This window comes from Arachis ipaensis, chromosome B3 (genome assembly GCF_059453495.1).
Source record: "Arachis ipaensis isolate K30076 ecotype BB chromosome B3, ASM5945349v1, whole genome shotgun sequence".
Lineage (NCBI taxonomy): Eukaryota > Viridiplantae > Streptophyta > Magnoliopsida > Fabales > Fabaceae > Arachis > Arachis ipaensis.
Window position 1 is genome coordinate 52,954,346 of NC_142438.1, and position 62,654 is coordinate 53,016,999.

The 62,654-nt window shown below is 34.4% G+C and overlaps 2 protein-coding genes and 2 pseudogenes across 2 annotated transcripts; 2 read left to right on the plus strand and 2 right to left on the minus strand.

Annotated features, from left to right (window-relative positions):
• Positions 1 to 37,462: 37,462 nt before the first annotated feature.
• LOC107633077 (uncharacterized) lies at positions 37,463 to 38,763 on the minus strand. The gene is made up of 3 exons (XM_088507115.1): positions 38,092 to 38,763; positions 37,605 to 38,001; positions 37,463 to 37,536 (listed from the first exon to the last, which is right to left on the minus strand). Exons 1-3 carry the CDS (start codon positions 38,761 to 38,763, stop codon positions 37,463 to 37,465), a joined length of 1,143 nt encoding a protein of 380 aa, XP_088363241.1.
• Positions 38,764 to 42,618: 3,855 nt separating this feature from the next.
• On the plus strand, positions 42,619 to 46,578 carry LOC110269460 (putative ubiquitin-conjugating enzyme E2 24; annotated as a pseudogene).
• Positions 46,579 to 48,667: 2,089 nt separating this feature from the next.
• Positions 48,668 to 50,105, minus strand: LOC107633076 (protein FAR1-RELATED SEQUENCE 5-like). The gene is made up of 3 exons (XM_016336709.1): positions 49,282 to 50,105; positions 49,077 to 49,172; positions 48,668 to 48,959 (listed from the first exon to the last, which is right to left on the minus strand). Exons 1-3 carry the CDS (start codon positions 50,103 to 50,105, stop codon positions 48,668 to 48,670), a joined length of 1,212 nt encoding a protein of 403 aa, XP_016192195.1.
• A 409-nt stretch (positions 50,106 to 50,514) lies between these two features.
• On the plus strand, positions 50,515 to 56,017 carry LOC107633075 (NADP-dependent malic enzyme 4, chloroplastic-like; annotated as a pseudogene).
• Positions 56,018 to 62,654: the final 6,637 nt, after the last annotated feature.

Sequence of the window (62,654 nt, forward strand, 5' to 3'; positions counted from 1 at the left end):
GTCGTACCCCAAGGCACCTAGTCGATCTTTATCAAACATCTTTGAAAAATGATGACAAAGGAAAGGAAATGAATTTCATTTCAAATGATGTGATGCACCACTATTTTGTGGTACATTTTATGCTTAATTGAGTGGATTTTATCAACTTTTCTCACACTTATTCAATGAAATGCCATGGTTTTATAAATTCTCCTTAATTTGTGCTTAAGTGTGAAAACATGCTTTTTAGGCCTTAAAATAGCTAAATTTAATTCACTTTAATTTCATTCGATGCCTTGATATGTTTGTTAAGTGATTTCAGAATTAGAAGGCAAAGATTGGATTGAAGGAATGAAGAAAAAGCATGCAAAAATGGAGAACTCATGAAGAAATGAAGGAATCGCTAAGCTGTCAATTCTGACCTCTTCGTACTTAATCGATCATAATTTGAGCTACAGAAGTCCAAATGAGGCGGTTTTAGTTGTGTTGGAAAACTAAAATCTAGGGCTTCAAAATGATATAAAACTTTCCATAGTTTCCTTGCATTTGGTGATGCGTACGCATCATTCCACGCGCACATGTTGCATGATCAACGTGGGCCATTTTGAGCAAATCGTGCCCAGCGATTTCTGTAGCATTTTGGGTCCAATCCAACTCATTTCTGATGCTATTGAACCCAAGGATTGAAAGGAAAATGAACCAAGTAGTCATAGTTTAGTTTTTATCATGTTTTAGGTTAGAATTTTAGAGAGAGAAGCTCTCTCTTCTCTCTAGAATTAGGTTAGATTATATTGAAATCTCTTCTTAGATCTAGATTTTAATTCTTGTTTTCATCTACTTTTCCTTTTAATTTCTTATTGCTACATCTTTACTCCTGTAGTTCCTTTTGTTAATTTCTTATTCTAGTCTTTTTTATGTTCATGCACTTTTGTTTTCTTTAATTTTCATTTAATGCAATTTATGTTTCATGTTTCTTCTTGTTTAATTGATTTTTTGTTATTTCCTTGCTTGAATAGTTGTAGATTTACATTTCTTGCAATTTTATCTTACTTTTCTTTTATGCCTTCCAAGTATTTGATAAAATACTTGGTTGGGTTTTAGTGTAGATTTTTCTCCTCTTGGCTTTGGTTGAGTAATTGGAGACTCTTGAGTTATCAAACTCTTTTGTTGATTGATAATTAGAAGTTGCTAGTTGACTTGAATGCCTGGTGCACGAAATTGTGTATGTCAATGTCAATATTACTATTTCTCACAAATTCGCACAACTAACTAGCAAGTGTACTGGGTCGTCCAAGTAATACCTTACGTGAGTAAGGGTCGAATCCCACGGAGATTGTTGGCTTGAAGCAATCTATGGTTATTTTGTAATTCTTAGTCAGGATATCAATTATATTTATTAGTTTGAATTGCGAAAAATAAAAGAGCATGAAATAAATACTTGTTCTGCAGTAATGGAGAATATGTTGGAGTTTTGGAGATGCTTTGTCTTCTGAATCTCAGCTTTTCTCTTGTACTCCTCTTCACGCACGCAAGGTTCCTCCTATGGCAAGCTGTATGTTGGTAGATCACCGTTGTCAATGGCTACCATCCGTCTTCTTAGTGAAAATGGTCCAGGTGCGCTGTCACTGCACGGCTAATCATCTGTTGGTTCTCACTCATGCTGGAATAGGATCCATTAGTCCTTTTGCGTCTGTCACTACGCCCAACCCTTGTGAGTTTGAAGCCCGTCACAGTCATTCAATCCCTGAATCCTACTCGGAATACCACAGACAAGGTTTAGACTTTCCGGATTCTCAAGAATGCTGCCAATGGATTCTAGCTTATACCACGAAGATTCTGATTAAGGAATCCAAGAGATACTCATTCAATCGGATGTAGAACGGAGGTGGTTGTCAGGCACGCGTTCATAGATTGAGGATGGTGATGAGTGTCACGGATCATCACATCCATCATATTGAAGTGCGAATGAACATCTTAGATAGAAACAAGCGTGTTTGAATGGAAAACAGAAGTAATTGCATTAATTCATCGAGACACAGCAGAGCTCCTCACCCCTAACAATGGAGTTTAGAGACTCATGCCGTCAAAGAGTACAAAGTTCAGATCTAAATGTCATGAGGTCCAAAATAAATCTCTAAAAGTTGTTTAAATACTCAACTAGTAACCTAGGTTTACAGAAAATGAATAAACTATGATAGATGGTGCAGAAATCCACTTCTAGGGCCCACTTGGTGTGTGCTGGGGCTGGGACTTAAGCTTCTCACGTTCCTAGGCTATTTCTGGAGTTAAACGCCAGGTTGTAACCTGTTTCTGGCATTCAACTCCCATTTGTAACCTGTTTCTGGCGTTGAACGCCAGACTACAACATGGAACTGGCGTTGAACGCTAGTTTACGTCATCTATCCTTGAGCAAAGTATAGACTATTATATATTTCTGGAAAGCCCTGGATGTCTACTTTCCAACGCAATTAGAAACGCGCCAATTGGACTCTTGTAGCTCCAGAAAATCCATTTCGAGTGCAGAGAGGTCAGAATCCAACAGCATCAGCAGTCCTTTTTTCAGCCTGAATCAGATTTTTGCTCAGCTCCCTCAATTTCAGCCAGAAAATTCCTGAAATTATAGAAAAACACACAAACTCATAGTAAAGTCCAGAAATACGAATTTTGCCTAGAAACTAATGAAAATAAACTAAAAACTAACTAAAATATACTAAAAACTACATGAAATTAACCCCAAAAAGCGTATAAAATATCCGCTCATCACAACACCAAACTTAAACTGTTGCTTGTCCCCAAGCAACTAGACAAATAAAATAGAATACAAATAAGTCACGAAGCAATAATATCTCAGAGTTTTTGAGTGAAGCTCAGATTCTAATTAGATGAGCGGGACTAGTAGCTTTTTGCTTCCAAACAGTTTTGGCATCTCACTTTATCCATTGAAGCTCAGAATGATTGGTATCTATAGGAACTTAGAATTCAGATAGTGTTATTGATTCTCCTAGTTCAGTATGTTGATTCTTGAACACAGCCACTTTATGAGTCTTGGCCGTGGCCCTAAGCACTTTGTTTTCCAGTATTACCACCGGATACATAAATGCCACAGACACATAATTGGGTGAACCCTTTCAGATTGTGACTCAGCTTTGCTAAAGTCCCCAATTAGAGGAGTCCAGGGTTCTTAAGCACACTCTTCTTTTTGCTTTGGACCTTGACTTTAACCGCTCAGTCTCAAGTTTTCACTTGACACCTTCACGGCACAAGCACATGGTTAGGGACAGCTTAGTTTAGCCGCTTAGGCCAGGATTTGATTCCTTTAGGCCCTTCTATCCACTGATGCTCAAAGCCTTGGATCCTTTTTATTACCCTTGCCTTTTGGTTTTAAGGGCTATTGGCTTTTTCTGCTTGCTTTTTCTTTTTCTTTTATTTTCGCTCTCTTCTTTTTTTTTTTTTCTGCAAGCTTTTGTATTCACTGCTTTTTCTTGGTTCAAGAATCATTTTTTATGATTTTTCAGATTATCAAATAACATTTCTCCTTTTTCATCATTCTTTCTAGAGCCAACATATTTAACATTCATAATCATCAAATTCAAAAGACATATGCACTGTTCAAGCATTCATTCAGAAGATAAAAAGCATTGCCACCACATGTAAATAATTAGAATTTTTCTTATAAAAAACTCGAAAGAAAATTGCCTCCTTATTCTAAAGAAAATCTGCTATTTTATTTATGTTTAATGATGATGAGAAAAATAAATTATAGCTTAATTGGAGATAAAATCAAAATATAGATACTAATTACTACTATTTATATATAACTTCTAAGGTAAAACTCAAATAAGAACAATTATCACAGAGTTAAGGCTAAGATTAGAACTCAACAACCTTGAAGTTGGGAAGTGGATGCCTCTTTAGTCTGTGGAGTGCTTGGCCCTTCAGGAGATAGTTTCTTACGCTTTAATTCCTTCAGTTCACGCCCTTGCTCTTCTTGTTCTCTGAGCAGTTTGCAGAGCATGCTGTTTTGATTTTGCTGTTCTTCCTTTATTTGGTCCATAGCTTCTTGCAACTTAGTAACAGATGCTTCAAGATGTTCCCAATATTCAAATTGAGGGATTTCCGGGAGAAATTCCTGTGCTCTTCTCTTGATAGGGTCATCCTGCACTTGTTGTTTTTCCATTGTGGTTTTAGTGATTGGTTGCTCCACTGAGATATACTTTGTTATTCCTATCCTTACTCCAGCATCTTTGTAGAGCATAGAGATTAAGCTTGGATAAGCCAACCTGGCATCTTTGGAGTTCTTGTTTGCAATTATGTAAAATTCACATGAAATCAGTTGATGAACTTCCACTTCTTTTCCCAACATAATGCAATGGATCATCACTGCTCTTTTAACGGTGACTTCAGAACGGTTGCTAGTGGGTAATATAGAACGCCCAATGAAGTCCAGCCATCCTCTGGCGACTGGTTTGAGATCTTCTCTCTTGAGTTGATTTGGGATGCCCTTGCTGCTAGTGGTCCACCTGGCTCCAGGGATGCATATATCCTCTAGAATCTTATCCAGGCCCTTGTTTGTTCTCATCATTCTCCTATTGAAGGAGTTTGGGTCATCTTTCAGCTGAAGTAGCTTAAAGATCTCCCTGATTTTGTCAGGGTGGATGTGAACAATCTTTCCTCTGACCAAAGTCCGATATTCATAGAGGGCAGTTCCAGATATTCTCTGCCTGTCTGTTTGCCACAGATTAGCGTAGAACTCCTGAACCATATTCCTTCCCACTTTTGTTTCAAGATTAGCTAGGATTTCCCAGTTCCTGTTTCGAATATGCTCTTGGATCTCCGGATATTCATCTTCTTTCAGATCGAACTTGACTTCCGGGATCACTAATCTTAGACCCATTACTTTGTAGTAATGGTCTGAATGTTCTTTGGTTAAGAACTTCCTTTGATTCAAAGTGGTTTTGGAATACTCTCTTTCTTGCCTCTTGGAGTGGGTTATTTTCCTTTAGGAGCCATGATCTTAGTGGGTATGGTTTAGTGATCACAGATAAACACACTAAACTTAGAGGTTTGCTTGTCCTCAAGCAAAAGAAAAGAAAGGAGAGGGATAGAAGGAGAGCTAGGCGCAACTTGTGGAGGAGAGGGGGAGAGGCCGAGCAATATTTAAGGGGTAGGGGGTGGGTTTCGAAAATCATTTGAAAAAGATATGATAGAAAAAGTGATTTGGAAAAGATAAGTATGATATGAAAAGATGTGATTTAAAATTGAAAAGATATGAAAGATATTTGAAAAAGATAAATATGGATTTTGAAAAAGATAATGTGGAGATTTGAAAAAAGATATTGATGAGTTGAGAAGATTTTAGAAGGAAAGAGATAGATTTGTTTTGGAGAATTTGAAAAAGAGTTGGATTGGATTGAAAAAAAGGATTTGTGTTTATGGATTAAGATACATTTGATATTTTTGAAAAAGGGTTTTTAGAAATTAGGGTTAAAAGATTTTTGGAATTGAGAGTTTGTAACATGTTTATGCAAGAAATCATGAATTGAAACATGAAAATTAAAATTAAAATAAAAATTGTGAAGTAAAAACGAATTTACCTCCTCCCCACCATCCTGGCATTAAACGCCCAAATGCTGCATGTTTTGGGCATTTAATGCCCAAATGCTGCTTCTCCTGGGCGTTCAACGCCCAGCTGTTGCTTCTTTCTGGCGTTGAACACCAGGAACTCCTTTGTCACTGGGCATTTTTCTGAATGCCCAGAAGGTGCTTCTTTCTGGCGTTCAACGCCCAGAAGATGCTTCTTTCTGGCGTTTAACGCCCAGATGGCTATCCTTACTGGCGTTTTCTTGCCAGTGAGCTCCTTTTTTCTGTTTTGTACTCTGAATCCTTCTGTAGCCCTGTGAACTATGCAATTGATTCTTTACCTTGTTAATATTAAGCTCATGTAATTAAAATGAAAAATAAAATAAAATAAAATAAAATAACAGAAAAAGTTAGTTAATGGCTGGGTTGCCTCCCAGCAAGCGCTTCTTTATTGTCTTTAGGTGGACCTTGCTGAGCTTTTAATCTAGCCTCAGCCTTGAGCACTCTTGCTCAACATTGCCTTCAAGATAGTGCTTGATTCTCTGTCCATTAACAATGAACTTCTTATCAGAATCAATGTCTTGAAGCTCCACATAACCGTATGGTGATACACTTGTAATCACATTTGGTCCCCTCTACCGGGATTTTAGTTTCTCGAGGAATAGCCTGAGCCTAGAGTTAAACAACAGAACCTTTTGTCCTGGTTCAAAGATTCTAGATGACAGCTTTCTGTCAGGCCACCTTTTTTATTTCTCTTTATAAAGCTTGGCATTTTCGAAAGCAGTGAATCTGAATTCCTCTAGCTCATTCAGCTGGAGCAATCTTTTTTCTCCAGCTAATTTGGCATCAAATTTTAGGAATCTGGTTGCCCAATAGGCCTTATGTTCCAGTTCCACGGGCAGGTGACAAGCCTTACCATACACAAGTTGGTATGGAGAGGTCCCTATAGGAGTCTTGAATGCTGTTCTGTAAGCCCACAGAGCATCATCCAAGCTTCGTGCCCAATCCTTTCTACGGGTACTTACAGTCCGTTCCAGGATTCTTTTTAGTTCTCTGTTAGAAACTTCAGCTTGCCCATTTGTCTGTGGATGATATGGAGTCGCCACCTTGTGGCGAATCCCGTACCGGACCATGGCAGAGTAAGGCTGTTTGTTGCAGAAGTGAGTGCCCCCATCACTGATTAGTACCCTAGGGACACCAAACCTGCTGAAGATGTGTTTCTGGAGGAACTTCAGCACTGTTTTAGTATCATTGGTGGGTGTGGCAACGGCCTCTACCCATTTTGATACATAGTCGACTGCCACCAGAATATAAGTGTTTGAGTATGATGGTAGGAAAGGTCCCATGAAGTCAATTCCCCACACGTCAAATAACTCAATCTCCAAGATTCCTTGTTGAGGCATGGCAGAACCATGAGGCAGATTACCAGCTCTTTGGCAACTGTCACAGTTACGTACAAACTCTCGGAAATCTCTATAGAGTGTAAGCCAGTAGAAGCCACATTGGAGGACCTTGGTGGCTGTTCGCTCACCTCCGAAATGGCCTCCATATTGTGATCCATGGCAATGCCATAAGATCCTCTATGCTTCTTCTCTAGGCACACACCTACAGATTATTCCGTCTACACATCTCTTAAAGAGATAGGGTTCATCCCACAAGTAGTACTTTGCATCAGTAATTAATTTTTTCTTTTGTTGCCTGCTGTACTCCTTGGGTATGAACCTTGCAGCTTTATAGTTTGTAATGTCTACAAACCATGGTGTTTCCTGAATGGCAAACAAATGCTCATCCAGAAAGGTTTTAGAGATTCTTCTCTAGGCACACACCTACAGATTATTCCGTCTGCACATCTCTTAAAGAGATAGGGTTCATCCCACAAGTAGTACTTTGCATCAGTAATTAATTTTTTTCTTTTGTTGCCTGCTGTACTCCTTGGGTATGAACCTTGCAGCTTTATAGTTTGTAATGTCTGCAAACCATGGTGTTTCCTGAATGGCAAACAAATGCTCATGCAGAAAGGTTTTAGAGATCTCAATAGAGGGAAAGGACGCCCCTTCTACTGGCTCTATCCAGGACAGATGGTCAGCCACTTGGTCTTCTGTCCCTTTTCTGTCTCTTATTTCTATATCAAACTCCTGCAGAAGCAACACCCATCTTATGAGCCTGGATTTTGAATCCTGCTTTGTGAGTAGATATTTAAGAGCAGCATGGTCAGTGTACACAATCACTTTGGATCCTACTAAGTATGATCTAAACTTGTCAATGGCATAAACCACTGCAAGCAATTCTTTTTCTGTGGTTGTGTAGTTTTTTTGGGCATCATTTAAAACGCGTCTAGCATAATAAATAACATGCAGAAGCTTGTCATGTCTCTGCCCCAGTACTGCACCAATGGCATGGTCACTGGCATCACACATTAGTTCAAATGGTAATGTCCAGTTTGGTGCAGAGATAACTGGTGCTGTGACCAGCTTAGCTTTTAGAGCTTCAAACGTCTGCAGGCACTCTGTGTCAAACACAAATGGCATGTCAGCAGCTAGCAGATTGCTCAGAGGTTTTACAATTTTTGAAAAATCCTTTATAAACCTCCTGTAGAATCATGCATGCCCCAGAAAGCTTTTGATTGCCTTAACATTAGCAGGTGGTGGTAATTTTTCAATTACTTTCACTTTAGCTTGATCCACCTCTATTCCCTTGTTTGAAATTTTATGCCCAAGGACAATCCCTTCAGTCACCATAAAGTGACATTTTTCCCAGTTTAAAACTAGGTTGGTCTCTTGGTATCTTTTCAGAACAAGTGTTAGGTGATCAAGACAGGAGCTGGATGAGTCTCCATATACTGAGAAGTCATCCATGAAGACTTCCAGAAATTTTTCCACCATATCAGAGAAAATAGAGAGCATGCATCTCTGAAAGGTTGCAGGTGCATTACACAGCCCAAATGGCATCCTTCTGTAAGCAAACACTCCATATGGACATGTGAATGCTGTTTTCTCTTGATCCTGGAGATCTACTGCAATTTGGTTGTAGCCTGAATAGCCATCCAAAAAGCAGTAATAATCATGACCTACTAATCTTTCTAGCATCTGGTCTATGAATGGTAAAGGAAAATGATCCTTTCTGGTGGCTGTATTGAGCCTTCTGTAGTCAATACACATGCGCCACCCTGTAACTGTTCTTGTAGGAACCAGTTCATTTTTTTCATTATGAACCACTGTCATGCCTCCCTTTTTGGGGACAACTTGGACAGGGCTCACCCAGGGGCTATCAGAAATAGGATAAATAATCCCAGCCTCCAGTAATTTGGTGACCTCTTTCTGCACCACTTTCTTCATGGCTGGATTTAGTCGCCTCTGTGGTTGAACCACTGGCTTATCATTATCCTCCAATAAGATCTTGTGCATGCATCTAGCTGGGCTTATGCCCTTAAGGTCACCTATGGACCACCCAAGAGCTGTCTTGTATGTCCTTAGCACTTGAATTAGTGCTTCCTCTTCCTGTGGATTTAAAGCAGAGCTTATGATCACTGGAAAAGTGTCACCTTCTCCTAGAAATGCATATTTCAGGGATGGTGGTAATGGTTTGAGCTCGGGTTTAGGAGGTTTTTCCTCTTCCTGAGGAAGTTTCAGAGGCTTTTTCAATTCCTCTGAATCCTCTAGATCAGGCGGAACATCTTTAAAGATGTTTTCCAGCTCTGATTCGAGACTCTCATCCATGTTGATCTCCTCCACCAGAGAGTCAATAAGATCAACTTTCATGCAGTCTTTTGGTGTGTCTGGATGCTGCATGGCCTTGACAGCATTCAACTTAAACTCATCCTCATTGACTCTCAGGGTTACTTCCCCCTTTTGGACATCAATGAGAGTTCGTCCAGTTGCTAGGAAAGGTCTTCCTAGAATGAGAGTAGCACTCTTGTGCTCCTCTATTTCCAACACTACAAAGTCAGTAGGAAAGGCGAATGGCCCAACCCTGACAATCATGTCCTCAATCACGCCTGATGGGTATTTAATGGAGCCATCAGCAAGTTGGAGACATATCCGGGTTGGTTTAACTTCTTCAGTTAAACCAAGCTTTCTGATAGTGGATGCAAGTATTAAGTTGATGCTTGCCCCAAGATCACATAAAGCTGTCTTGGTGCAATTACCCTCTAAGGTGCATGGTATCAGAAAGCTCCCTGGATCTTTAAGCTTTTCTGGAAAGCTTTTCAGAATGACTGCACTGCATTCTTCAGTGAGGAGAACTCTTTCAGTTTCTCTCCAATCCTTCTTATGACTCAAGATCTCCTTTATGAACTTGGCATAAGAAGGTATTTGCTCAAGTGCCTCTATAAATGGAATCTTTATTTCAAGAGTCCTGAGATAATCTGCAAAGCGAGCAAATTGCTTATCCTGCTCCTCTTGGCGGAGTTTTTGAGGATAAGGTATCTTGGCTTTATATTCCTCAACCTTAGTTGCTGCAGGTTTATTTTCTACAGAGGTGGTTGGAGAAGCCTTTTTAGAGGGGTTGTTATCAGCACTTGTGTGTGTCTGATCCCTCACTGGCATTTGAATGCCAGGGTTAGAAGCTGAAATGGCGTTGGACGCCAACTCTTTACTTGTTCCTGGCATTTGAACGCCAGAACTGAGCTTCCATTGGGTGTTTGACACCAAATCCTTGCCTGTTTCTAGTGTTTGAGCGCCAGAGTTATTCCTCTCTGGGCTCTTACTGTCCTCAGAGGGATTTTGGGTAGCAGTTTGTTCTTTTCTTGGCTTCCTGCTGCCTTAAAGTGAGGTATTTAATGTTTTCTCACTTCTTAATTGAACTGCTTGGCACTCTTCTGTTATTTGTTTTGATAACTATTTTTCTATTTGCTTCAACTGTACCTCCATATTTATATTAGCCATTCTTGTGTCTTGTAGTATCTCCTTGAATTCGGCCAGCTGTTTTGTTAGAAAGTCTAATTGCTTATTGAATTCAGTAATTTGTTCTGTAGGACTGAGTTCAGCAGTTACTGTTTTAGCCTCTTCTTTCATGGAAGATTCACTATTTAGGTACAGATGCTGATTTCTGGCAACTGTATCAATAAGCTCTTGAGCCTCTTCAATTGTCTTTCTCATGTGTATAGATCCACCAGCTAAGTGATCTAGAGAAATTTGAGCTTTCTCTGTAAGCCCATAATAGAAGATGTCTAACTGCACCCATTCTGAAAACATTTCAGAGGGGCATTTTCTTAGCATCTCTTTGTATCTCTCCCAGGCATCATAAAGAGATTCATTATCTCCTTGTTTAAAGCCTTGGATGTCCAGCCTTAGCTGTGTCATCCGTTTTGGAGAAAAGTATTGATTCAGGAATTTTTCTGACAGCTGTTTCCATGTCCTTATGCTTGCCTTAGGTTGGTTATTTAACCACCTCTTAGCTTGGTCTTTTACAGAAAATAGAAACAGTAATAATCTGTAGACATCCTGATCTACTTCCTTATCATGTACTGTGTCAACAATCTGTAAAAACTGTGCCAAAAACTCTGTAGGTTCTTCCTGAGGAAGACCGGAATACTGGCAACTTTGCTACACCATGATAATGAGCTGAGGATTCAACTCAAAGCTACTGACTCCAATGGAGGGTATACAGATACTACTCCCATATGAAGCAGAAGTGGGGTTGGCATATGACCCCAGAGTCCTTCTGGACTGTTCAATTCCACTTAGATCCATGATGGAGAAAAGGGAATTGATATGAATAGCAAATAGAATATATTTTTATTTTTTTTCTTTTGTAAAAGGGGAACAAATAAATAATAAAAGAAAAGAGAATAAAATAGTTTGAAATTAAATATAGAATTCGAAAATTAAGAACAAAAAATTTAAGACTAAAATAATTACTTAATTAAGAAGATTTGAAAAATTTTTGATAAAGATTTGAATTTTGAAATTTTAAAACTAAGATAAGATAAAAAAAAATTTAAAATAAAATCTGAATTTTTTAAAAGGAAAATTCGAAAAATCAATTAAAATAAAGAAAAAAGATATTTTTGAATTCAATGAGGAAAGAGAAAAACAATAAAAAGACACAAAACTTAAAATTTTTAGATCTAATGCTCCTTATTTTTGAAAATTTTGGAGGGAAATACCAAGGAACACCAAACTTAAAAATTTTAAGATCAAAACACAAGGAAGACTCAAGAACACTTTGAAGACTAACAAGAACATGAAGATAGAACACCAAACTTAAAATTTTTAGAAAACCAAAACAAAATTTTCGAAAACTAAAGAAAAATCAACAAAAAAAATACCAAACTTAAAGTTTGGCACAAGATTTATTCAAAGAAAAATTAATTTTGAAAAAGTTTTTAAAAAGAAAATAGCCAATTACCAAGAACATAAGCATCACGCTCTAGCCAATTGAGCTATAAATTTAAAGTGTTTTAACAAGGTATTTAATAAATAAATTTTTTTTAGATACTAATAATTCGAAAATGCACAAGAAAAACAAGAAAAATCACAAAACAAGAAAAACTAAAGATCAAACAAAGAAAATAAACAAGAACAACTTGAAGATTAAGAAAGAACAATGAACACAATTTTGAAAATTTAAAAGAAAATAAAAACATGCAATTGACACCAAACTTAAAATATGAAACTAAACTCAAACAGAAAAACTCAATTATTAGTTTATAAAAATTTTTCGAAAAATTTAAAAAGAGAAAATAAGGATTTAAAAAAGAAAATTTCAACCAAAAACAATAATGTAAGACTCTAAACCAAAAAGAAAAAAATTTTCCTAATCTAAGCAACAAAATAAACCGTCAGTTGTCCAAACTCGAACAATCTCCGGCGACGGCGCCAAAAACTTGGTGCACGAAATTGTGTATGTCAATGTCAATATTACTATTTCTCACAAATTCGCACAACTAACTAGCAAGTGCACTGGGTCGTCCAAGTAATACCTTACGTGAGTAAGGGTCGAATCCCACGGAGATTGTTGGCTTGAAGCAATCTATGGTTATTTTGTAATTCTTAGTCAGGATATCAATTATATTTATCAGTTTGAATTGCGAAAAATAAAAGAGCATGAAATAAATACTTGTTCTGCAGTAATGGAGAATATGTTGGAGTTTTGGAGATGCTTTGTCTTCTGAATCTCAGCTTTTCTCTTGTACTCCTCTTCACGCACGCAAGGTTCCTCCTATGGCAAGTTGTATGTTGGTGGATCACCGTTGTCAATGGCTACCATCCGTCCTCTCAGTGAAAATGGTCCAGGTGCGCTGTCACCGCATGGCTAATCATCTGTTGGTTCTCACTCATGTTGGAATAGGATCCATTGGTCCTTTTGCGTTTGTCACTACGCCCAACCCTTGTAAGTTTGAAGCCCGTCACAGTCATTCAATCCCTGAATCCTACTCGGAATACCACAGACAAGGTTTAGACTTTCCGGATTCTCAAGAATGCTGCCAATGGATTCTAGCTTATACCACGAAGATTCTGATTAAGGAATCCAAGAGATACTCATTCAATCGGATGTAGAACGGAGGTGGTTGTCAGGCACGCGTTCATAGATTGAGGATGGTGATGAGTGTCACGGATCATCACATCCATCATATTGAAGTGCGAATGAACATCTTAGATAGAAACAAGCGTGTTTGAATGGAAAACAGAAGTAATTGCATTAATTCATCGAGACACAGCAGAGCTCCTCACCCCCAACAATGGAGTTTAGAGACTCATGCCGTCAAAGAGTACAAAGTTCAGATCTAAATATCATGAGGTCCAAAATAAATCTCTAAAAGTTGTTTAAATACTCAACTAGTAACCTAGGTTTACAGAAAATGAATAAACTATGATAAATGGTGCAGAAATCCACTTCTGGGGCCCACTTGGTGTGTGCTGGGGCTGGGACTTAAGCTTCTCACATGTCTAGGCTGTTTCTGGAGTTAAACGCCAGGTTGTAACCTGTTTCTGGCATTCAACTCCCATTTGTAACCTGTTTCTGGCGCTGAACGCCAGACTGCAACATGGAACTGGCATTGAACGCCAGTTTACATCATCTATCTCTGAGCAAAGTATGGACTATTATATATTTCTGGAAAGCCCTAGATGTCTACTTTCCAACGCAATTGGAAGAGCGCCAATTGGACTCTTGTAGCTCCAGAAAATCCATTTCGAGTGCAGAGAGGTCAGAATCCAACAGCATCAGCAGTCCTTTTTTCAACCTGAATCAGATTTTTGCTCAGCTCCCTTAATTTTCAGCCAGAAAATACCTGAAATTACAGAAAAATACACAAACTCATAGTAAAGTCCAGAAATATGAATTTTACCTAGAAACTAATGAAAATAAACTAAAAACTAACTAAAACATACTAAAAACTACATGAAATTAACCCCAAAAAGCGTATAAAATATCCGCTCATCAATGCCACTAAAGCTAGTCTTTCACTATGATTTGACTAGGACTTGTGGACTCAAGTCGATTATATCCACTTGACTTTCCTTCATAGTTAGAGGTTAACTAAGTGGAGCAATGGACAATTCTTGTCACAATTGATGATGATGATGAGGATAGGACTTCTAGTTTTCATTCCTTGCCAAGAGCTTTCTTAGTTATTAGCTTATTTCTTTTGCTATTTACATTTCTTGTTTCTTATTACAAAAACCCCAAAACATTCCTTCATAGCCAATAATAATGCACTTTATTGTAATTCCTAGGGAGAACGACCCGGGATTAATACTCTCGGTTATTTTTATTGGGGTTTGTACTTGTGACAAACAAAGTTTTTATGTGAGGATTGTTTGTTGGTTTAGAAACTATACTTCCAACAAGATTTCAATTGTGAAATTCTATACCATCAAATTTCCCCTCATCATGATGCTGAAAATTTCACCACTCATTATGATGTATCTGATTTCTTTGAGGATCCTGAAGGAAATATTGACCATTTGATCAATGATAGAATAGTTTAGTATGTAGATTGTTAAGTATTCATGTAAATAAATAATTGTTAAGTTTTATTTTCTATGCATCTGAATTTCAAGTATGATGTATAATAAAATATTTATGAATTTCAAAATTACTAAATGTGTCAAGTTCTAAAATAATAATAATAAAATTTTAGTATATGATACTATATACAGTATTCTTAGAAAAATAATTCCAATCAAGAATTCAATTTGACTGTGCATATACTACTACTCATTTTATTATTATTATTTGTCTTTGAAGAAAATGACAATGATATATAATGAAGATGTATGCCTTGCGGATAGTTCAAGTTCGCACACCATTCTCAAAAGTAATATATACTTTACCCATCTTGTGCCAAAAGAAGAATATGTTAATGCTATTATTGACTCAGACAATGTGATAGAAGGCTCTGGAAGAGCTATAATTTTGTTTTCTGGAGGAACAAAATTCATAATAAATAATGCACTATTGTCTACTAAGTCTCTAACGAACTTATTGAGTTTCAAAGATATTCACCCGAATGGATATCATATTGAAATCATGAATGAGAGAAATCATGAGTATTTATGTATCACAACTCATGATTTAAATAAAAAGGTTATATTAGAAAAGTTATCCTCACTTTCATCTGGGTTATATTATACCAAAATTAGTGCAATTGAATCACAAGACATTGTAAACCAGAAGTTTACTAACCCAAATGAATTCATAACTTGGCATGATCGATTGGGTCATCCGGGAATAACCATGATGCAGAGAATTATTGAAAACTCCCATGGACATTCACTAAAGAACTAGAAGATTCTTAAATCTAGTGAATTTTGTTGTGCTGCATGTTCTCAGGAAAAGTTAATTTTAAGGCCATCACCAGTAAAGATTGGATTTGAATCCCCTGAATTCCTAGAAAGGATTCAAGGCAATATATGTGGACTTATTCATCCACCGTGTGGATCTTTTAGATATTTTATGGTCCTAATAGACGCATCTTCGAGATGGTCACATGTGTGCTTATTGTCTTCTCACAACCTGACGTTTGCGAGATTACTTGCTCAAATTAATCACTTATTAAATGCCTCCAATTAATTGCTAGACCCTTACTTATGAGAACAAAACCAAACCTCGGCTTGGGACATGCAATTTTACATGCGGCAGCACTTATTCGTATGAGGCCAACAAGTTACCATTAGTTCTCTCCTATGCAATTAGCTTTTGGCCAGCAGCCAAATGTTTCCTATTTAAGAATATTCGGGTGTGCAATATATGTTCCTATTGCACTACCTTCTCGCACCAAAATGGGACCCCAAAGAAAATTAGGGATATATGTTGGATATGATTCTTCCTCTATAATAAGGTATCTTGAGATACAAACTGGGGATGTATTTAAAGCCCGATTTGCGGATTTTCATTTTGATGAAACAAAATTTCCAACATTAGGGGGAGAGAGTAAGCTTCCTGGAAAGAAACTTAATTGGAATGCATCATCATTGATGCATTTTGATCCTCGATCAGGGCAATGTGAACTAGAAGTTTAAAAGATTATACATTTGCAAAGAATAGCAAATGAATTGCCTGATGCCTTTTCTGATACAAAGAGGATAACCAAATCTTATATACCGGTAAAAAATGTTCCAATTCGAATTGATGTCCCAGTTGGACAAGTGGCCACTAAAACAAATTCACGCTAGAAGCGTGGTAGACCTATTGGTTCCAAAGATAAAAATCCTCGAAAAAGAAAAGAGATAAATATTATTCCTGTTGAAAAAGACATAGTAAAGACACCTGTAGTTGCCCAAAATTCTGATATAGTTTTAACGCCAAAAGACGTTCAGGTACCTGAAAATTGAGAAAATGACAAGATCTTGATAAATTATGTCTTTACAGGAGAAAAATGGGATCGAAATAAGACAATTGTCGATTAAATATTTGCATATAATGTGGCATTGAATATCATGCATGAAAATAAGGATCTTGAGCCAAGAACAGTCGAAGAATGTCGACAAAGAAATGATTGGCCAAAATGGGAAGAAGCCATGAAGGATGAGTTAAACTCACTTGCAAAACGTGAAGTCTTTGGACCTGTAGTCCGTACACCAGAAGATGTAAAACCTGTTGAATACCGATGGGTATTTGTGAGAAAACAAAATGAGAAAAATAAAGTTGTACGCTACAAAGCTCGGCTTGTGGCACAAGGTTTTTTACAAAGGCCCGGTATAGATTATGAAGAAACATATTCCCCTGTAGTGGATGCAAACATTGCATTATTTGGTCAGTTTATCCGCATACCATAAAATACATATGCACCTAATGGATGTGGTAACAGCCTATTTATACGGATCATTAGATCGTGATATCTATATGAAAGTCCCTGAAGGACTAAAGATATCTAAACCACCCAATGAATATTCACAGGGGTTATACTCAGTCAAATTGCAAAGATCTTTATATGGTCTAAAGCAATCTGGACGAATGTGGTATAATCGTCTTACTGAGTATCTGACCAAAAACGGATTCAAGGATGATGATATTTACCCATGTGTTTTTATAAAGAAATCTACATCTGGATTCATTATAATTGCTGTATACGTTGATGATTTAAATATCATTGGAACTCATGAAGAGATTCCAACAATTATAAAAACTCTAAAAGAAGAGTTTGAGATGAAAGGTCTTGGAAAGACTAAATTTTGTCTCGGCTTGCAGATCGAGCATACAAAAAATGGGATCTTTATTCATCAAACAATATACAAAAAAAGATCTTGAAGAGATTCTATATGGATAAGTCACATCCATTAAATACCCCAATGATAGTAAGGTCTTTGGATGTGAAAAATTATCAATTTTGTCCTAAAGAAGAAACTAAAGATATCCTTGGTCTTGAAGTACCATATCTTAGTATCATTGGAGCACTAATGTATCTTGCTAATAATATAAGATCCGATATATCATTTGCTGTGAATTTACTAGCAAAATATAATTCCTCTCCAACCAGAAGACATTAGAATGGAATCAAACAAATCTTTCGATATCTTCATGGAATGGTTGATATGGGATTGTTTTATCCCTATGGATCCAAGTCACAATTAGTTGGTTATGCAGATGCTGGATACTTGTCTGATCCACATAAAGAGAGATCTCAAACAGGATACCTATTCACATATGGTAGTACAGCTATATCATGGAGGTCCACGAAATAGACGATTGCAGCAACATCCTTTAATCATGCTGAAATACTAGCGATACATGAAGCTAGTCGCGAGTGTTTTTGGCTCAGGGAGTTTGATCTAATATATTCTGTCATCATGCGGACCGATTGATCATAAGATAGCTCCAACTGTCCTGTTTGAGGATAATACAGCATGCATTGCTCAACTTAAGGGTGGATATATCAAAGGTGATAGAACAAAGCATATTTCTCCTAAATTTTTCTTCACTTACGATCTTCAAAATCAAGGGACAATTGATGTCCAACAGATCCGTTCAAGCGATAATCTGGCAGATTTATTCACAAAGTCACTTCCAAAATCCTCCTTTGAAAAATTGGTACATCAGATTGGGATGCGCCGATTTTGAGATGTTCAATGATGTCGACAAGAGGGGGAGACTGTATGCTTTTTTCCTTGGTTAGGTTTTTTTTTCCATTAGGTTTTTCTTCACAAGGTTTTTAATGAGGCAGTCCCCATCGCAAAGGATAGTGTACTCTTTTTCCTTCACTGAAGTTTTTTCCCATTAGATTTTTCTTTAGTAAGGTTTTAACGAGACATAATCCTAAATGGACATTCAAGGGGAGTGTTGTGATAAGGATGGCAAGATAGATGCCCATTTATGATGGGCAGTCCAGCATTCTCAAGAAAGAATATATTTAATAAGGGTTTGAAAAGTAATCCTATATACGTATATAAATAGGAGGTTAAGCCTCCGTTAAATACACACTACAATCAATAATAATCTTCTCTCTCTTACTATTTTTCTCTGTGGATCTTTTGAATTACAAAATACTAGTAAATATCAATACTCCACTCTTCTATTTATGCTTCTTTATTTTATATTATATCTTTCTTATTTATTTATTTATTTTACAACAGTTTGGTGCCTGTGGCTCCGGGGATTAGGATGTGAGGAGCACGTGATAAGAGTGAGAGTGAGATTGATTTTTTAATTTTTGTATTTTTTAATTTATATACGTATAAAAATATAATATACATCTAACATAGTTATTATTTTAACGTTTATCTAACATAGTTGGGTACACATATACAATAACTAATAAAGGTGAAATTATTAGAGCTTTTTTTTTAAATAAATATTTTAATTATTTTATTTACTGAAATAAGTATTTTGGACGCTATTTACGTTTTTAGGTCTCATTACATATGTCGTTTTCAGTGTAAACGAGATACAATGAGATAAGACATATACAACAATGAACGTATTACGGGTGCACACGTATAACAAAAATGAGATATGTGTATAATCATCTAGTTTTTACTGTAAACAAAATATGTATGTGCGGTGCCTATATATGCAACTCGTTATAAAATTGTATTAATAATTTGATTTGGATCAATTTAAAAAGTAAAAATTGATATATTTTGTTACTAACTTACTATTTTGATTCTGGTCTAATCTAATTGTTCGTGTTTTTTTTACGTGAATTGTATTTTTCCACTAATCTAAAATGAGTAATTTAAAACTGTTCATTTAAAATCAGCACAATATTTTTTTAGAAACCAACGCATTTGAATTAGTACGGAAAAAGAGTACATAAAAAAATCATTTTTGTCCCCTACATTTGGGGTAAGTTCTATTTGTGTTCCTAACATTTAAATCGTCCTATTTATATCCCTAACATTTGTAAAAGTGATTCAATATTATCCTATCGTCAATTACACATCATGAACTTTAGTTGGTGTTCTGGAAATCTCTTCTTGAAGTTAGAATATAAATGTCTGGACAGAACCGATGATTCACCCCGGATAATAGCTCATCAAAAGTTGAAACTAATCCCTACAACATTTACATAATTCACTTTTTTTAGGGACATAATTGAATCTGAACACAAATAGTGAGTCTAATATTGAAATCGAACACATCCAAATGAGACTTAATTGAGGATGAATACATCCAAGTGAGAATAATTAAAAAATACAATTTGATCTGTTAGTATAATTGATGACAGGATAACATTGAATCACTTTTATAAACGTTAAGGATACAAATATGACGATTTAAATGTTAAGAATATAAATAAAACTTACCCAAAATATTGGAAACAAAAATGATACTTTACTCAATTTGAAAAAAAGGAAAAAAAAATGAACTTGTACGTATTAAGGTTCCATAATAAAAAAGAACGCGATAATTATGCCAACTTCTAAAAATTAAAAGTTGAAAAGTTACTAAATTGAAAGAATTGGAAGGTTGATGGAAAATAAATAAAATAGAAAAAAAATGAAAAGAGATAACTATGATAATTATACATACTCTTAAAAATTAAAAGATGGAAAATTCTTAAATTAAAGAATCATGAGATTGATAGAGATAAATTGATACAGATAAATAAAATAAAAAAGAGTGGAGAGATACCACTTATTTTAAAAAATGGGAAAAAATAAAAATCACTTGTTTTTTTAGAACTCATTGCTCAAAGATATCTTTCCATTTAATTCCTTCCACCAACCTTTTTGTTTTTTTACTATTAATTAGATTAAAACAATTCAAATTGAAAACGTTCCATAAAATTAAATTATATTAAATATGTAATATAAACATGTTAAGATATTAGTAAGTAGTAACTGCACACTAAAAAATTAGATTAATTTAAAAAATAAAAATTAAATTAATATTATTTCAATCATAAATTTTTTTTATAATAATAAACATATTTTGTTTATACGGTAAATGAGATATATGTATTTTTTTTAAGAAGAAGCTATAAAAAATGCACACAAATAATTGTTGTTGACAAAAATGCCTTCAAATAATTTAAATAATGCGACAAAAATGCTTAACATTAAATATGTATTTTCAAAAAATGCTTTAAAGATTGAATTTTGATGTGGCTTTTTACAAGTATAATTAGAAAAATGAGATATTTGTATCTTTAAATTTGGTAATTTTTTACTATAATATATATATATATATATATATATATATATATATATATATATATATATATTGTGACTTTTTTGTTAACAACCAATAATACTCTTAAAAAATTGCAAAAAAAAAATATATGACACTGCAAAATTAAACCAAATAAAATTGTGGCTTATCTTATTTACATTGTAAACGAAATATATTTATAATTATCTTATTTTTACTGTAAACGAGATAAATAAAATTACATAAATTGATAAATATCTCCTAAATAATATATATTAATAAATAAAATATTTAATTTATTTATATAAAAAAATTAGCCTCGAGATTAGTTATCTCTCATTATATATTTTTCTTGAATTATTGTAACTTAGTTATCAAATATTCTAAATAAATGTAATATGAAAATTATTGAAGGTAAACAAATTTAAAATCAGTTGGAATTATAAATGAAATCATTTAAGAAAAATATATTATCAAATCATACAAATTTATAAAAATCACTAATAGAAGTGAGTTGAGGATGAACTTATTTTACAAAAACATCATTCAAAATATTTTGGTCTACAAATAGAATACTTTAATACGTCGTGTGCATATTAGGTGAGATAACTAACTCGGAATTTTAAAATTTTTAATGTTTAAAGTAAGAATCGAACCTTTGATAAATTAGTAAATGGTGGACGAATTTCCTCTCAACCACTCTTCAAATTTCTCATAATATACCTTAAAAAGAAAAATTCATTTTTTACTGTTGTTTAATATTTTTCCTCTTTAATTTGTTACACAAACTTTTTTATTTTTGTAAAGAAAAAAAAAAAAAAAAAAAAGAAGAAGAAGAAGAAAAAAGAGCACATCCTGGGTATGTATTCATTGTAGCCTTGTAGGGCCTGGTTGTCTCCAAAGAAAGATTCCTGGAATTGTGAATCGTTGGATGAAGAAAACGTGTCATAGGTCTAAGTAATTTGGATTGGCAATGATTGATTTATGAGCCACGAAACAAACACAAAACATAGAGCCCACTGAATTGGAGACTGCATTTCCATAGCCTTCGTTTTTCCATGAAAATGACGTCGTTCATAGCCCCACTCCCATATCTATTTGTCGTTACACTACCAGATTGCAATTATATCCCTCAAGTTATTAATTTTATGACAAGATGTACTCATTTATCATTTTCTTTTATTTTTTCTTTTTCATTTTACGAGGAAAAAAAACATTTCAATTAGCTGGATCATCTGAGCTTTTCATTTTAGGTTTATTGCACAATTATAAACAATTATAAATTATTAGTCTTCTAGTTCTCTATTCATCCTAATAATGATTTTATTTAAATCATATTGATGACTTTTCTTGATTTAAAATTTACATGTATGTATTTTTGTGGATAATTAAATCTAGTTTATATGCTTGTTTTGAATTGAGTTTGTTTGTTTGTCGTCATCATTAAATAATTTCGGTGCATTCTATATTTAAATAAGGTGCACTTGGTCTATGTTTATTTTGATTTGAGTTTGTTTGTGTGTTATTATCGTTGAGTAATTTCGGTGCATTATGGATTCGAACTGTTATACGTATAAAAAGAAGACGCGATGATGATAAGAATGGAAGAGGAAGAAAAGAAATGAGGAAATCGAAGAAATTCAAATGAGAAAAGAAAGATGAGGAAAAGGAGGAGATGAAACGGGTGTGAAGATGGTGATGATAATGATAATGAAAGAGAAAGATGAGAAAAATGAGGAGGAGAAAAAGAGAAAGAAACAGCAACAATAACAGGAGTGAAGAAGAAGAAGGAGGAGGAGGAGGTGCAGCAGCAACACGACGACGACAATAATAAAAAAGAAAGATGTGGAAAAAGGAGGAGAAAAAGAAGTAGCGACAACAACAGAAAGATGAAAAAAAAGAAAGAGGAGAAGAATAAGCAATAACAATAAGAGGGATAAAAAAAAGAAGATGCAGCGCAATAACATAGTTAAAGAAGAGCGCACGTAAATTTAAAAATTCTTAGTATTTGATTAGATTTGGTTAAGTATTTTATTTGGTTGTAGAACTTTATTGTCTAGAAAAATGTTTTTCACCAAAATTGAATTAAAATAAGCAAGGCAAGTAAAATATGATAGCAAATGTAAAATGTAAATGTAATTGGGTAGTTATGGAAGGTAGTTTATCTGGTATTGCTAATGTTCTGAAAATTGGATCAGTCATCGAACTGTTCTAGTTACTGATTTATTAGTTTATTAATCTAACCAGTTCAAATATAGTCCAATAAAAAAATTATTTTATATTAAAATAATAAATAAATTATAAATAAACACTCAAAAAATATAATTATAATCTAATATAAATTTTAAAATATCTTCTAAATTTAAAATACTACATAAAATATCATCAACTAAAAGTAAACATCATAAATATATGCTAATATAAACATAAATCAAAAGTAAAAAATCAAATAAAATTTATATTTTTATAACTATAACACAAGAGTTAAATAAAAAATAAAGTAATCAAATATGAAGATTTATATACGTAAATAAAATTCATAATATTATATATTTTATATTATAGAATAATACAAAATAATCACGCACAAAAATTATTAATTTAATGGTATCTTAATTTGTTTTTATTCATTTGCAAAATAATTATATTTATATCTTTTTAATTTTTAATACGTGTGTTTTTATTTCATCAGCAAAATATGTATTTGTAATGATATATTATCATAAACCAAAAAAAAATGTAAGACAAGTTCTACGGAAAAAAATAAGAATGTAGCAATGTGTTGGGCCAAAAGCCCAATTACTATATCTGAATTGTGATAACCCTAATCTTTTTTTGTTAAAACTTTAAACATTCGTATTTCTTCAATATGACCCTACTTTACCATAACAGCCGCACACACCCAAAAAATGCATCGCAGCCTCCATTTTTTTCCATTTTAGTGGGCACTTTCTTCATCTTGAATACTTATTCTTCTTCAACAGAGGTGCCAACATCGCTTCTACTTCTTCAAGTAGCGGCAAGCCATTAACAACACTCAACAAAATTACTCTCTCTCTCTCTCTCTCTCTCAAAAGACTGAACCAAGAAAAGGACGGAAGACAACACACTCTAACTTAGGCTTTTGTTTATTTTAAAATATTAAAGATTAAAATATGAAAGGGACGAAGCTGGAGGCACGACTGTATGATGGTGGGACGGTGGTGGTGAGAATTGAGAAGAACGTAGGTGAGAAGGGTTCAGAATTTGTCTTTTTTTTTTTTTTTTCTTTTAGAGAGGGAAGAGAGGATGAAGGTGAGGACTGAGGAGGGGTGAGAGGGTCTGAGTTTTTTTTTTTATTTTCTATTTTTGTTTTCAAAGAACTCAAAAACGATGCAGTTTAAAGTAGTATCGAGAAAACTGGTCGAGTTCTAGTTTGGTCTGATTGATTAGTTTTCAGTCGGTTTAACAGTTTAAAGACGATTTTTAATCTGACCGTTTAACCTTACAAAGGGTCATTCTATGGTACAGATGCAAATTGATACAGATTTACAGATTTTTTTTTGAGTGAACATGAGATCGACACGTGGCTATGTTGATCTAGGGCTTGTCTCCCCTTTGATGGCTGGAGCTGGTCGAGTTGTTAGCCATTCTTTTTTGATTGGATCTTTGTTGGTGGGCTATTTGACTTAAACTTTGACAAACAAAAAAAATTGGGTATCTAATCATGCAACTTTTCGTTTTTTTTTTTGTGGGTTCCTTTGTTAATGGGAGGAGGAACACTGAATAGCAGGTGCTGATGCATCCATGGAGGCCAAACCAGTAAGGATTATGGTATCCCTAAAAAGGAAGCCCTAGGTTTTGAGGGACAGGGAGAGAGCTGCTGAAGGCGTCGCCATTGGTGGTGGATCTAGCCTCGAAACTGGGAACGATCGACGCTCGGGGTTTGTTTCGTTTCCCGTGCCAACAACGTGATCCACGCACCATTTTTCCTCTTTTTGTTGTTGGGCCAAGCACAAATACATCTTATCCAACCCGAAATCCGTCGAACCGAGATGGATCCCCAACACCTCGTCCTGCCACCAACAGGACTCCGCACAAAGCCCCTCGTTTCCATAGGTGCCGCTACTAAACCATCGCATCTCTTACCAACGATTTATCATCGGATCTGGACTCAGGACTTGATGTACTTGCTATGGCCCGAACAGGTCTTTCCACGACGACCACATGCACAACAACAACCTCCGGAGAAGCCAACGTAGTCTCTACAATTTGTGCTCCCTACTCCACACGATAGAGACGACGAATTCCAGAACGCGGTGAGCCCCAACCGCTTCGACTCGTCAAAGGCATACAACAAAACGTCGTCGTCCGGGTTCGTGTTGGTCTTTCTCCACTAGCTTTACCCGACCCAAACAAGCGGCGGCTTCGTTGATGGTCATCAGATCTCGATCCCGTTGTTGGTGTTCATGGTGGTGCTGTGGGCTGTAGATCTCCTCGTTTGTCAACAGTCACTCGGATGCTGTTGTTGTCGCTTTCGTCTTTATCTTCTTCCTCTAGATTGCTGTGATGTGGACTTAGACAAAACATTGTATATAAGCCCAATTATCTTTAAGGAGTCCACCACTGATGACCAACAAAAAAAATACAAAACACCGGCCCGACCCAACTCCCTTACAGTTGCTCTTGATTGGCTTATTCCAGAAGCCGGCTCCTCCTTCGAAAACTAAGGCAGACAAGCTTTTAAACCTCTGCCAAGCTTGTTCCCTCCAGCCAACAACTTGCACACTTGTCAACATATTATTCCATTTGTATGTATTAATCTGTACCATATAATTGGCCCCTTACAAATTGAACCGTACATGCAAGCAGTTTTTTGTTTGATCAGCTGGTCTGGTCTAATTTTTAGAACATTAATTATTATATAAAAAACTAGTGTATGTTCTCATATTTTATATGGGATAATACATAAAATTATATAAAAAATTTTATTAAAAAAATTATATAAAATATATAGTAATTATTATTATAAATATTTACAAAGTTATAATTAAAATCAAACTCTCAGAATTTTTAATATTAAAATATTAAAAATAATTAGTATTTGTCTTAATCAATTTGAGTTTGTTGAGTGGTCATTTCACTCGTCCACTTAAACAATTATTAGGAATTAGAATCTCGCCTTGTGTGTGTAGCAATCCATTAGCTAGTGGTAAACTCTTAATAAATTGAGCATTAATACGTGGTTAAACTTGGCAGGAATACCTAAATACGCGGGTACCCGACCCATTCATACCCAGGAAAATGGATCATTGGATCCTCTCAATTTTTTTTAACAATTGAGAGAGTAAAGTGTGATCTCTCACCATTAATTGTTATAAGTAGGACCAAGAGAAAACATGAGAGAGATTGCATTAAAGGGTTATAGATCACACTTTACTCCCTCAATTTTTTTCAATAATTGAGAGAATCCGTTCCCTATACCCAGTTGTGGAGGGTAATAACTTGACCCAAGTCAGGGTAGATTTTGCTCAGGACAGGGCATGGTTGGATTTAGAGTGTACCTGCCCTGTATATATACATATAAACACTTTTTAAGAATTAGGATTTGCCTCATATCACAGATTCAGTGATTCATAGCTTCAATCCATAGTTTATAGCCATGCCAGAGAAACCTAGACATCCTCACTTAGAGTCTTCTTCTTCTCGCCTTATTCATAAAAAACCTCATAGCTTCCGTCATCATTGTTGCTGATCCCTATCACCGCTTACCCCCTTCACAGCTCCCATCTTCCTTCACAGCTCATGTTGCCATCCCTGCTTATCCCGTTATTATCGCTGTTGAGCCGTCGCCACTTCTCTCCTGCCGAGTCCTCTCTCTCTCTCTCTCTCTCTCTCTCTCTCTCTCTCTCTCTCTCTCTCTCTCTCTCTCTCTCTCTCTCTCTCTCTCTCTCATTGTGAGTCTATTAAATTCTTCTCTTCTTCTTCCACAAATCCATCACTTAGTCGCCGTTAGTCCGTCACTATGAGCCCGGGCGTTGCCGTTACAGTTTCATGTGAGTTTGTTACCACATAAAATAGAATTTTTATTTAAGTTGGGCCAGTTGGAAATAGGCATGCATGAGATCATTTTTGCATATAATTTCTGAATTTTCTCATCTAAATTTGATCTATGTGATTGAGTATTTTAGTATGGTGATCATCATAGTTTCGTTGCGACACTAATGTGATAAAAGTTGCGGTAATTTCATAACTAATATAAGACATACCAGATTATTAAAGTAATAAGGGAAATAACATTCAGATGTGCGCATAAAATTTATAAGATGTGATTATCTCAGAAAAATATATATGTATAGCTCAAGTGAAAGGTTGTTAGAAAATTATTATTTCTTAATATATTTTGGGCAATATATATATTAATTATAATAAAAAATTAAGTAATTTCACAATAAATGACTTATATAACGGTGATTTCATTTATTGTCATAAATATTAAATTAAATAAGTCATTATTAATTTTGATTTGGATAAATGAGATTAAAATAAGAGATACTATTTTATTTAGGTTTTAGGATTTAATGAGTGTCACACTCAAATATAAGTAATGACTTCAGAATTTTTGTCCCCACACATCAAACCCACCTCTGTAACTCTTTTTCCACAGTAGAGTTGTGATTTAGCCTACAGAAAATTTTTGTTGACGAAGATCAAAGAACTACAAGAGTCAAGCTCTCTGATCTCAATCATGCTCTCAAATGAAGGGACGCTTCCGCGCTCTCAGTTATATTTCTTAATGATTTAACATGGATGATTTTGAGGTTAAGAAATCCTAAAATTTTTAGATAAAATAGAATTTTTATTCAATCAAATGATGATAAATAAATTTATTGATTTAAATTATATTAATGTGATCATTGGATGATAAAGAATGCTAAAAAAATAAATAAATAATATTTTAAGAGTATAGAAATATTAAATTATCGTTTCAATTTACTTTTTTAATCAACGACAATAAATATCTTGAATTAATTAAATTTAAAAAAATATATACCTAAAATTATTTCATTTATTCAAAAATCTTTTAAACATACAATGGTTCAATTAGAGGTTGACTATTGAGAATTGAATATAATCTTTTTAAACTCGTATTTTCAATAAAAAGATGTACTTAGTTCTATCCATCTTAAATAATTCTATATTCACTGTTATTTATCCATCTAAATAATTCTAACATTGATAGAATATTACTTTTAGATGCAAAAAATTTAAAATATATTTATTCTATTTCAAAAATTAATATTCATATTTAATTTAGGATTTCAACAAATATGGCAAAAAGTATTACAGTTTTTAGTTAAAAAAGCAAAATATCTATAAATAGACTTTTGTGCTTTAGCTTTAGATTTTTTCAAAAAATTTGGCAAGTTCGTGAAATCAAATCATATTTCTATAACATATATAGGAATGTATATTACACATAAATAAAAAATATTTGGTGTAATAAAAAGAAGATATACAATACTTTATTTAATTTAGCAAGATTTATGGGAATAGAAACATAGAATAAAAAATAATAATAAAAAGAAACTAAATATCTGAATTAATATAAAAAATAAAAAATAATAAAATAATGATAATCCATCATAATCTTAATCTTTTAATATAATTAATTAATAACAATATAATTAATCTACCATAATCTTAATCCAATTTTTAATATAATTAATTCTAATTAAGTAATTAAATAAATGGAGTATAGATATATCTAATCTAATCGTATAAAGAAATAGTAGATTTTGTATATATATATTAGGGATAAATGTCATTTTAAAATGAGATTATTATTATTATTAACATAAAAATATTAAAATTGTATTAATGTATTAATTAAAATATATTATTAGAATAAAAAATTACAAGAATTAAAATAACTAAAATTTATTAACTTTAATTAGTTAAATTAGCATAAAATAAGAAAGAGATGATTAATCAAGTTAAATAAATTAGAAAATATTATTAAGCAAAGCAAATGTCACAATAACTATATTACTAAATGAAAACAATCAATTCAATCAATTCAAATTTTTATTTAAAATAGATAATTAAAGATCACCAATGAATAAAAATAAATGGGATATAATGAAGAATAATTTGGTAATATAAATAATTAAATTAAATTATTATATACAATTTTTATTTTTTACTTTATTATAATTTAAGTTAACATTAATGATAAAAAATTAATTTTAAATAGCTCGAATTTATATTTTACAACATAATTAAAGCACAATTCATAAGTTTTTTATTTTGTAATTAACCAACATTTTTAAATTTTTTGGTTAAGTCTTCTGTATTTTATGATTGATAAATTTTCTCTACAGAACACAAATTTGCGATGAATTATTACAATCATAATTAATTAAAAAAATAAAAAAATATAAAAAAATCAAATAAAAAATAAAAAGTAGAGTAAAAATTTGTCAATTGTGATAAAAATTCTAAACATTTGTATCTTATTATATAATCAATTTTTTACTCACTTCAACTTCATTATCCCTTTGTATCCAAAAAAGTATATAATGTCATACTTATTTCAAAAAAAAAAAAAACTATTCAAATACATGGTATAATGTATAATTTAAAAAAAATAAAATAAAAGTTTAATTACTCTATTGGTCCCTATAGTTTCGTGAAATTTTTAGTTAGGTCCCTATACTTTTTTCCTTTTAATTGAGTCCTTGCACCAAATTTTTTTTAATTGAGTCCCTACACTTTTTTTCCTTTTATTTGAGTATCTGCACCAATTTTTTTCTTAGTTGGGTCCCTATACAATTAAGCCAATTACAACCAAGAGGGACCTAATTGAAAAATAATTTGGTGCAGGAACCATTTAAAAGGAAAAAAAAAGTATGGAACCTAATTGAAAATTTTGCGAAACTATAGGGACCAACAGAGTAATTAAACCTAAAATAAAAAATATCTAGAATTTTATTATAGTATTTAAAATTTTCAATGGCGATAATACAAAGAGTTTAAATCTACCGAATGAATTCTAGATCTCAATTCAATAGTTGTCCTTTTGCACATCTTATTTAAATTTAAATTTTAAAATTTAATTGTATCTTTTTTTTCTCTTAATATATATTTTTTTGACAAAAAAATAGAAAAAAAATCTATTAGACCAAAACAATATTCTACCAAAGAATTATTATAAAGAGATTTATAGTTAGAGAAGAAAATAATAAAAGCATTAATAATAATAAAGAATAAGAAATAAAGCTCGTATTAAAGAATATTAGAAAAGAAATAATAAAGTTCATATTAATAATAATAATGCTGAGGAATAATATTGTTGCTTTAGCCTTCTAGCCTCTATCTTTGGCCATCGTTTTTTCTTCATTCTTTGCTCTTTTTTTTTTTATTTATTATGTCATAAGAAAATAAAGAATAATTTAAGAAAACGAAAATAGCAAGATAAATAGTAACTATACAAATTAAAATACATAGGAGAAAAATAGACTATTATATGATAGAATTAACATGAGTATATTTTGTTATTAAATAAACAAATTAAAGTTAAAGCAAAACAAAATTATACGTAAACACTATGTTTGGTTCAAAAGAAAATAAGAGGAAAGAAAAAGGATGGAAGGAAAATGAATGAAAAATGTTATTTTTCTTTGTTTGGATGCCAAAGAAAATGGAAAGAAAGGAAATTTTTTTTGTGGATCCCACCAAAAAAATTTTTTCATCCATAACAAGCAAGAAAACAAAGAGAAAAAAATTATTTTTGTGTATTTACAATATTACCCATAGTTATATTATTATTAATAATTATCAATATAAATTTAGTTTTAATAGTTTTAATATATTATTATAATAAAAATTCATATTTAAATATTATATGTGTATTAAATAAATAATTTAAATTAAATATATAACATTATAATATTTTAAATATTTATAAAATGCGATAAAATATAAATAAATAAAAATATTTATACTTTATTTTATTATAAGGGTATTAATGTAATTTCATACTATAATAATTTTTTTTCTCACTTTTCTTTTCATCCAAACAAAAAAATGTTCTTCCTATTTTCGTTTCATCCATTTTCTCTTCATCCAAACAACATATAAATAAATCCACTCTTCTTTCTATTTTTTTCTTCTTATTTTCTTTCCTCTTATTTTCTTTTCTCTATCCAAACAAAGCCAAAGAAAAAAAGAAACAAAAAAAAAAAGAGTTAAAATATCCAAAGTGATAAAAAAATTATTTTTATAATTTTATTCTGTCAATATATATATATATATATATATATATATATATATAACAATGAACTTCTAACTAAATTAATTTGTATTTATTATATTCAATTAATTGATATACATAATATTAAATTGTGTGATACTTAAATCTAATCAAATTAATTAACTGATATAATTAAATCACTGTAATAAACTGCATTCAATGAGTTAAAAAATAATTAAATCGAGAACATTCTTCAAAGCATGCCATGTCAGCTTCATCATTAAGTGCAGAAATTCGATTTTTATATAATAGAATAGAAAAATCAGATTATATAAAAATCGAATTTCTGCACTTAATGATGGAGCTGACGTGGCATGCTTCTGAGAGTGTTTTCTGATTTATTTCTTTTAACTCATTAAATACAGATTATTACAATAAACTAACTATATCATATAATTTATTATAATTTATATCAATTTAATTTGGTAAGATTTTCTAATTTATTTATTTTAATATTCTGTTAGTATTTTTTAATTTAATTCTTTTAATTTATTAAACCAAATTTATTGTGTTTTGTGTATTAATTAATTAATTTGATTAATTTATTAGTTATTAAATAATAAATTTATGAATAAAATAGACAACAGAGATATTTTTAACTAATAATTAAATCAAATCAAATCAAATCAAATCAAATACTATATATTAAGCTAAATTCAAATCATGTGAATTAAAGACTAAATTAAAATAAGATAATTTCTTATTTATTCAAGTTGAGTGCATTAAATACAAATTAAGAGTATATCATTGATTGTTTGTTTGATGAATATATCTCAATTTAGGCATTCTACTAATGTTAATAGAAGTTGACCTGTAATAATTCAAAGTGGCCAATATATTTTTTTATAGTATTAGATAGAAGAATATTTGTTAAAATGAATATACCCATTGTAATGAATTTTTTTCAATTGTTATATTTTTAAGTTAGTCGTGTAAATTCTTTGAAGGCACAAGATAATAAAATAGGTTGACTTTAATATCATTAGAAGCTACATTTAATGGTTCAAATAAGCACTATTAATTATGTTAAAAAAATAATTTGTAATAATAATGTGATTTACATATTAATTTTTTTTGAGTAAATTCATTTCAAAATGTAAAATTTAGACTCAATTACGCTAAAATTTTAAAAACAATATCGAGCATCAATGGTAAAATATAACCTAAAAAAGTCACTTAAATTCAAAAAGAACATGCATGTGATGAATTATAATAAATTTATATATGAGGAGTAAAAATAAAATTAAAAATTAAAAATAAAATAAAGAGAACAATTAAAAGAAGTAAAAGAAGGTAAAATAAATAATGTGTGGAATAAATAAAAAATATATTATATTAGAAGATTAATATAATCAATGAATATAAAAGATAAAAGAAAAAACTAAAATACGATCTCATTAAACAAATTTCAAGAAAAAAATTTTGAAGAAGAACCTATTAATCAACTTTTATAAAAATATTATAAAAAAGTTAAAATGTCTTTAAATAAAATAATTCTATTAATCAAAATACATAAAAAAATAATTGATATAAAACAAAATTATAAAAAAATTTATCAAAATTAAGATAAAAAAAATTATAAACATTAAACCTGAAGCACAAAATAGAGAGAAAAAAGGGATAAAAAGCACATTCTAATTATATATAATTAGTATATTTTGTTGAATTATTAAATTAAAGAAATTGAATTGATGTCTAAAAATAATAAAGATAAACAATAAATTCTGATGAATAAAAATAATAAATTAAACTTAAAAAAAATTGAAAATATTATCTGAGAATATAGGAATCATAGAATATATAATATAGGAGTATATATACATTAATAATAAAATAAAATCATAGCATATAGAATTGGAATCTTTCAATATTTTTAAATGAATTAAATGAATTCATTTAAAAATAATAAATTTTCATTCACTACAATGATTAATACTCATTTTGTTTACTGGACCGTATTAATAAGAGAGAAATTAAAAAATATATGTAATTAATTTAAATAATTTATTTAAGTATCAATTAATTAATACTCATTTTATTATATATAAAATAATAAGATAATAAATTAAGTTAAATGAATTCATTTATTTCATTGCCTTATATATTATTTATTAAATCATTTAATATTTAGGGTAAAAAACTCAAATGAGCCAAGGGGAGCTCATATTTACCCAAATCCGCCAATTCAAATTTTGCTACAACAATCCACCAGATCACATTTTTATATAATTCGAATCAAAAGGATTCGAATTAGCTTTGAACGTAATTCGAATTGATTGAATTCGAATTACTCCCTATCACTCTTACCACGTAATTCGAATCAAGTTGTACCGAATTATGCATGGAAATTTGTGAGTAATTCGAGTGGAGTTCATTCGAATTATAATGGAGAAGTTCGAATTATATTAATTCGAATTACATGGAGAAGGACACACGAGTGTAGTTCGAATCATATTGATTCGAATTACCTGATTTCGGCTACACTAAGTAATTCGAGTCGACTTGTTTCGAATTACAATGGATTCGCATATATAAAGAGTTCGAATCAAGTTCATTCGAATCACTTTCTCATTCTCATACCCCACCAAATTCCAGAGAAAACGACCAACATTCGGGCCAAGTAAGACCGGAGCGGCATATTCAGGCGATGGGGGACGATCCGGGGAGGCTTTATCGTTTGGATGGAGTTGCTCATATCGCTGGGGTGATCAACGACGAGGTTAGTGGTCGCTGATGTTGCGCTGTTGATAGTGTTTTCTGTTATGATAGTGGTTTTATGATAGTGGTTTTATGATAGTGGTTTTATGACATTGGTTTTATGATAGTGGTTTTATGATAGTGGTTTTTGTTAACGGTTTTTGATAGTGGTTTATGTTATTGTTAGTGGTTTAGGATAGTGGTTTGAAAACAGTGGTTTAGGAAAGTGGTGTTAGCCAGTGGTTTTTGTTAATGGTTTTTGATAGTGGGTTATGTTAGTGTTAGCGGTTTAAGATAGTGGTATAGGCTAGTGGTTTTTGTCACCAGTTTTTGTTAGTTGTTTTTGTTAGTGGTTTTTGTTAATGGTTTTTGATAGTGGTTTTAGTGTCTGTTAGCGGTTTAGGGAAGTGGTTTAGGGTAGAGGTATAGGCTAGCGGTTTTTGTTAACTTTTTTTAGTGGTTACTGTTTGTTGTTTTTTGTTAATGGTTTTTGCCCGTGGTTTATGTTAGCGGTGTAGGTTTTTTATGTGGTTTGTGAAACCGGTTTATGTATTCAATGTTGGTCGCAGGTTTAATATGTTGCATCGAACGATTACTTTTTTTGTTCTTTATGAAATGAATTGTATATGTTAGTGGTTTGTTAAAATGTTCTAATTATGCGGTTCATCTACTGTCCAGCCTCGGCGTTGCATATCCAGCGTTAGGCGGCAGCAGGGGATGCGTCTTGATGAGAGATACGTTCCGTACTTGCAGATGGCCGGCTTGTACCATCTTGCGAGACTGAACGACAGATGGTTCCGACTAGACGAGCCTCTAGTCAGTGCATTGGTGGAGAGGTGGCGGCCTGAGACACACACCTTCCACATGCCGTTCGGAGAGTGCACCATCACGCTTCAGGACGTCGCATACCAGCTGGGGTTGCCGGTGGACGGTCATTACGTTAGTGGTTGTCTGAAAGACTTCCACCTATACATTGAGGGTGGGAGGCCTGCTTGGACGTGGTTCCATGAGTTGCTCGGTGTCTTACCTCCTGAAAACCAAATTAAAAAATTCGCAGTCAACTGCACATGGTTCCAGGAGACATTTGGAGAGTGTCCCGACGGGGCTGACGATGAGACAGTTAGGCGCTTTGCCCGTGCCTATATCATGGTGTTGTTGGGGACGCAGCTGTTTGCCGACAAGTCCGGCAATCGTATACACATCAGATGGCTACCCTTTGTTGCTAGACTTGAGGAGATGGGTGGCTACAGTTGGGGGTCGGCGGCACTAGCATGGTTGTACCGATGCATGTGCCGAGTTGCCAACAGACATGTGGTAAAGTTAGTTGGGCCGTTACAGTTACTGCGGTCTTGGATCTTTTGGAGGTTTCCTTCTTTTAGGCCTCCTGGGTATGATGCGTTTAGCTGGCCCCTTGCCTCGAGGTACCTTTATTGTTTTGTATTATGTATCGTTATGGTATTCACTTTCAATTATGCAAGCAATTTGATGTCCGTTAGAATGACTCACGAATGCATTAACAAGTTTAACTTATTACGCAGGTGGTCTGGTTACAATCCTGGGATTAGCAACAAGGGACCTCGGGTGCAGATGGCTCGCCTGAAGATCGACTTGTTACAGCCTCGGGATGTAAGTATGCTGAGCCCATATCTATATCTAGTCGTTCTTTCAGTTTATATATTCTAAAAGAGACCTCTAATTGATTTTATATGGTTTTTTCAGTTCATATGGATGCCCTATAGCGCACTCGACGTCATCCAGGTTGTCCATCCGGAGGTCTTGGAGCCTCGGCATACGATGTTATGGCGGTGTGTGACGTTCCTGATATATTTTGCGGTTGTTGAGTGACATCAGGTTGATAGAGTGTTACCGCAGTTTGGCGGCGTACAGCCCCCACCACATCCCCCCTGAACATCGACTTCTTGATGTCGAAGGACGGGAGAGGAGGTGACCGTTGGTTCCCGTCGCACTTACCTGACTGGCATCTTCACTGGCAGAATCGTGCGGAGCACATTTTACAGTTCGACATTGTGGCCGACCCTGGTCCCTCGCATGATTTCTTGGCATGGTGGCATCAGCATGGAAAGAGATTCCTGTCGCTAGAGATGTACTTGGGGGATCCACGAGGTATTCCTATTCCGGAGGAGGCGACTCAGAGGGGTGCAGGCCGAGTTCCTGACAGACGTCGTGTTGAGAGGAGAGCTCGAGTCGGGACACGTCATAGCCAGCGTGAGCATGCCTGGCTCGATCATGCTATGGAGGAGGTTGAGGACGCAGGTAGGGCTCACGGGAGACGAGGTGGGCGTGAAGGCAGGAGGAGTGGGGCTGATGCTAGAGATGATGCACATCAGCCTGGGAGGGATGCAGCTGGAGGAGGTGAGGCAGTCGGGGTTGAAAGGCCCCATCAGGGGGGACATGATGGTGAGTGGTATGGATCAGGTATGGGAGATCCCTCGACTCACACTGACGTTGGGCTTGGAGATTATTTCGTCGGTGTTCCCGGTGACGATCAGACACTTCAGGACAGTACTCCATGGGTGAGTCCGGGCTCCATGTTTCCAGACTTTCTTGCTAGTGACGGGATTGTGGCAGAGTTCGGTGGACCACATTTCCTTGAGGATATCCGGACCATCATGCAAGAGGATGATGCTGCACGAGGACGAGCTCAGACGATAGGGACACAGGCACCATTAGATGTAGATCTGAGCGAGCCTGCCACGGTGCCTCCTGTGCAGACTTTTGCCCTGGGTGGGACGCCAGCATCCGCACATACTCTAGGGTCACATTCAGTTGCCGGCCCGTCATCATCCAGACCGGTACATGTCCCGCCCAGGACGCCGACAGAGGATGCTCTGGATGACGACCACGACTCGATTGAGGATGAGGAGCCACTGATTCGGAGAGGTCATAGGACACGGGTTCCACGCCGTTGTTTCACGGGTTCGCACCTCCTTAGATGATTCGGGGATCGTCGTGTATTTCTTATAGTCATGTTTTTATTTTGTGTCTTCTTAATTGGTTATCGGTGTTATGTATGAGCTTCTTTATGTTTTTGTGCATCCAACAGTTACTTTGATGTTATTTAGTGTATTATCAAACACCTAGTCAGAAGGTGTACTTTGGTTATGTGACTTAACTCCATAATTAGAAAGACATTCAACATACATATTTCGTACGAAATACAACTTTCATGACTTATAAAACACAACTTAGTTTCACCTAGAACATTGGTTGCTAAGTAAAATAAAATACACGTGCTGAAGTTAATAGAAATAAAAACAGAGAAACCAACGTTCCTATTCATTCCCCCCTGTGCCTGTGGGTCGTCCGGCCTGCGGACAACTCCGACGAGTGTGTCCTGGTTGCCTGCAGAGGCCACATCTCTTTGGCCGGTTCGGATTTGCATCATCCATGTTGGTGCGTATGCGAGTAGACCTCGGCCGACCCTCCCTCGCACGCCTCATTTTCAGATCTGGTATAACGGTGGGCCCGACATATGGTGGCCAGAAACCCTCCTGAATGGGAGGTGTGAATCCCATCTGATAGACACCGAAAACAGAACTCAGGCGATAGACTTCGTGGACGTAAGGCTGCCAAGTTAGACGTGAATAAGCACAGCATGCAAGTGCGTGAGGACACGGGAAATGAAGCGCTTGGAAGTATCCACAATCATAAGTCTGAGACCCTAGTGAGACCCTGTAGGTACCAAGTGAGAACGAACTTGTCAGAGTCGTTTCAGCTACAGTGTACTCCGAGTTATCCCTGTCATAAACAGTCACCGTGAAGCACCTGGCCGTCTTCAGGTTTGCCTCGATACACTTTACCAGGTATTGACTGAATTGTTGTCCGGTACCCATCTGAGCCTGGGCCTCCCTCCCCTTACGGACAAATAGTTCCGCAAGCCTTCCGTATGTGGCCTTCACCAGCGAGCACACAGGGAGGTTCCTTACCCCCTTCAGGATTGAATTCACACACTCAGATATATTGGTCGTCATGTGCCTGAATCTCCGACCCTCATCACAGTACTGTGTCCACAACGAATACTCGATTCGGTTCGCCCAGTCACACATTGCCGGATTCTCAGACCGCAGAATGTCAAACCAGTAGTCGAACTCCACCTCGGTCTTCGCATATGCCGCGTTCACAAGAAGCCTCCAGGCATCTTTGCCCTTGAAGGTGAGGGCAAAATTAGCTGCAACGTGTCGAATGCAGAATGCCCGGTATGCAGCCGGAGGTAGCCATCCCCCATCGGGTGCCTCGAGTGCTGCCTTGATGCCGTTATGCCTATCTGAAATAACTAACAGACCTGGCTGAGGTGTCACGTGCTGACGGAGGTGGGAGAGAAAGAAGGACCATGACTCAGCATTCTCACCCTCAACTAGTGCGAATGCCACAGGGAGTATGTTGGAATTCCCGTCCTGTGCAATCGCCACAAGCAACGTTCCCCCATACTTGCCATATAGATGGGTGCCGTCAATACTCACCAACGGCTTGCAGTGACGAAATACCTCGATACAAGGGGGAAAAGTCCAGAACATCCTATGAAAATAAGCTTGAGACTCATCCACCTGTCCCCCAACTTGAACAGGGCAAGTCCTGAGGACTGCTACAGTACCAGGCATCGTCAACTGAACTCCTAACACCCATCGAGGGAGCTCATTGTACGACTCATCCCAGTCCCCATAGATGATTGCAACCGCCTTCTGCTTCGCCATCCACATCCTCCTATATGTAGGCCTGAAGCCAAAGTGTGCAGCCGTGACATTTAGAAGCACCTTGATGTTGAAGGATGCGTCAGCCCTAACCATTGGCATAATGAATGTCGCTATCACATGGTAGTCCAAACTCCTATGGTCGCTGGAGATGGAGGTGGCGAGACAGGTATGCGGTCCGTTGTACCGCTTGACTTCCCAGATGCCTTTGCGTTGCCGGAGACTCAACCGAATCAACCATGTGCACCCATTCCCAAACTCAGAACACTTTCCCACGTACCTGCGATAGTCAGACTCAACTACCTTGTACTGTACCCCTCGGCGGATGCTGTACGTCTTCACACTCAACAGCGCCTCATCTTTATCCTTAAATTGTTGACCAACCTGGAACTCTGTCATACCGGCAGACCCTTCCGTATCTCTAGCGCCAAATCCAACAAGCTGCCCAGCATATTCGTCCTGCCTCATGGCATCCAGGTCCAAAGATGAAAAATGGGGTGGGTACTGCTGTGTGCCAGAACTAGATCCACCAGTAGCCCTTATCGGATCACTCGCTCCAACATCATCGCCGCTTCATCGGCGATCATATCCGGCTCTACATCATCGTCATCTGGATCATCAAACAATCCCTCTCCAACACCATCCGGTGTAGGACACTGTACTTCGGTCGGAAGATGTTCCCCATATCCAACCTCGTCTCCAACGTTGCCGCTGAGATCAACAGCAAACGATAGGGAGGCGGCAAGCTGGATCGCTGGCTCATACACTGGGACGGAGGATGAAGCAACCGCAGGTCTCGAGCTCGAACCGGCCACTGCGGCTATAGTGTTGGCATTCAGGTTCGACCCACCCGAGCTGGATACGACGTCAACCAACTTTACCAATAGCTCTGGTGTCCTGACCTCGGGAAACTGCCTACGACAAATAAACATGACCTGCAAGTCCTCATCACTCCCGATCGTGAAACAATCATACTTCACCGTATCATGGAGCACCGTGATTGGAATGCGATAGAAAAACTTCTTAACCCTTTTCACTCCTTCCAGACCAAGCTTGACCAGGACGGAGCTAACGAGAACATCGTAGCTGGTCGTTGGGCTCACGATAATACATAGAGGATCCTTATCAGTGAACTTCACGCCAGATCGAGTTTTTCTCTTAATCGATTCTCTGTGGTGTACTAGCACTAGAAAACTATCCTCACTAGCCATCTCACCTCTTTGTTGACAGCAACATGAGTTCACAGCATATATATAGAGCTCTGCTCCACACTAATTCGAATCAACTTTATTCGCACCATATATATATAATTCGAATCAATTTCATTCGAATTACCATGGATTAGTAATTCGAATCTATATGTCTCGAAATATGCAATTCGTCACCATTTCATACTAATTTGAATTAATATAGTTCGATTTATTTTTGTCTAATTCGATTCTTATTGATTCGAATTACGTGGGGATTTTCCATGTGTAAGGCCCACATCGGTTGGAGAGGAGAACGAAGCATGCCTTATAAGGATGTGGATACCTTTCCCTAGCATGACGCGTTTTGACGAGTGAGTATGGGGGGCTTCGGCTAGCATCCCTATCGTCAAAGGCAAAACCGTGAGGCCTTGTGTGCCAAAGCGGACAATATCGTGCTAGCGGGTGGTCTGGGCTGTTACAGATGGTATCAGAGCCGGAACCCGGATCGATGTGCCAGCGAGGGCGCTGGACTCCCTTAGGAGGGTGGATTGTAAGGCCCACATCGGTTGGAGAGGGGAACGAAGCATGCCTTATAAGGATGTGGATACCTTTCCCTAGCATGACGCGTTTTGACGAGTGAGTGTGGGGGGCTTAGGCTATCATCTCTATCGTCAAAGGCAAAACCGTGAGGCCTTGTGTGCCAAAGCGGACAATATCGTGCTAGCGGGTGGTCTGGGCTGTTACACCATGCATAATTCGGTACAACTTGATTCGAATTACGTGGTAAGAGTGATAGGGAGTAATTCGAATTCAATCAATTCGAATTACGTTCAAAGCTAATTCGAATCCTTTTGATTCGAATTATATAAAAATGTGATCTGGTGGATTGTTGTAGCAAAATTTGATTTGGCGGATTTGGGTAAATATGAGCTCCCCTTGGCTCATTTGAGTTTTTTACCCTAATATTTATGTCGTTTAATGAATCAAACAAAATTTTAAATAATTTAATATCTATTCGAATTAAATTAAATATTTGATTAGTTATGATGGATGTAATTTAATAAATAAAATTAAATATAATTAGTTAGTTATAATTAATACAGTTGAATGAATCAAATACATTAAATTAAAAAATAATTTAGCTAACTTGTCTTTTAAGGACACATTTTAAAAATATTTTTTTTTCATATTTTTTATAAATTTTTTTATAATGTTTCTAGCATATGCTCTAAGGGCACAGTTAGCAGAGCCCATTAAAAAAATACTTAATTAGTTAATACAAATAATTAGTATACTTGATTTAGTTCAATAAATTAAAATAAATAAATGTAAAAGGAAGAGATAAAAAAAAGGTGAATGAATAAAAAATGAGTAGCTATAAAAAAATAAAAAAGTCTTTTTTAGTTTTTATTTATTTATTAATTATTAACTTATTATAATTAATTTCACACCATTTATTATGGTTATTCATCTTACAAATTAACACAATCAATTAGTTTAATTATAGATAATTAATTATAATTGATATAACTCATTTCACTATACTTTCGAAAAAAATAATTAAAAAGACACGTTTTAATTTTTTGTTAAAATAAAATAAAATAAAATACATAAATTGAATAGATATAAATCTGAATATTATAAAATTTTATTAACAATTTAAATAAATTAGTACCATAAAACTAAATTCAATGTCTATTTAAAATAATTACCGACCTTCTATTCTTCTAATTATTAATAATTTAAATAAAATAATACCCTATAATTTATTTTTTTATTTATTATAAGTAATTACTAATATTTTATTTTTTTAATTATTTTCTTATCTTATTTATCATTCATGCTTTCGATCAAATATATTAATAAACAAATAAACTAAATTAACCACCTTAATTATACTTGGACTATTCAAAATTCAACATAATCTTTTTAATTTGGGATTAACTACTAACCATAGAAAATAGAAAATTTAGAGTAAATTAGTATTATGAACATTAATTATGTATTGTGAAATAACCTAAAATCATAATGTAATTTATTTTTAAAGAAATAATCAAGTATTATTGTTAATTATAAAATAACCTAGAATTATAACGCATTTTATTTTAAAGAAACAATCAACCATTAACATTAATAAATAGAAACTATCATCAAAATGCTTTTATTAAAAATATGCGGGTTAATTACTATTCATTATTAATAATATATTGATTATATAAAAAAGTAAAAATATAATTATCCGCATTTACATTATTAGAAGAATTAGTATCACAAGTAGAATTTTATTAAAAAAAAAAGGTAAAATTGCATATATATATATATATATATATGTTATGATTTTTGTTAAATAAATAGTAAAAAAAAATGTTATAAACTATATTCTTTCATAAGTAACCCTTTTAAGTTGTACGTTATGTTTGATATGGTTATTTGTATATCATTTAAATTGGCATTATTTTTATAACGATCATTTATTCTTAATAATTGTTAGAGTTTTTGATGCCTTACAATAATTATCTATAAAGAAGAAAAATATATATTCTGAAAAGATTATTAAATAAATTTATTCTTTTGCCCTATTTTCACATAAAAAAAATTTTTGTTCTATCTTTTTTTAACTATTATCATGTTATTATAATTGTTAAAAAATATTGAAAAAAATCTTTAAAATAGAAATAGCGATGACACTTCGAATAATTAATTCAATAGAATTAAACTTAAACGAATAAGATGATTCAATTAATTATACAGATAATAGTATATTTATAAGGTGAGTTCTACCCAACCCCCTCTAAATCAACATGTAAATTATCTTTTGTGACGTGGCATGTTTTAATTGGATGTTTAGTTTTAGTTTGAGTTAATTTAACTCAATAAGAGTTAATATCTTAACTAAAATAGGGTAATTTTGTAATTAATTATTTTTATAAGAGGGATAAATATATAATTTCTATAAACATTAAAAAGTAAAGTTATATTTTTATCATTGTGCAGAAACTCAATTCACCTCAGCCCCATTCCTCTCTGAAATTGAAAGAAAAAATAAACTCAACTATACTTACCCATTGACCCAGCCTCGCCGCCCGCAGCCACACCAACCACCGCAGCCACCTCAACCCCGCAGCCCCGTCCCATGTACAGGCATCGCGTGTGGAAGCTTGGCGCTGTCGCAGCAGCTTGAAGTCGTCTCCTCTGTTCGAGAGCGCTCTCTCTATCTTCACCATGCCCCGTCACCGTCACCATAACCGTCACTGTCAAGAACTTCTTCGTGCTTCCCTCGCCGCCTGACATCTCTGTTCGTTTGGCCTCATTAGTTTGTGCTTGAAAAAGGTGCTTCTTATGATCCTCTTAAGCCTAATGATCAAAGATGGGGTGTTGTCCGATGTGTCGATGCATTGGAGCATACTGTTAAGGTACAATGGAAAGCTGTTTTCATTTCCAATGAAGATAATTTTGCTGGAGACAAAACGGAGGAAACTGTGAGCGCCTACGAACTTGTAGAGCACCCAGACTACTCCTTTTGTTTTGGTGATATTGTGTTTGCAGCTCAAAAACAGCTTGGGAACCAAGCTGGTAAAGATAATGGCAAGTCAGTGACTGACTTGAAGACGGAGGCTTCTCTTGAAGATGGAAACCAAGTTCATTGTGTAGGTGAGTTCCCTGATAATCCTTTCCTGTGCTGTGTTGGGAATGTTACTGGTTTCGAAGATGGTAACATGGAGGTGAATTGCGCTAATGGTTTCACAACCAAGGCATGTCCTACAATTATATGTATTCATATGCTTTAGTTAAATGAGTAAGCTAGCAAGTTATTATTTATTTATTTTCTCAACAGGTTGCACCTTATGACGTTTTTCGAATTGAAAAATATGAAGGTTCATCTGTTATCTCCATTCCTCATAAAACTAATGTTGATGAGTTACCTCAAGAGATGATTGAACACAGAAGTCTACCCTCTGACAAGAAGGGAAAGGTGTGTAATATGCATTTCCTTGAATATTAGTAGCTGCTGTTGACTGAATTATTTAGGAGACACTAAGACACAGGTCTCACCATGGAAACTATAATTGAAAACATCTAGTTCTAGTTGTTGCTGTTGTGTTGTTAAGATTCATTACCAAATGCAAGTATGCAACTGTCTAATTCCAAACTGAATGTTATGTTTGATGAACAGGACTTGTTAAATAGTGATGGTGTTAGAGAGAATTGTGAAAAGAAATTCGGGGAGTGTAGTTCCTTTTCCCTTCCTCGAGCCGCCTTTAAACTTTTCTCCAGCATTAAAGCCAGCATATTCCAGACACTTGGTGCAACACCCCTTTCAGGAGCAGTTTCCTCAGTACCCACATATGAAGAGGAGAATGGATCTGATTTTCTTGATAATAAAAATTTGGAAACTTGTAACCAATGCACTCACTCACATCAAGTGGATAAGTTGCAATTTATTGAAGAAATAACTCAAAATCCAGAAGTTGTTAAGATTCATGAACATAATGATTCTCCGTTCCCTTTCCACAACAATAATTTAAATCAGTTTCAGCAATTTGATATAATAGAAAATTGCTCTGACCATCACTTTTTTGGTGATGGTAGAGCATTGACATTATCTCAGGTTAAAAATTAACATGTGATAATTGAAATTGACATAATTACATTGAAACTTTTAGGCTAATTGTTTCATCTTCTTTGGGCCCTTTGTAGGTGAAAAGTGGCTGGGCAAAAAAGGTTCAGCAAGAATGGAACATCCTCGAGAAAAAGCCTCCTGGTTTGTACTTGTTTGTTTTGAAAATTTGAATAAAATTTTCTATTAATTACTTGAGTAAAAAGAAATATTGAGCAAATACACTTACCATCTCTTTAATGGTCCAAACAGAAACTATTTATGTTCGTGTGTTTGAAGAAAGAATGGATCTCATGCGTGCAGCGATTGTTGGTGCATTCGGAACCCCGTATCATGACGGGATGTTCTTCCTTGATATATGTTTCCCTCCTGAGTATCCTAATGAACCACCTGTAAGCTTTTGAATTTAGTTTTCAGTTCTATATATATGCCTCATTTAGTTTACATGTTGATTTAGAGTGATCCTTCTTGGTATTTAATGAACATTTTCCTTTTCATTTATATGGCAGTGTGTCCCTTGGATTTGAGAAATTTTCATTTCAAACTTTCTTTGACTATACAATTTTCAGATCACTCTGTAAAATTTTGCTGAAGTCACTATCATGGCATTACTTCAATGTTCAACTGCATTTACTCATAATTTTCTTCAATTATAGCAATTTGAATGCAATAGAAACGGTAATCTAGAGGTAGAACAAGAGGCTTCTACGCTTTTTGATATGTGTTTTGGAGTTATAAGTAATACAAACTCTTAATTAAATAAATTCAGTTCTACTTTGATATGATGCCCAAATTTTCTTTCACTTATAAGTAAATACAAACTCTTAATTTTCTTCCACTTTTACTCATGTTTAAATTCTGTTAAGGAGCAAGGAAGCTCAAATGAAATCAAGTGCAATAAAAATCACCACTGGCTATATAGAAAAATAATTGCTGATGCAGTTGAAGCTTTGGTCAGAGCATTTATAGTTGACAGTGGCTTTAAAGCTGCAATTGTATTTCTTATGTGGCTTGGCATACAAGTTGGTTTTGAAGCCTCACAATTGATTAATGTTTGCCGAGGAAGTGTTGGCTATAGTTCTCTCTCTGCTGATGTATAAACATTCTTTCCCTCGAAGATAAGTTGGGATATCACTTCATCCATAAGGATCTGCTTCTTCAGCCATTTGTGCATCCTTCTAACAATAAGCATGGAGGAGGTTGCTACCAGGCAAGGCTCCTTTACTGTTGACCCCAGTGTCTCAGTTATGATAGGAACTATTTCTGTACTCTATAAATCTGAGAACTCCGATAAGACACTGATTATTTATCTGTTGTAACCTGACATTTCTTTTTTGCAGCGACTGGAGTTTTCTGGAGATGCTGTGCTAGATTTTTTGATTACTTCATACCTGTACTCAGCTTATCTCAAGCTAAAGCCTGGTCAATTGACGGATTTGAGATCGTTGTCTGTTAACAATAAGGCAGTTTTCTGTGTTGCTGTGGATCGCAGTTTCGATAAATTTCTTTTATGTGATTCTAGCAACCTTTATTAGGCAGTAAAAAAGTATGTGGACTATATTAGAAGACCTTTATCAAGTAATGTCAATGAAGGGCGGTAATGTCCAAAGGTACTAAGATCCATTTACATTTACTAATATGCATTATATTTCTTTTGCCATTACTGATCTAAGATGAGACTTCTAAAGTACTATACTTGAAACTTACTTTTGGAAATTTTTTTGGTCTACAGAGGTTAGCTATTATTTTTCAAATTCTTTTTGGGGTATCTTGAATTTGAGTGGCTTTATAAGCAATAATAGACTGAAAGTACCACAACCTTCCATAATTCAATTTCCAAATTCCTTTTGTGATTATGTGTTGTAAACTTGTAATATGTTTTCCTTTCCTGCGATATTGAATCCAATACAATTTTATATGCATTTTGTATTCATTTCTAGCGATATGGTTCAATCTCTCTAAATAATTTGGTCATTTTTCTTCTCAATTGATTTTGTTCCTTTGATTTCTTTCATTATTGTTTCTTTGATTTATAGTTTAATTCATGTGAGTTCAGTGTATAAGTGAACACTTTTTTGGTGAGTATTTATCATAGTTAATTGCCATTAATTGAAAAATTAATTTTTATTACTATGATGTTGTTATGCCTTGTTGGTATAGATAATGAAAGATGGGAAGATTACTGAATGTGGAAAGTATGCTGATTTGCTTAACAATGGAACTGATTTTATGGAACTTGTTGGTGCACATAAAAAAGTTTTGTCTACACTTGATTCAATAGATGAAGGAATAATATCCAATGAAATAAGTACCTTGGAACGAGATTCAGATTTTCCTATTTCTCAGGGTGGAGAAAAAGGAGAGGAAAAGAAAGATGAGCAAAATGATAAAACTGGTAACAAAGGTGATGAGGCAAAAGGCCAACTTGTTCAAGAAGAAGAAAGAGAGAGTGGTAGAGTTGGATTTTCAGTGTAATGGCAATATATCACTATGGCATATGGAGGTGTTCTTGTTCCTTTCATTATGTTGGCTCATACTCTCTTCCAAATTCTCCAAATTGGAAGCAACTATTGGATGGCTTGGGCAACACCTATCTCACAAGATGTTGAGCCACCTGTTTCTGGAACAACTCTTATAGCAGGCTATATTGCATTGGCTGTAGGGAGTTCCTTCTGCATTCTTGCAAGGACAACACTATTTGCTAGTATATATTTGTGTACGAATACATATATAGTTTAACTCTATTATACCTTAGTAGTTGATTTTGGTGTATAGCTCAAATGGAATAACTTTTCTATACTCACCTAGAAGTCACGAGTTTAAGTTTCACTTCTAATTTGGACACACAAAAAAAGACATTGTTTTTCTATTTACCAACTTTTTTGGGTTGATTGTATTAAAAATAAATCTGATAATAAGCATCATCAACATGAAAATGTGGTTATGTGTATAAACAAGTTTAAAAGTATTTAAGGCAGATTAAAGTATAAATATAAATAGTTAATAAAGTGAAAGATTTGGAGATTTATTTGAAAGAAAAAGGCGAAGGAAGCTGTTGTTAGCATACTCATACAACGGGCCAAGGCTGGAGAAGACAACAAGAGCGACTTCAGCATCACAAAGCACAGACAGTTCATATTAGAATTAGCTTTATAATTATTTATTTTAACTAAATTTAATTTTTTACAATTTTAGATTTAATTTAAAAAATTTGTGTTAATGTTAGAATATTTTTAAGAATTAATATTATAGCTTAGTAAATCTATTAAAGACAGGTCGGTTATGGCACGTCAATGCGAGCCAATTTGGTGATAAATAGAAGACACGAGTTAGCATTCGTAGTTAAAATTTGGTGGTTAAACTCCGTGGTAATTACTTACTACAGTACATGGGGATACATCAAATGGACTAAAATTCTTATCAAGTTCTGTTATTGATAGAATAAGTCTAAAAGCAATTTCAAAATTTAATAGTAAATGAGTAATAGGACATAATCTTCCTAGTTCAATAATTGTCAATTGAATCAGTGAATGCAAACTATACAAAACATCAATACAAGGTAATTAGTAAATGGTACAAAATTACCAATCATTCCAAAGTCTGAATCATCTTCAATCTGCCATTCCAGTTTCAGGGGCCACAACAGGAGACTCTGCTGGTCTGGAACTCAACCCGGACTCTTCGTTACTTGTAGATGCACAAACCGGGATATTGGGACTAGGACTTGATATTTTTACTTGATCGGTATAATCTGATTTAGCTGCTGAGGTTGGTGCTATTCCACCACCAATGTTCCTATCTTTTTCCATCTTCTGCTGATTTTTCACACTATCATGTCTTTTGCGCTGATCACAAACCAAACATCACCTTTCGTTACAAAAGCATAAAAATAACATAGTTTATAAATCCAAAACATAATATGCCGAATCAGCATACAACAAATATCTAGACATAGTTATAGTATGAGATACCTTAGTGAGGATGTCAAGATGGCTGTTGATATTCTTTTCTGTATCATCGTCTACCGGCTCCTTTGGGATTCTACCAGGAAGATTAGGACAACTTTTGTTGTAGTGTCCTGTCACACCGCAGTTTGAGCACCTTCTCTGTTGCTTAAATTTTAAGTTTTTCTTGGGGGCTCCCTTACTCTTCACCACCAATGGGTCAACAACGTAGTCATCGTCTAAGTTACCGTTGCATGGATTTTCACCTCGCTTTTGGAGTTTTGTAATTGTGTTGACAACAACATTCATTGCTTCGACAAAATCACTTGAGTTCTTACATGCAACATCCATCAACCTAGAACACTCAGCACCTAACACACCCAAACGACACTTTAGTACCTTATCAGAATCACTTGGATCATCGACGTTTGACTTCATGAAGTCACTCTTGGCATTCTTCGTCCAACGCTTGCACATTAAGCGTTCTGGAATAACTTCAACGTGTTGGTGCTTTAGGCAGGCAAATATGTGCATGCAGGAAATTCCTCTATTTTCGAACCATAGACACTCGCAACGAAGCATCCCCCCAACTCTGTCAAACTCAACCACATGATCAATCTTTAGCACTCCAAAACTGTTACACTTGAAGTCATTGCACAAGCACCCTCAATTTCCTTTCTGACCTCCCGGAACATATTATGAGTGAAAGTCTTTGCAGCAAAATCTTCAAGTGTCGGCAAAGAAGTCACAAGTACTGGATCGGTATATTTACTATTGAACTCTGCGACTCTTTCATTGTTCCTGTAATGGCTAACCACGGTCTCCATGTTATTGATGAATTCAAGAAGGGTATCTTTCTTTCTCACATATGCTTTTATTAGAGAGTTAATCCCTTCACAGTGGGATGTTGTCCTGATTCACCCAAAAAATTGGTCCCTCAAATATGCAAGAGCCCATAGATTCCTCATCTCATAGGTTTGGACGACCCAAGAGTAGCTTGATAAGTTATACCTGGCCACCATGTCTTACCACATGACCTGAAACTCTTCAACACTCACATTGGCATAAATCAATTTCTTGAAGTCGTTTAGAAATCCACTGTTCTTAACCTTCTCGCATGCATTCCTATGTAAGTGCCATGCACATAGTCGATGTGTTGCATAAGGAAAGACCTGTTTAATTGCTTCTCTCATTGAAAGATCTCCATCGGTGACAACTGCCGTAGGGTGTTTACTCCCCATTGCTTCCAAAAAATGTTTCCAAGAGCCACTTGTATGAACCAATATCCTCATTAACAAGAAGACCACAACCAAATATGACAGTCTGCCCATGATGATTGCTACCAGAAAATATCACAAGTGGTTTATTGTAGACATTCCTATTGTAAGTCGAATCAAATGTCAAGACATCCCCAAAGCACTCATAATCAATATGGCTAGTCCCATCAGCCCAGAACAAATTTTCCAATCGATTCTCATTACTTAATGTGAACTTGCCAAAGAAATAAGATTCATTCCCAACTTTACCTCTCAGGTAGCTTATTGCAGCATTTGCATCACCACCCTTCACCTTTTCATTCCTATGTTGAGTAATGAGGTTGTACATATCTTTTTGGTTGAATGACAAGTCTACATATCCACCTTTTTGAGCAGCCAAGTATCCCAAGATGTGACAGGTCCTGATGCCTATGTCGTGTAAATTCTTTGCCTGAGCTTTATCCGAGACACTGAATGTGCAATACTCAGGCATCATGCTAACGTCGAGTGGAGCAACTAATTCATGAGAGTGCTCTTCGTAGAACGAAACAACCTTCCATTTCTGAATTTTTGTATCTAGTCTTGCACGAATTCTCACCCGGCAACAACTTCGAGTTAGGGTCGGTGGTCCCTCAACCTCTTCCTTTCTAAAGCCCGCCCGATTGCAAACAATTTGGCGCATAATTACGGAACCATCGCTATCGCGTCTGACTTCATCCAACCTCACAGCGAAACCGTGCATCATTGCATAAGTCTTATAGAATCGATAAACAGCTTCCTCATCTGTAAACGGAAGTTGCATGATATCTTCTCATGACAGCTCTGCTATTCTCTTATCTTGAGGTCTATCTTCATCAGCCTCTAAATCGTCGTCTAAAAAATCTAGATCGTCTCCTCTTAGGAACTCCTCATCGGAGTCTATTCCAAAAAAATTGCTATCCGGCGGCTCCATCTCCCAAAAATGAACATACACCTACAACTTATAAAAAAAACAAACACATCACCCCACAATTAACATTTCATAGATATGTAGACTACAAAAATTACCACTAATTCACATAAAATACAGCAACACCTTTAAAGAACTAAAAGATTTTAATAAAATCCATCCAATTGTATTTACTTTTATGTCCCTCATTTGGTTGAGTAGCTTCTTTGTATCTTAAAGACCTAAGCAGAATAACACATATTTAGATGATTTTTTTTAAAAAATGAGCAGCAATGATTTCATCACTTTAGAATTTCATTTGTCATGGTCTGTACGAAGTAGAAATGACATTCTCACCAAAATTGAGGTGGCTGCGGTGGTTGGAGTGGCTGCAGGCTGCGGGCGGCAGGGATGGGTCAATGGGTATGTAGAGCTTGATTTGCTTTTTTCTTTCAATTTCAGAGAGGAATGGAGCTGAGGTGCATTGAGTTTCTGCAAAATGATAAAAAAAATATAACTTTACTTTTTTAATGCTTATCGAAATTACATATTCATCCCTCTTATAAAAATATTTAATTACAAAATTGTCCTACTTTAGTTAAGATATTAACTCTTATTGGGTTAAATTAACTCAAACTAAAACTAAACATCCATAATAATTAGCATTAAATCATATCCAGATTCAACATGTATAGCATTTAGTTCGATCACTACAAGTAACTACATTATCCCATAATACATCACTAACCAATAATAAACTGTTATTTAGAATATCCAATAATTATGTGCATTTATTTCATCCAAGCCTATATAAATCAGACTTCAGTTCCCTCCTTTGTTCTTTCCTAGTATAAACAATTCGATGGAGTCCTCAATAAATCTATGTTCTACACCATTCAAATAAGAGACAACAGAGTATCAATTTAAGACGCATCCATGTCCCAGGTTCTCCTCACTTTTTTTTATCTTTAATAGCATTTCTTTTCTCAGTAAGAGCATAAGTAAAACTACATTAAATACAATAAATCAGAGGAATAAAAAAGTCAAAATAATGTCATAGTCCGTACTCCATACATATAATATCCTCACTGCCTGAATATAATAGGCTGTCTAGTTAAAAATGTGTACTATAATATCTGTTCCCAAGATTCAGACAGGTAATAAAAATTAACCTGTTACATTGCTTGCACTACACAGTATTCAATTATATTTTATGTCACACAGGCTATATTCATCGAACGAATGTTAGAACACAAATCTTTCTACAATTCTAGTGAAATCACTGTACCTCGGATTTCTAAGTTTCGTATCGTGGAACCGTCTGACCTGCCACAACAGAGGAAAGGCTCGTAAGTAATATTATTTAAAAAAAAATTTACTGTCATGTCTATTGAGTTTGTTATGTATAAATCATGTGTTCGGTTAAACTGATTAAGTAGTATAATCACACATTTAACTAAACAGTAATGACTGCAGTATCCGGGTTGCTCAATGGATGAAAAGTGCGGGTAGACTGATGATTTTGGCATCATGGTAACCAAATTTATTCAATTTCTAAATTTTTTATTATTATTAGAAAAAATGTAATATGTATCTAAGTATATATATATTATTCTAATTGTTTCGTACTTTTTAAAATTATTAGGTCTCTGACAGTGATAGGATGAGGCTAGCAATCGACTTGGTTAGCAAGGAATTCAATATGAAGAAGTCAGAAGTTATGGATGAGGCACATGCATATATGAAAGATATACTACAAAAACAGCCACAACTGCAAAAGGATATATAGTTTTTTTTTTCCATCGCATTTTATATTTGCCGAGACACGTCATATTTTATTATGCATTTTTTATCTTAAGTGATTCTTTGGTTATAGGATATTTTGTTCTCTAATCGAACCTATTGTTGAGTCATTTGATGTTTATTTCTGTGCTTAATAAAAGAGCTAATATCATTTAACTTTAATTTTTGGATTTCAATATAAATCCAAAGATATAACTTTTATGCATTACATAATTTAAAAGTTACCTATTATATAGCTATCTAATAATATTCTGAACTTAAAGTAACTGTTGTTTCTGGATAGTAATCAAATGACGATAATGCTAATAAGAATATTCACATTCGATTATGAAAATCAATATCATCCTGAAGATATGATATCATTTTTTCTAAAATGTAAAACCAAGCAGTAAAGTATAGTTTACTTAATGTGTATATTGAAATAAATATTAATTGTATATAGTAGCAGCCACACATGGAATTGTAATGGCTGCATTTTGTCTCAATGTACTATATTACACTGCGATTTAAATATATAAGTCTTTAATTAAAAAACTTACATTTATGTGTTGTTTTTTATTAACTTAGTTCGAAATAATAAATTTTGATATTGTTTTATAGGGTTACTGACATTAAACTTTTATAATTTTTTAATGTTTTTATTTTTAATGTTTAAATTATTATATCCAATTAATAAGATTAAAATTAAAATTAAAAAAGTTAATCTTATAAAAAATTATTGAATATATTAAACTACTAATATAATATTTAAGCAGGTTAGTACCCTAGACTTGAGTAGTGTTCCATCCAATTTAAAATCATTGTGCTTTACAAAAAATATTTTATTTTAATGATATTATTTACTATGACTTTTTATAAATTTATGCAATATTGATAAGAGAAGTCCTTTTTTCCTTTTCTTTTTTCAGAATTCAATTTACATGATTTTCTATTTTTAGTCTACAGGAGTTTTATAAACCCCCTTTAAAAAAATTTTAATCTTGGGTAAATAGCCACCTCTTTCAATTTTTCCCAAAATTTGGTCCAAAAGGAAAACCTAAACCCGCCCAAACCAAAACATTATTCTCAATCCTTCCTAATTCCATCGTCTATGCTTCTTACCAGAATCTCTATTTTGCTGAGCTTTTGTTCCCTAAACCCATCGTATATCCTTCTCTAAACCCATCTTCTAGTCAGAAACTCTGTTCCTTGGCTGCTGCTGCTAATGGTTGCGTTGCTGACGCGCTTGCTTGCTGTTCGCCTGTTGCTCACTACTTGCGAGGTCTTCTTTCCCCGACAATTATTCCGCAGGAAACTCAGGTCGAATATCTGATTAGAAGACATTAATACTACTTTTTTTTTCATACTTACCAAATTTTTGGATTGTGTATATGAACATCAGTTAAATGCTTAAAAGTTTATTGCCACTTCATTGTGCAGGTGAAGAAAATGATCCAGCACGTTCGTCAGTATCAAGTTCCATTGCAGAAGTAAATGGCAATGATGGATCATCGGGTGTGGTCTTGTTTCTTGGCCAAAATACTTGTGATCTTGTCCTTTTTTTGCCCCATTATTTTTATATAGAACTATGAAATTCATCTTTAATGTGAAATAATATCTTGGGGCAAGTTTCTTCAGACAGTTTGTTTTGTTAGCTTTGGATTCGGCTTCTAATGCTTTCACTTCAATATATTCCTTATTGCAGGAGAGGAATGAACGGTTGTTTTATAAGCTTCTTATTGAGCACGTCGAAGAGTTACTCCCAGTTGTCTATGCCCCAACTGTCGGTGAGGCTTGCCAGAAATACGGAAGCATCTTCATGCATCCTCAGGGTCTTTATATCAGCTTGAAAGAGAAGTAAGCTTGACTTTGACTTGGAATTATTGTTGATGAATATTTCCTGTGTTATTTGTGTTGATTACGTTGTATATTGTTTGGGTTTGAACTTAAATGGGGAGGATTCTTGAAGTACTAAGGAATTGGCCTGAGAAGAACATTCAATTCATTGTTGTAACTGATGGAGAACGGATCTTGGGTCATGGGGATCTTGGTTGTCAGGTAATTTCTTCTGTACTTGTTGAAATTTATGAATCATATTGTTTTATGAATCAGGTCTAATATTGCAATCTAATCTTTGGTAACATGTTGTTTCTTCAGAGAATGGGAATACCAGTTGGAAAAATTTCTTTATGTACATCACTCGGAGGAGTTCATCTGTCTGCTGTAAGTATATCCTATAAATTATCACAATCATAAACTCACAATGATTATGCCTTCCATTTCTTGTCATGCCTATAAATATAATATAATCTGATAAAAATTTTCAGGTTTGGCTATCACCATTGATGTGGGAACAAACAACGAGAACTTGTTGAATGATGAGTTATATATAGGGCTCAAGCAAAGACGGGCGACTGGGCAGGTTCATGACTAATATTCTTTTCTGAGTCATCATGGAGTTAATCATTTTTAAATTTAGCTATCACTTATATAATATGTCCTAATGTTGACTTCGGTTTAATTTTTCTGAATCCAAGAATATACTGAACTTATGCATGAATTTATGAGTGCTGTCAAGCAAAATTACGGAGAGAAAGTCCTCATTCAGAAATTAGCCAATATGACAAGCCATATTTTTTTATTGGGTGTGAAGTGCTTACTAACTTGTCCTTTTTTTTATGAATCTGTTATAGTTTGAAGACTTTGCAAACCACAACGCATTTGATCTACTTGAAAAATATAGATCAACCCATATTGTTTTCAACGATGATATTCAAATAAGGAATACTAGTCATCAATACTTAATTCCTATACTTTGGTAACTATAATATATCCAGCTCTGAAACCGTATCGCACTGTTCCAGGGTACAGCATCAGTGGTCCTTGCTGGACTAGTTGCAGCTCTGAAATTGGTTGGGGGCAACTTGGTTGACCACATATTCTTATTCCTTGGTGCTGGAGAGGTAGGTCCATGTAGTTCTGCAACTGTGCTCATGCTTCCTTCATTGGTTCTAAGATGAGGATGTAGTTCTAATGGTCTTAAACTTTTAATTATATTGGTGATTGTAGGCTGGCACTGGAATTGTAGAACTTATTGAACTTGAAACATCAAAACAGGTTCCTTTCTGTTACTGATATGATGTTTGGAGCATCTAAATACTTTCATTAATGTTATGATATTCATTTGATGAGTACTTTAGATTTATTAAGAAACTACCATTCTTGATGCAGACTAATGCCCCACTAGATAAAGTGCACAAGAACATTTGGTTGGTGGACTCAAAGGTAAGCATTGAATTCATCCAAGCTTCTCCATCTATGCAAAGTAGATTCTGATTTTCTGTTAGTAATATTCTTGATCCCCTTACTTCTGCAGGGATTGATTGTCAGTTCCCGAAAAGAATCGATTCAACATTTTAAGAAGCCATGGGCCCATGATCACGAACCTGTTCATCGACTCGTAGACGCTGTTAATGTATGATCGGTCTTTCTGTCCATTACACATGTGCGCACGCGCACACACAGCAAAAGTTTTAATATTCTTACATTATCTATGTCTATGTTACCCTCTCAGAAAATCAAACCAACAGTGTTGATTGGAACCTCTGGACAAGGAAGAACTTTCACTAAAGAGGTTATTGAGGCAATGGCTTCAATCAATGAGGTACTACTACTATTTCAATCTGTTTTTCCAACTACTATGACATAGTTCATGTCCATTTAAGCTAACAAGTCTATTACATGATAATGCATGCAGAAACCTATCATTCTTTCACTTTTCAACCCATCTTCACAATCAGAATGTACTGCTGAAGAGGCTTACAAGTGGAGCCAGGTAATAAGATACCCCTAGTAGTATTTCTATAATTAAGTTCGGGTTTCGAGTTTAATTTCTATATTCTTACCTTGTACATGTTTGGTATCATCAGGGTCACGCCATTTTCGCTAGTGGAAGTCCATTCCCTCCTGTTGAGTATGAAGGAAAAGTTTTTGTGCCTGGCTAGGTTTATAGTCCTTCAGAATTCATATGTAAGAAAAAGAAATTTTGCATAGAACACAGTCTGATTCAGATGTTTTCTTTGATGACAGGACAATAATGCATACATATTTCCCAAACAGAGCAGAGATTCCCCACCGCCGAACAGAGTAGAGATTCCCCACCGCCGGTGCACCACGAACGCGAAGACCCAGATCAACACAACACCTTGCCACCACCGACTGACCCAACAGGGCAGCACAGCAGATAACACCCACGAGGCCACAATCAACACAGCACCTCACCACCTCCACCCAGCAGCGTTTCTGGGTTCTGGCCACCCATGATCAACACAGCAGGTCACCACCTCCACCTCAGTTTATTGTTGATAACTTGGGTTTATAATTATGAAATAGTTAGGGATTGATTTTGTTAATTATAATTTTTGTGATTCTGAGTTGCTAGACTTGTTTAGGGTATTGTTACTTTCTTGTTAATAACTTTGATTATGTGCTTCTGAGTTGTTGGGTTCAAATTTGCTTGTTTTGCTTAGTTCAAATTCTATGATTCTCTGATTCTCTGATTCTGATTCTGTGATTATGTGATTCTGAATTGATTTTTGGTTTACTGCACTTATTTTGCTTGTTTTGAAATTTTGCTAGTAATACTGATGAGATACTATGTAATTTCACTAATTTTTGTTCTAAAATCATTGATTCATTGTTACTGTTTGTTGGTATTGTTTACTTTATTGTTGGTATTCTTGTTTGTTGATTCATTGTTGCTCTTGCTCATCACTATTTCGGTTTTTTCTTCTTCCTTCCTTGAATATGTTTCACTTCTATTTCTATTTTGCTGTCTGATTTTGTTGAGCCTCTGCTTTTACTTGGACTTTTCAACACCATTTCTTGTGGCTTTCCATTTCTATTCTAACATTAACACAAATTTTTTAAATTAAATCTAAAAATGTAAAAAATTAAATTTAGATAAAATAAAAAATTATAAAGATAATTCTAATATGAACTGTATGTGCTTTGTGATGCTGAAGTCACTCTTGTTGTCTTCTCCAGCCTTGGCCGTTTGTATGAGTATGCTAACAATAGAAATCCTCTCGAAGTAAGCTGTTGATTTTCTGTCATATTAAGTGTGCTATGATGTTTTCTTAATACTCTATCTTACTTGTGCATATTTTCTTTGGTAATTTTCACTAACTATTTGTCTATTTTGCAGGAAACAGCTCCAATTAGAGTTTTTGGACCATGGAATACTAACTTTGTTGAAGAATTAGCTTGAGCCACTTTTCGATGGAAGCTTGTCAAATATTAACATACGCACAGCAATTTTGAGTATTTTAAATGATGTACTGAGTTTTCACCATTATAAATATTTTTTTTATTCAATTGCCCTTCTCCAGCAAAATGATAAAGGAAATAAAGTGCAAAAGGGCATTTTAGAGGAAGCAAATTCTACTATGCAAGTTGAGTAGAATTAGAAGTCAATTATCAGGGATTTGAATGGTTTGTACTTTGTATATTCTGAATCATAGTTACTAAGTATTTTTCAGAGTTTCTTGTATTGGTAGATGCAAGTTCAAACATAAGTAACTAGAAAGTTATAATGACATTCACCAAAACTAAGTAATTCCTCACAAATTGTATTTGCTTGTATTCTAGATTTTGATCACATCAAACCAAATTCAACTTCGACTTACTAAAGGCTCAAAAGTTGGCTCGAGCTTCTCTTATATTAAAATAATTATATATGTATAGATATGTATATAATACAAAATATAGAGCTCAACTTCAAGCTCAAACATAGCTCATAACTTGCATATACATCACTTTTAAAAAGGTTAAACTACTAGAAGAATGAATTAGTGATGTTAGCCTCTCATAACTTGCTGCAAATTCATTAACCGTGATTCCCTCCATTCGATAGGAAGCAGATTTTGAGGCAAGTTCCCTCAGCTGTGATATGCTTCTTCCTAATTTCATTGCCACCTTCATTTCAAGCAGCTCCCCGTTTTCTCTTTTCTCCATATCACTTTCTTCCAAAGTTGATTCAATGGAGGTTTCTAACTGCTAGAAGAAGCCAGCAGAGTTTTTATACATTTCGAATACCATACCAACTTGGCCTTCATGCTCGAAGGTGTTGATTGCAGCATCCAAAGAACCAGCCATGAGAGGCACCATTGACCATTGTAGCATACCTAGCCATTCTTGTCAAATTTTTATTCCCTCTGCAGAGCAAACATGCAAGTCAAATTCATAGAAACCACACAAGAATGTTGATAGCAAATAGCCACAAATTTATTTATAGATTTATGTGCTACTCTTTTACCATAAATCTCAACAATTAAATAGTCAGTCTATCACGAGCAGCAATATCTTAACATTTTAGATATCGGTTTTTCCATAGTAAAAGATCATTCTAGAATTCCGAAAATCCAAAATAATTTCATGTTGAACCTTCTAACCATGGTACATAAAATCAAATAAAATAAATAAAAAGTAAGAATAATTGTAAAAAAGGAGACCTGTAAAGAATATGCTGATGTGTAGAAATGTCCCTGTATTTCTTAGCAATACCAAAGTCAATGATATACACCTATAGAGGGTGCTTTGTTTTGATTCATACAGAAACTGAGGGTGCTTGGTTTTGACATTTTTCTGAATAAGAAAGAAAACCAAGCCAATAGCATGCTCGATCAGACACACATGACTTATCCTTCAATAATTTAATTTTGCCACTGAAATATGCAGAAATCTTAAATTGCCATACCCTACAGCACCCCATAGCTCTAATATATCTCTCTTAAGGAAAAAAAAGAACTAGTTTTACATATTTATTTCTTGGAAAGTCACTAAAAAATTACAATTCTCCTAATTTTGGCAACTCTTGGAATTTTATTTAAAATTTTATTTAAAGTTGCATAATTATACCTCATTCTTTATGTAGTAATAGTTGGCTTTTTCAAGTGTCAACTAAATAGCATATTCTTGCTTTCCAATAGGATACACCATGTGCAAATGCCTATTTATATTTAAAAAAAAACCCTTCCATATGGTAAAAATATTCTCGTTCTCTTTTTCTTTTCTTGCTTTTTGGTAAAATATGGTAAAAGTATTCACTTATAAACTGAAGTCACTGGAATTAAACTATAAATCAAAGAAACAATAATGAAAGAAATCAAAGGGACACAATCAATTGAGAAGAAAAATGACCAAGTTATTTAGAGAGATTGAACCATATTGCTATAAAGGAATACAAAAGGCATATAAAACCATATTGGATTTGATATCGCAGTAAAGGAAAACATATTACAAGTTTACAACAGATAATCACAAAAGGAATTTGGAAATTGAATTATGGAAGGCTGTGGTATTTTCAATGTATTATTGCTCATAAAGCCACTCAAATTCAAGATACCCCGTGAGGGATTTGAAACATATGCAAATTAACCATGCCCAACCAGTTGTTTAATGCCTTTTTAATCAGAATAAACAACCAATAATAGTGCATGGATGAAATGCACATGAAATCAGATGAAAATACCTATTTACAGAGGTCTTCAAGGAACTCAGAGTATGTAATGGGTTTCATGTCATTGAATTTAGCAATGAATGAATGCTTGATGATATCAATTATCATTTTGCATACATATTCCCATAATTCTCACTCACTAACAATGTACCTCCTAATTGCCCATAATATCCTTATCATATTCATATCATATTTCCTTAAAAGATTAAAACGCATACATAAAATATTTATTAGTGTTTAACCAATGCAACCCATTAAGTCCTAATAAAATTAGAATTTAAATAAAAGGGATGCACTAATCATGGACTTCAACACCATATATAACTTTTATTTTGCTTAAAAAGTGACTTTTATTCATCATATTGTAAAAGGGTTTGCATAATTTTCTATTTAGCATAGGAACTAATCATCAATATACCAAATAAGCTTTAATCAAAGGAAAACAAACTCTAGTAGGAATATAACTTACCAAAGTAAACCAAACTGTATACATTGTCCCTGCTGTATCGCTTAAACACATTGCTTTTTATCTGAGCAAAATTATTTGACACCAGCAAAGCGAACAATGCATTGTTGTGAGCAACTATACAGGTTGATAGAGTGATTTCCTGAGCTAATAAGATAAAATAATAAACAAGTAAGACTAGTCAAGGAACCAACCTCTGTTTCTTACTCTTGCTTACAGAGAATAACATAGTTAACAAAACATATATGATTTTTTCCTTTTCTTTGGTGTTTTTTTTGGGGGGGGGGGGACCTAAGAATCTGAGAAAATGAAAGTAATTCCAACGAGGAAGGATACTTGAAGCAGCAATAGATAAAGATTTATTGGCAATAAATCTCCATATCCAGAATCTCGTACTTGCTGGTGGACAACTTCCAAGTCCTTCAAAAAAAACCAATGAGATCAAAGCATTTACGTTATCTGAATTGAAATCTATAAAAGAATTTGTACCCCAAAAATACAAAGGAATTATGCTTATAGTCTATCCTTCCATGTACCGATCTTGATAATAATAATATTGGGTGAGAGGGAAGGATACCGTGAGAAAGGCGGTGCTGCTTGTGACGACGGCGCCCAATGATAGCAACAAGTGTCCCTTCTTTTATAGCATCAGCATCATCAAAAGCAAAATCAATCTACAATGGAGCAATTGCTAATGATTATGAACTAAGATTTCAAGTATTAGAGGAATAGAATGAAAAAAAGAAAAAATCCACTTTACTTTACACATTTTCACCTTTTACTTAAATTCAAGTTTCAGGCAACCAAGATCCTCTAAAACAAGAAACACTCAACATTAAAGGAAAATGTAGAAGCTAATTATTTTTATGCACACTTGAGTACTATCTTGGTAGGTATCCAATGGTATCCCAGACTTTGCTGCCTCACTTGCACTTGCAACAGACTTGGAACAACCGATGCATTAAGGTTCAACGGTTCATTGGTTTGATTGAAATTCCCATTGTATAAAGATATTTTCATTGCGGAAAGTCACCAAAATTTAGAATATGGCTAATTCAAATAACTAACATCATTGAAACAGCATAGTAATGACTGATAATATAAAAAAGAAAGGGAAGAAGAAATGTAAAGTGCCAAAGAGGAAGAACTCACATGGGAATCCCTACTATGTTCTTCAAATTACCGGTGCGAAGCTGGCGACCCAAATGCTGAATTGCCATACAAGAAGCATGACCAAACCCCAATCCTACAACCATTTCACTTTTCACATATGTGTCTACCTATCAAATAGCATATCTACAAAATCATTCATCTTCCAACAATATGAAAAATCACTATGCATAAAAAAGGAGTTTTAATCCCAATATAAGCCTAGTAACCCTAAAATCTGGACAACAAAAAGCTGCATACATTACAACACTAGGCAGCAACAACAAGAATGCAATACTGTATCAACTAATTCACAGAAAGCAACCCAACAAAAAGAGAAAGGATTTTTGACAAACGTTGCTAAGTAAAACATGAAACTAGGAATTATGATAACAAAGCTAGTAAATTCTGAATGGGCATGCATGAAAAACCATACATTGATCACACATAGTAAATTGCAAAGTTGCAAACTTTGAAAGCTGCAGAACTGGAAATACAAGTTTCATAGGCATACAATGTATTGAGCTGCTCAGAGAAGTGCTGAACTGTCATCGAGACAGGAACGAGTCACCATTCTTAGAAAATCGTGGTTGCTTCTTCTTCTTGTTCTTTTTAGAGGTGTTGAGGAATGAAGAGGAAGCTTTGTTGAGAAGGATGAAGATGATGAATAAGTTAAAGAAGCCATTTGATTCATGTTCATCACACTTGGTGGTTATTTCAAAGTGGATAAGGGATTCTGCAACGCAATTTCATGAGAGGAAAGGATACCGTGAGGAAGGCGGCGCTGCTTGTGACGACGGCGGTGGCGATGCTTTCCAGCATGGAGATGGCACGACAGACGGAGAGAATGGGGCACCCAATGAGGCGGTTATGCTCGGGTGGTGACGATGGTGCTGGAGCGGGGGAGAAAATACAGAAGATTAGGGTTCATTGTGTGGGAGCATGATTTGGGGAAGAATCAAAGACTGAATTTTTAATATTTTAGTAAATTATATAATTACCCACTTTAGGCTATAATTTAATTACCAATAGTTTAAGCATAGTTAACATAGCAACCAATTAAAAGATGACATGTCACAGAGGGTAATATACATGTTATTATAGGAAGGGTAGAGTAGAATTTACCTATTTATAAATATTAATAATAAAAATAGTTTCGCTAATGTAAATGATCAATACAATAATTATATGAAAAAATAAATAATCACATAATTGCATAATATTCAAGATCCTATATGATTGAATTTAATGGATAAATTCAAAAACATCTATACGATAATGTCCTAATATTTTAGTATACTGTAAATTATACTATAATATTTATATCATATTATAACTTTAAATCAACTTCTTAAACACATGAAGTACACATGATAAAAGAGAATATTACAAAATAAAATTATAGTAAAATTATTTAAAAACATCGTAAAAAAGACACATTTCTTTTGTTAATCAAAAGTTAGAAGGGACACAAATATGCGCCTAATAATGAGCAACTAAAATAGAC

Coding starts and splice junctions, on each gene's coding strand:
- LOC107633077 (XM_088507115.1), bottom strand. CDS start 38,763: ATGAGGCAGGACGAATATGCTGGGCAGCTTGTTGGATTTGGCGCTAGA. Junction 38,002..38,091: donor CTTTTCCCCCTTGTATCGAG/GTATTTCGTCAC, acceptor GCGATTGCACAG/GACGGGAATTCCAACATACT. Junction 37,537..37,604: donor TTCGTTGTGGACACAGTACT/GTGATGAGGGTC, acceptor TCAATCCTGAAG/GGGGTAAGGAACCTCCCTGT.
- LOC107633076 (XM_016336709.1), bottom strand. CDS start 50,105: ATGCAACTTCCGTTTACAGATGAGGAAGCTGTTTATCGATTCTATAAG. Junction 49,173..49,281: donor TTTTTTGGAAGCAATGGGGA/GTAAACACCCTA, acceptor GCACTTACATAG/GAATGCATGCGAGAAGGTTA. Junction 48,960..49,076: donor GAAGAGTTTCAGGTCATGTG/GTAAGACATGGT, acceptor TGGGTGAATCAG/GACAACATCCCACTGTGAAG.